Source organism: Castor canadensis, chromosome 1 (genome assembly GCF_047511655.1).
Source record: "Castor canadensis chromosome 1, mCasCan1.hap1v2, whole genome shotgun sequence".
In the NCBI taxonomy this organism is placed as follows: domain Eukaryota; kingdom Metazoa; phylum Chordata; class Mammalia; order Rodentia; family Castoridae; genus Castor; species Castor canadensis.
In genome coordinates this window covers 184,463,760-184,535,848 of record NC_133386.1, presented here as the reverse complement: position 1 = coordinate 184,535,848, position 72,089 = coordinate 184,463,760, and the positions used below count along the sequence as shown (strand labels likewise).

The window sequence follows — 72,089 nt, the reverse complement described above, 5'->3', positions numbered from 1 at the left end:
AACATACTTATAATATTAAAAAACACATACCCAGGTTAAAAGGGGCATGTCTGAATAGACATGTCTTCCCAAAAGAAGGCATACAAATTGATAACAGGCACATGAGAAAAGGTTCAAAACCAATAAAATGAGACAAATGAGAATTAAAGCCAAAATTCCCATGAGAACATGAGAATCAATATGTGTAAGAAACATCTACATAATTTATGTTTATCGCAGCGGTAATGACAATAACCAAAATATAGGTAAGCCGAAGTGTTAGAGTAAGGAGAATGTGGCAGATACACACAATGGGATGTTATTCAGTTTTATAAAACAGGAAATCTTATTTGAAACAACATGAAAGAACATGAAGAACATTCTGTAAAGTGGAATAAATCAAGCACAGGAAGACAGATGCCAAATAATTTCACTTATGTATGGAATCTACAAAATGCTAAATTCAAAGAAGTAGAGAACAGAATGGTGGTAGAGACAGGGAAAGGAATGAGAGTGTGCTGGTCAAATGTTAAAAATTTACAGTTGACAGGTGGAATTAGCCCAAGAGTTCTATTGTACTACATAGTGAATATAGCTAATAACAGTGAACGCTTGAAAATGAACAATAGGGTGGGTTATAAATGTGCTCATCACAAAAAATGCTAACTATGTAAAACAATGCATATTCAAATTCAGTCATTCTAAAAGGTATACATATTTCAAAACAATATATTTCATGATATACAATTCTTGTTGATTGTTGATATATTTAAAGAAACATGTTTTAAATAAAATATAAAGTTTCTATTCATTAGATGAAATAATAATATAGTTTAAAAGAAACAAGACAGAGATGACCTTCTGATACATATATAAAATGAACAATTAGTTTACAGACTACCTGAAGAACTCCAATAATTTAATAATAAGGGAAAATAATCTATAGACAAAGCACATAAACACACATTTCATATTAAATGGTAAAAATTGGATGCCCAATAAATATATGAATACACTCAACTTCAGTTGCTATAAGGAAAATCATAATCACAATGAATAACAGTTTTGTAACCATTATATTAAAAAAAGTACCAACATCTTGGAATATGAAGTTTTGGTGAGTATGTAGACAATGTTACAGTTGTTCATTGCTGGTGGGATTGCAATTTAGAACAATGCAATTATCTATAGAAGTTAATGTAATTACATCCTACTTAAAATATATTCTTCAGGATGTCTGGAACATGACAATACATAATATAAAACAGGAAATAATACTTAGAGAAACACGAATAGGAGGATCAGGGTCCAGGCTGGCCTAGGCAGAAAGTAAGAACCTATGTCAATAATGACTAATGGAAAAGGGGTTGGTGGAGTGACTTAAGTGGAAGATTCCCTGCCTAACAAGCCCAGTGTGAGTTCAACCCTTAGTACTGCCAAAAATCATCATAAACTACTTACTGTGCAATATAGTTTTTTTATAAAGGTAATAAGTAAGAATATAAGGTGTATTTTAAGAATATATGTTTTCATTTAATCTATTTTAACTATGACTAACAGAACATTATTGGAATTATCTCTGGGACAGTTAGAGGAATTGCAACAGGATGTAGTAAAAAGTACTTTCATTTATTTTGAGAATATTCTACATAACATGGTAAAATATTGAGGATTAAATTGCAGATGTTATTAGATATGAATACAATTGTGATATGACATTCAAAAATAAAATCTCAAATATGTATCTTCAGTAAGAAAAGTACATTAGACTTGTGTATCCTACATATATGCCAGCCCTTCTTATCCTCTGACATTAGGATAATAGGTAATAAATTGTACTGTATCTTGAATTTATGACAAATTAGTAAGCTTCAGACACACTTGACACAAAAGCAAATTTTTGGGTAACTACACAATATGAGGAATATGTAAATTTGCTTCATTTCAGTAACATTTTTATTATCTATATATATCACCTACCAAGACATGGTATACCTTGAATATATAGAATATAACTTACTTTTAAAAACACAAAAATTCTATGAAGCATAGTTGGTTTCCATATTGCAATGAAAATAATTCAATCTTCTTTATGGTTTGTGATGATCTACGATGACAAAAGGCAAAGACCAAACCTTTATTATTTTAACATACAAGTGTAGCAAAACTTAATTATACCAAATGTATGCTTGATAAGTTTCTAATTAAAGTATTGAAATTCAAAGCAACATTTAGGAAATATGCTGTTTATGTAAATAAACTCAAATTTCCTTTATCATTTTCTGCATCAATACCTAGGAAAAATAAAAAATATTCCTTGGGAATCTAAAATTTACATGTTTACTAGTGAAGAGTATCATAAAACTGTGATTATACTTGGCCTACTATGTTTTTCTACAAGCAACTATCTTTCCCATCATCAACAATTTGAGTCTGGCCTTATCATCACTTGTGTTGCATTTAACAAAACTGTTAACTGAGAAGCTTATCAACTAAACTCAATACCACCTACCCTCTGTTAGGTCGACGTGGATGGGAAGGCCAAATTGGAGCCAAATAATAAAGCAAATAGGCTTAAAGCAAGCTTTATTGAGAGCGTGCTCTTGGGCGAGGTTCACCATCCCCAAAGAACAGGGCCAGAGAAGTCGCACAGGAGAAATGGCAGCCCAGTTTTTACAGCCTGGGTGAAGTCAAGAGCTTAAGGTATTATGGGGCATCGAGATAGGTCAAGGTTTGGTGGGGAGGAGCTCAGGGTAATATGGATCTGTAGGATAGGTCAGGACCTATTGCCCACCAGCGGGAGTTGCCATGGTAACTAGAGGGGGAGAGGAAGGAGGAGGGTGAAACAGGAAGTCTCTAATCACCATGTGCAGGAGTTGCCATGGTAACCATGAAGCCTGTAACTGCCCCACACCGAGTTGCCATGGTAACCATGAAAGGAAGGAGGGCGTGGAGTGGAAAGTCAAGTAGAACATCCCTGATGCCCATGGGGTGGCTGCCCACCAGCCAAATATCCCAGACTCTTTGGTATAGGGGCCAAGAATCGGTTCTGGTTACTTCTTGCTGAAAGGAGGCAAAGTTAGGGGTTAGGCATGTCTTGATCCACTTGACCAGTGCAGCTGGACCCCATGGGGAGGAGCTGGTAGTCATAAACCTGGAGCATCACCTGGTTGAAGGTTACCTGAGTTAATTGGCATAGGCGGTCCTGGAAAAATCGAAAGAGAAAGGGTGCCAGAAGCAGAAAGAGGCAGATAATTATTAGGGGTGAGAATGTTAAACAGGGGTGAATTCCACCAGCTAGGGGTGTCAGTCGAGGCAATATTGTAGCGGTGCATCTCGTAGCTGAGCTTGTGAAGAGACTGGACACGAGTTTCCACCAGGCCTGACTCATTAATATAGTAGCAGCACTCTTCCTGAAGAAAGAAGCAAGTTCCCCCTTTATCTGCCATGAGAAGGTCCAAAGCATGGCGGTCCTGTAGGGTTACCTGAGCTAGGGAGGTTATCTGTCTTTGAAGAGAGGCAAGGGATGATGCTGAGTCCTCAGAGCCTGTCAGAACCTGTTGAGAGAGCCTTTGGGTCTAGATCACTGAGTGAGCCAGGGCACCGGAGCTGAAACCAGTAGCCGCCATTGAGGCTGCCAAAAATATGCCCACAAGGACAGGCAGGAAGACAGCCCTCCTGGTCCTATGTGGAGGTGAAGGCTGGGTCCCTGATGTAAGGCCTATGAGTTGGAAGAATTCTCCTTTTCCATACATAGTAAGCTGGGGAAGAATAGAGACAGGTAAGCAGAGCTGGGAAGTTAGGGCCTGTTGGGTAAGATTTTTTGAAAGTGTGCTGTTACACCAAAAGAAGCCTCCTGGAGGGACCCAGAGGGAATCCGATATGGTAAAGTTAGTGGTGTTACATATTTGGCCAGGATCAGAGTAGCAGAAGGGCAACTGTAGGGATAGAGGATCTCTATATAGGAGGGCTCCCATGATGGGGGCAGGCAGAGGTGTGGAGGCTGACCCATTTGATGGGAATGGCCCAGGTAAAGGAACAGCTATGAGTGGGGGCCTGGACAATGCGGCACAAAGGAAACATTTAGTTACATTGGCCAGGCCTGACCTATTTAACAAGTGGGCACCTTCCTGTGCCAGGGACAGCCAGGAAATAGGGTCTCTCCGGGTTTTGTTTTGAAGGCTGTTTTCTGCCTTCCTAATGGCTTTTGCCTGGTCCTTTAGTACATTGAGAATCTGGGGGACTACTCGTTCATATAACCTCCAGATTTTGAAGGTTGTTGAGGGATGTGTGTTGTACCCAGGTTGATATCCCTTGGCTGTCACCCCAGTTGCCCATCTATTATCCCAGGGGTCAGGAATGTAAAGGCATAACTGGGAGCCATCATAGGAAGCTTCCAACGAGTTGCCTGAGTGAGACCCAGTAATGAACTTAATGTAATGAATTTTGCAGGACCAATATGGACATCCTCCATATTCTTCAACCCTTTTGGTCCCCTCCTGACAGTATGGTTTGGTTTGATCAAATGTAAAACAAAAATAACCAAGATTTATAGTTCTTGTTCCATGTGCTGCTAAAGGAGTGCTGAAACTGGAGGGTGAGCAATCTGCTACACCCCACGGAGGGGCAATCCCCAGCATCAGTGAGGTGGGTGACCACCCTATTGTCTTTTGTATATGTTTCTTGGATCCTGAATCTCCAATGATAAGAGGAAGATGGTTCAGATAGGGTCGGGGGAAGGGCTAGGATCAGCATTAAGAGTGTCCCCCACCCAGGAGATCTGGAGGGAGGTGGGCCCCATTGGTGTAACTTGCCAAGTTTTGGTAGGCATGTTGGGTGGAAGCATCTTAGGGCGAGTGAGGTGGTACCAGGTAGGGTGTCCCAGAAGTTTCGCCGCCAAGGAAGTGGTGAGGATGACAGTGTATGGTCCCGTCCATCTGGGTTGGAGGGACTTTGGATGTAGCTGCTTGAGAAAAACGCTGTTGCCTGGAGACAGGGGGCCATAGTCTGGTGGAACAGTATCTGATTGGGGTAGGTAGTGATCTGCATGGGCTCGGAGCAAGGAGTGGAGGAGAGTGAGGTAAGGTAGGTATCCATTTAAGGGAGATGTGCTTGATGGGAAAGTGTGGGAAAGGAGAAAGGAGCAGCCATATAACCGCTCAAAGGTGCTTAGGGCAGTTGGCTGCCTAGGGGCCACTCAGAGGCGAGTGAGGGTCAGGGGCTGCAGGTCAACCCAGGAGAGCCAGAACTCCAGGGACAACTTGGTGAGCTGTTGTTTGATCAGGCCATTGTCCCGCTCAACCTTACCTGAAGATTGGGGGGTGGTATGGAGTGTGGAATCTTCACATGATGGCCAGGTGTCTACAGACTAGTTGAGTGACCTTGGAGATGAAGGCAGGACATTGTCTGACTGGAGACTTCATGGAAGACCAAAATGGGGAATGATGTGATAGATGAGAGTGTCTGCTATGATTGTAGCCACTTCTGTGGCCGTAGGAATGGCTTCTATCCACCCTGTGAAAGTATCAATAAAAGTAAGAAGGTATCAGAGTTTTTTGTGCTTAGGCATATGAGTGAAATTGATCTGCCAATCTTCACCGGGCTGGCTACCACGGAGTTGGTGGAGGGATTGGTGGAGATGGAGTCTGCCCTGGGGGTTTGCTTGAGAGCAAATGGAGCAGGCCTCCTGGACCTGACAGATAGTGGATTGGAGGCCCTGGGGTGAAACAAGGGTTCCAGGGAGGAGAGAAGGGCCTTGGGGCCTATGTATAGTGAGTTGTGGATGGCAGTGATGACCTCTGTTGTCTGGCCCAAGGGGAGGATCAGACGGTTGTCTTTGAAGATCCACCCATTGGGGAACATAATTCCCCCTTCTTTGAGGAGAGCAGTTTGTTCTTTTGGCTCATAGTTTGGAGTAAAGCCAGAAGAGAGGAAAAGGATAGTTGGGGGACTTGTCTGTTAGGCTGTCTTTTGGGCCTTTATGTCTGCAAAGGCGTTTCCTTGTGCCACTGGGTTGTTGGAGGTCTGGTGTCCCCTGCAATGGATGATGGTGGCCCCCTTTGGGAGCTGCAGAGCTGGTAATAGTTTGGCAATGAGGGGTCCATTGACCACCAGGGTGCCCCATGTGGTCAAGAAGCCCCTCTCCTTCCAGATGGCTGCATGAGAGTGTGCTATAAGGAAAGCATATTTAGAGTCAGTATATATATTAGCAGTTTTATCTTTGGCAATGGTGTGTGCCTGGGTTAAAGCCATGAGTTCTGCCTTTTGAGATGTTGTTCCCAGGGGGAGGCACGTTGCTATCAGTACCCGAGGAGGGTCGATGGTGACTACGGCATAGGTGGCTTGGCGGCCTCCCTGGTCATCTAGGATGGAGCTCCCGTCAACAAACATAGTGAGGTCAGGAGAAGGTAAGGGAGAGTTGGTAAGATACTTCCTGGGGGTCATGAGACTCTCCACTGTTTCAGGACAAGAATGGGTTGGGTTAGAGGCTATCAGTGGGGGGGGTGGGAAGCAGTGTAGTGGGGTTGAGTGGGGAGCAAGTAGTGAGAGTTATATCAGGATTGTTGATGAATAGGAGGTGAAATGTCTGTAGGCAGGAAGCTCCAATGAGAGAGAGAGAGGAATGGGTGAGGAGGTCAACAAGTCTGTGTGGGGAATATACAGTTATTGGTTGTAGTTGGGATAGCTTAAGAGCCTCCCTGGTGAGGGTGGCCACTGCCGCAAGAGCTCGGAGGCACGGCTGCCAGCAGCTGACAGGGGATCCAGCTGCCTGGAGAGGTAAGCGATTGGTCGATGAATAGGGCCTGATAATTGGGTAAGGACCCCTTTGGCTATTCCAGAAGTTTCATCTGTAAATAGGTGGTATGGTTTGGAAGGGTTTGGCAGTGCCAAGGCTGGAGCCTGAAGGAGGGTGTCCCTGAGAGAAGAAAAACAGTGATGGACCATGGACAGAGAGGTGAGTGGACTACTGGGAGTCTCCTTGGCAGCTTGGTATAGTGGGCAGGTGGGCCAGTGAGGCAAAATTAGGAATCCAGTGTCTAAAAAACCCAATGAAGCCCAAGAAGGATAAAATTTCTTGGGCATCATAAGGAAGAGGGAGGTCCTTCAAGGTTTGGACCTGGTCCATGGTAAGTGCCTCTGAGGTGGGGGTGAGACAGAAGCCCAGGAAAGTAACAGCTTGTAAGCAGAGTTGGGCCTTGGCTGGGGAGACCCGGTATCCCTTAGAGGCTAGAAAGTTAAGGAGGTTGGCTGTTCCCATTTCAGAGTCCTGCTGGGAGGGGGAGCATAGAAGGAGGTCATCGACATATTGTAGAAGTGTATTGGGTTTTGTATTACACATGACCAGGTCCCAAGCCAGAGCCTGACCAAAGAGGTGGGGGCTATCACGGAAGCCTTGGAGAAGAACTGTCCAAGTTACCTCTTGGGTGAGGTGAGTATCCGGGTCTTCCCAGGTAAAGACAAAGAGGAAGTAGGAGTCCGGATGGAGAGGAATAGTGAAAAAGGCATCCTTGAGATCGAAGACAGAAAAGTGAGTAGTATTAGGGGAGATATTGGAGAGGATTGTATATGGATTTGGGATCAACGGGCAAATGGGGATAACAGCCTCATTTATGATGCGTATGTCTTGGACTAATCTGTAGGACCTGGAAGTCTTTTTTATTGGAAGGATAGGCATGTTACATAGGGAATTTATAGGTATAAGGAGACCTTGATTTAAGAGTTTGGTAATTATTGTTTTTATGCCTTTTTGATGAGTTTCTGAAATAGGGAATGGGGTCTACAGGGATATTGGTTAGGGTCCTTAAGAGAAATGTGGATGGGTGGGTGGTGTGCACCCACAACCAGGACTGAGATGTCCCAGGCAACGGGGCTGACCGGAAGGGGAAAGGTGGGCAGAGCAGGTCCAGGAGGCAAAGGGGCTAGGTGGCTGGCAGAGGCCAGAAGGAGTGAGTGGGAAGCTAAAGATTCTGGTAGGTGGGGAGGGATGGTTGTGGAGGCCCCAAGCTTTGTTAGAATATCTCGACCTAAAAGTGGGGCAGAACAAGATGGGATAATAAGGAAAGAGTGTACAAATAGTATACCTCCAGCAGAGCAAGGGAGGGGTAGGGTTTTGTATGGGCAGAAGAGAGAGCCATCAACTCCCATAACAGAAACCGATGAAGGAACTGTTAAACCCAAGTGGGCAAGCAGTACAGAATAAGTAGCCTCCATGTCCAAAAGGAAGGAGATGGACTTACCCACTACCTGGAGCATGACCCTGAGCTCAACAAGAGTGATTGGGGTCCCCAAGTCAAGGCATAGTCAATCTTCTGCCAGTCTGAGAAAGTTGGGGATCTGGATGTCTAGTGGGGCTGACCCTCCACGAGGAGCCTCAGGGGGTAAGCCCTGTCCAGGACAATCTGATCCCCAGTGACCCACCTGTTTGCATTTTGGGCAGGGTTTAGTTGGAGGTCTTGGGTTGGGGCACTGGCGAGTCCAGTGGCCTTCCTTGTCACATTTGAAGCAGGTCCCCGCAGGGGCCAATGGGAGGTTTCGGGTTCCTCCTTTCACTCAGGGCTGTGGTCCAGCCAGCCGCAGGGCTGCTACCAAGGCTTGGGTTTGGAGGGCCACCTTCTTTTTTTTTTTTTTCTTTTATTATTCATATGTGCATACAAGGCTTGGGTCATTTCTCCCCCTTGCCCCCACCCCCTCCCTTTCCACCCACTCCACCCCCTCCCTCTCCCCCCTACCCCCTCAATACTGAGCAGAAACTATTTTGCCCTTATTTCTAATTTTGTTGTAGAGAGAGTATAAGCCATAATAGGAAGGAACAAGGGGTTTTGCTGGTTGAGATAAGGATAGCTATACAGGGAGTTGACTCACATTAATTTCCTGTGCATGTGTGTTACCTTCTAGGTTAATTCTTTTTGATCTCACCTTTTCTCTAGTTCCTGGTCCCCTTTTCCTATTGGCCTCAGTTGCTTTTAAGGTATCTGCTTTAGTTTCTCTGCGTTAAGGGCAACAAATGCTAACTAATTTTTTAGGTGTCTTACCCATCCTCACCCCTCCGTTGTGTTCTAAAGCTTTTATTATGTGCTCAAAGTCCAATCCCCTTGTTGTGTTTGCCCTTGACCTAATGTCCACATATGAGGGAGAACATATGATTTTTGGTCTTTTGGGCCAGGCTAACCTCACTCAGAATGATGTTCTCCAATTCCATCCATTTACCAGCGAATGATAACATTTAGTTCTTCTTCATGGCTGCATAAAATTCCATTGTGTATAGATACCACATTTTCTTAATCCAGTCATCAGTGGTGGGGCATCTTGGCTGTTTCCATAACTTGGCTATTGTGAATAGTGCCGCAATAAACATGGGTGTGCAGGTGTGGAGGGCCACCTTCTATTGGAGGTATTTTTGGCGGGTTGACTCTGCTGCCTCCACAGAAATCTCACAGAAATGTAGATTTAACATCAAGAGAAGTTGAACCCCTGAGTGTGCAAAAACATCCTGCCGAAGCCACCACTAACAGGAAGATTCAAATCCATTAATTTGTGATTTTCAAATAGTTCAGTGGCTTACAGATAGCCATGTAGTGGTCAGAGTCCATCACACCAGAAGGAATACCTCAGCACCACCAAACATGTACTCTAAAAAAGCTATCACATGTAAGCTACAGAGGAAATAGTCTTTATTGAACACAGAGCAAGTCTATGATTTACTCCAGCCAGATGGAGTAAATAATCACTCAATGATTGTAGAGTGACAGACAAGGAAGAAAGAGGTACATTGGGGAGCCAAAGAGGGACTGGCAGTAACAGTCTCCAAAATGAGCAGGTTGCCCACCATTGTTACAGTGTAGTTGAGTAAAATCATGATGAATAATGCTTTTTTCCATCAGGATCCTGAGTGAGACCCAAATAATAATTCTATTATTTGTAAGAAAGTGGATACAACTTATTTCATCATATTAAATGAAATAAGCCAGACTTAGACATTTATCACAAACTTTCTCTCCTAAGACAATCTAGATTTTAAAATAAAGACATGAATATAGAAAGGGAACTATTTGGCAAAAGGAAGAGGAAGATGAGGAGGGCAAAGTAGGAGAAGATATAGTAAAATGTTGGGAGTGGTGGTGCATGTCTATAATCCCAGATACTTAGAAGGCAGAGTCAAGAAGATGAAGAGTTCAAGGCCAGCCCAGTCAAAAGGCAACAAAAATAAAATAAAAATACAAATGTCTTAGGTCATGGCTCAAGTGACAGGTCTTGGGTTCAATCGTCAATACCACAAAAAAGCATAATGGAGTGATTATAACCATTGTACCTTATATACATACACCAAAATGTCATAAAGAAACTCTGTAGTTTTCTGAATCAATATAAGCTAAGAAATAATAATCACCTCAATAAACTACTTAACATAAACTTTGGAAAAATGCCTTTAAAAGGAAAAAAAACTATTGTAAAGCATGGTGACTAGGATTAATTAAAGCATAGTGTTTATTGAAAATGCTAAGAGAGTAGATTATGTATTCACGCTAAAAAAATGACAACTATGCAAGACTGCTTATTAATGCATATGTAAATTAGCTTCATTTGTTCTTTGCACAAAATATACAAATTTAAAAATGTTTTGTACATCATATATCTAAATTTTATTTTTCAAATTTAAAAATAAATAATACATTAATTAAAATAAAAAATAAAATTGAAAAAGAATTTCCTATGTCTCAACTAAAATAATACTTTAAAAAAGGAAAAATCAAAATAAAGAATTCAGAATACATTTCAACAACAAAGATTTAGTATACAGGATTGCAAAAGAGTGCCAAAAGCTTAAAATTAATTGTACAGTCAGACTTGGTGGCACACATCTTGTAATCCTAGCCACTCAAGAGGCAGAGATTGGAATACCACTTGAGGCCAATTCAGGCAAAACATTAGCCCCATTTGTCAGGGAAAACATTGGAAGGCACACTGTCCCCGGTTCCCCTAGGAACCTCTCATACAGGCTCCTGTGACCACCATAAAAGCAGGGGAGTCCCAGGTTTTACTCATGATTGAAAAGCACTTATTGATACTGGAGCCAGCATCTCAGCTATTCCTTTCTCTCCTGGACCCACGTCCTCCAAGAAAATGACTGCTCAAGGCATATCAGGCTAGCTTCTAGAGCGTTATTTCACTCAGCCTTTAGCCTGCTCCTGGGAGAGATTTCCATTTCTGTCACTCCTTTTTAATTGTCCCAGAAACCCCTACTCCTCAGCTAGGGTGAGACCTTATATCTAAATTAGAGGCAGAGCTACTTTTACCTCCAGGAGAGTACTTTTGCTTGCCCCAATAGAGAAACAAGTAGACCCCACAGTGTGGATGGATGGACACACTCTGGGACAGGCACAAACAGCTGCCCCAGTCCTAATTCATCTCAAGGACTCCTCCTGGTTTCCCCATCAAAAACAATATCCTTTAAAGCCAGAAGCTAAGGAGGGGCTAATTCCCATAATCAAAGACTTAAAGAGACAGGGACTGCTAATAGAATGCTCCAGCCCATATAATACTTCTATTCTTGGTGTCAGGAAGGGACCTAACAAATGGAGGCTGGTCCAGGATCTCCGCTTGATCAATGAAGCAGTAGTGCCTCTCCACCCTGTAGTTCCAAATCCCTATACACATTTAGCCCAAATACCTCCAGGTACTGCTTACTACTCTGTCCTGGATTTAAAAGACGCCTTATTTTGCAGTACTTTACACCCTAAAAGTCAACCTATCTTTGCCTTTGAGGACCCCATAAGAAAGTCTGGACGGGTCACTTGGACTGTCTTCCCCCAGGGATTCAGAGACAGCCCCCACCTCTTTGGGTTAACTCTAACCCAAGACTTGGCAGAATGGCAATATCCACAAGCTACTCTGCTACAATATGTAGATGACCTCCTGCTCTGTGGACCAAATGAGCTTGTCATTTCACAAGCCACTGAGTCCTTACAAAACTTCTTAGCAGATGGAGGTTATAAAATCTCTAAAGAAAAAGCCCAATTGTGTCAGTCTAGGGTTACATATTTAGGTCTTGTTCTGGAGAAAGAAATGAGGTCTCTAGGAGAAGATAGAATCTGTCCAATCCTGACATTTCCTCTATCTAAAATTCTAAAGCAATTGAGGGCCTTTTTGGGGGTCACTGTAGAATTTGGATCCTGGGATATGCAGACATAGGTAGGCCTTTATATCAAATCCTTAAGGAAGTACAAAAGGATATCCAGCCCTTCATTGAGTGGGATGACAAGTCAAAAAATGCATTCCATAGGTTAAAAAAGGCTCTTATGACAGCTCCCGCCCTGGGTCTCCCAGTACAAGACAAGTTTCAATGATATGTTTATGAAAGGGAAGGATTGGCCTTGAGCGTGGTGATTCAGCTCAGGTGCATCACTCACCAGCCAGTAGGCTACTTAAGGAAAGAGTTAGATCAGGTAGCCAAGGGATGGCTGGGATGGCCAGTATGTCTTAGAGCAATGGCTGCAGTAAGCCTTCTAGTGCCTGAAGCTCAGAAACTTATCCTAAATCGCTCCCTAATGGTTTATACCCCACAAGACCTAGGGGGAATTTTAAACTCAGAAGAACTTTGGTTATCTAACAGCCATCTACTTAAATATCAGGCCCAGCTTCTGGGAGGGACACAAATAACTTTAAGGACCTGTCAGAGCCTAAATCCTGCATCCCTTCTACCAGAGGCAGAGGGAAATCCTGAACACTTGTGTGAGGAGATAGTTATGGAAAATTATGCTGCCCACCTTGACTTAACTGATTGGCCCTTAAAAAACCCAGATCTAGAATTATGAAGTGATGGCAGTTCCTTTGTCAAGAATAGTGTCAGACATGCAGGGTTTGCAGTTGTGACAGAATTTGGCATCCTCAAATCAGGTCCTCGTTCTTCTAATACAAGTGCTCAATTGGCAGAATTAGTGGCCCTAACAGAAGCCTTAAAACTGTCAAAAGAACAGAGAGTAAACATCTATACAGATTCAAAGTATGCCTTCCTGATCCTGCATGTTCATGCAGCCATCTGGAAGGAAAGAAAAATGCTAACTATAACAGGAACAGCTTCCCATAGAAATAAGGAAGATTACATTAATAGTTTTAGGGATAACAGCATTAGTTGCAGTCCTTGCTGGAATCAGCTATGGGGTGATTGCCAATCATGTAACTGCAAAAAACCTAACCAAAGTGGCAGAGGACACCTCAGACAAGGTAGGCTTTGCTACTAAGGACATGCAAAGGTCTTTGTTGTCCCTTGTTTGTATGGTAATGGACCACCTCCTGGCTCTAGATTTTCCTTTGGCCAAACAAGGAGGGATATGTCCCATTGCCAATACCTCCTGTTGCACATATATGAACACTTCAAGCATTGTAGAGGAACGTGCAGATTACATTCTCCAACAGGCTAAGTGGCTCCCAGAGCAATCTCTTGAAACTCAGGTTTCTACTCAGGTATGGGAACAAATAAAATCCTGGCTTCCCTCCAGGACTTGGTTCCTACCTTTTCTGGGGCTATAGTTGCCATTATTCTCTTGCTTGTGTTTGGGCCTTGCATTTTAAACTTACTTGTCAAGTTTGTTTCTTCTCACCTAGAATCCATCAAACTACAAATGCCTCTGGTGGATATGAAAATGACCTACTACCGCTGTCCCCTTGACAGCCCCTCTCAAAAAGAGGTCAGCCTTGATGCTGCAGGCCCCTTCATCGCCCTCTGTCAGCAGGAAGCAGTTACTGAACAGACTTCTTTGTCCCTATTCCTAACAACAGTTAGGGCAGTCACTGAGAGGGGGGACTTGAAGGACAGACCACAAGAGGTCAAGGAGACACTTCTCCGCCCTAGGAAATTCCCATTTGCATTTGAAAGGCATCTCTGCCATAAGGCAATGCAAATAAGCTATAAAACCCACTCCCCACCCTGTCCCATGGGATAACCAGTTTCGGGGTCCCCCTGCATTCCCCAATATGCAGTCTTTCTCTTCTCTTTTCTACAAATAAATTCTGTACAAATAAAATCTTTCCAACCTCTACTGTTGTAGTCCGCCTGTGCTTTTGTCCTCAGAGCGGGCTCAAGAACCCTGAGCACCTGAAATTCCTGCATGTGTCATCCATGTATCATACACATTAACTTCATGAAAGTAGTTTAAGAATCTTTCTAAAGACATATAAACACACAGAGAGATGTTTTAACCTAGGCATGCCAAAAAATGTCAGATATAAGCTTGCATGTAATCGCTCAAAAAAGTAAAATTTAAGTGGCTACAATTGGTTGGAGACAGAGTAAGACACACACAGAAAGCACACAATGAAGCAAGAGAATCACCATTAATTCAGAGTGTACACTTAAATCATTTTTGTCATTATTTTTAATAGGTTAGCCTACTAGATTCATAAGTAGTTTACAGCAGCTCTTTAACACAAATATCCTATTTTTTGTACAATCCTTAACATATTAATGTATTTAAAACAACAAGTATAAGAACTATATTAATTTAGAGAATTTTAACCACAAGTTAGTTACAATTTTACAAGAGGATGGCAATATGGTGTCACCCATGAGTTTCCTATCCCTAGGGTGTGGCAAGATGGTGCTGGAACATGGCGGCTTTATCATGGTGACAGTATTTACTGTGGTCACATGATCTCTCCAAAGGATCTCTCAAACAGAACACGAAGACATGTTATATGCAACATACAGACTTAAAATAGCAATCTGTTATAGCGATAAAACATATCTTCTCCTGAGAGACAGGTGTTACTGTCCATTTGAGTTAGTCTTATTTTTAGATTAACAGGATCAAAGCACTCCCACTATTTAAGTTTACATCCAAGTGAACATGTTGGCCCCTCCAATGGTGGAAAGAGAGGGAAATGGAAAGAAAGAATCTACCCTAGAGAGAACTGTTCTACTAAGGATCATCCCTCCACCCCTGCATTAGACGTCCTGAATGGAGAGAGACAGAAGGAAAGGGAAGGAGGAAAATTGCCATTTGAGAGAGTGTGAGAGCTTTCCAAAATCCTCAAGGTGTCCATCTTATATCAAGGAAGACTTAGTTGCAGGTCCTTTTGACCTGGCTTGTCCTAAAGGGCCTCAGTGGACATCTCTATGTGAAAGAGTGGTGGGGTTACCCGACATCAAGTCTACCACTGTCCAAAGGACCAGTCTCTTACACCTTTTCATAAGTGTTCCTAAATGAGATGCTGATTTTGAATGCTAACCCAACTGCTATCCTAAACAAAGATAAAGAAGAAAAAACAAAGATCAGAGAAATATGCCAAATAATGGAAACAAATTAAGTTGGGATTCAAACATATGACCTTACACTTGGTAGGCAGGCATTCTACCACTTGCACCATTCTGTGAGTCCTTGTTATCTTCTCTAAAGAAAGGAGACTTAGAAACTACCTATACAATCTGGCAAATAATTCCATTAATCCCATCAGGGAAGGATGCTAGCTACTTTCTGGTGGACCCAGGGCATGTGTTCCTGGGACAGAAGAGTTTGACCTTGGGGTGAGCACTTCCAAGCCCCCTATAGGCCATGAGGACCAGTGGCCACAAGAGGAAGACAGGAAGAAATAATTTTAATTCAACTTCCAAACTCCACCAATATCTATTTAAGATCAAGTACCCAGAGCCCAGAGGTTATCACAGGATGCTTTAAAGTTAGCCACTACCTTAAAGCTTAATTTACTCTACTCAAGAGTAATCCACATCCTAAACGTCAACTATATTTGAAGTAGGGAGGTTTTCACAAGTGAATTTAACAAAACAAAGACTCACACCTAGGAGCTAAAGAGAGCATAACTTAGTAATTTCAAACACAAATTCTCTATCAATTAGAGGAGGAACTAGTAGATTACCCAATACCTTTTTTTAACAAGACAAGAACCCAAATCATCCCAGGGCCCATAATGGACCCTCCCTGTTTTAAGAGAGTAAAACCAAAAGAATTTACTTAAGTCTATCTTTAAGTGAGTTAAGTAAAGTGACAGAATTCAATGATACACTTTCTTTAATCCTAGTCACAATATTATGAAACACTGGTCACACTAAGGGGAGGTAATGCACAGGAGGGGTATGGAAACTAAGAACTTGAACATGGTTGATATGCTGTCTATACAAGAATTAATATAGAAATCTTAAATCAACTGAAACTGCCATAAGAAAACCACTAAGGTAGATTTAAGAAAATTAGATGAGATAAATCAATTGGAGTTATAATACATGTAAACATGGAAATATTAAAAGGAAACTCCCTATGTAGCTACCATTATCTCAAACAAGCTAAAATATCATATTTGCATTTTATCATTTCTCTTTCTTGTAAAAAATCAGAGTAGGAGGGCAGAACAAGTCCTGTCTCCAGTGAGGGTGGGGATGTGATGGAGAAAGGGGGTCAGAGCGTGAATACATGCAAAAAATGTATACAAGTGTATGTAAATGCAAAAATAGTACCTGTTGAAACTACTCCAGGAATCAGGGGAGGCAGGGATAAAGAGAAGAGTAGAGGGGGTGAATCTATGCATGATATATGTGATACATTGCAAGAAGCATGTAAATGCCACAATGTACCCCCACCCAGCACAATAAATGAAAAAAAAAGAAATATTTGAAGCACAAAGGTAAACGTCACAATGTCGCCTCTGTACAATGATTATATGCAAATTAAATTTTTTTAAAAGTCAAAATAAAACATGTTTTAATTAAATTGAAAAATATAAACTTAAGAAAAAAGTGCAAGACCTACATAATGAAAACAAAATGAGGAAAAAGAATTACTGAAGAATCTCAAAGAGATAAGGAGATTTTATGCTCCCCAATAAAATGATTCCACATGGTGAAAGTGTCGATTTTTTGCAAATTAATTATTCTTTTAATACATTGTCGGTCAAAATATAAAAAGGTTCATGCAACCTTCTATATGTATCCCAATGTTGTATTAATAAAAGTATTGAGTGGTAAGTTAGGTCTTTTAATATATATCAAAATCTATTTGCATGAACTAAAATGAGTTAGAAATGATCAAATGATCAAATAAAGATTGTTTAGAAAGACATACATAAATATTTACACATAAGATATAAGGTACGTGACACCTCATATTAAAGAAAATAGTTGAACATTTGAAAATGTGCTGGAAAAAATTTAGGGGAACAAACAATAGCAAGAAAATACATATTACGGTTAGAAATGTGCAAAGGATTTGAATAGACATGCCTTCTCAAAAGAAGACATACAAATAGTAAACAGGTATAAGTGAACAGGCTCAAAACAAGTAATCATCAGAGGAATGACAAGTAAAACCAAAAGGATCAATCACCTTCCAACTGTTAGGATGGTTATTCTCAAATAACTAAAAAGTGTGCCAAAGACATGCTGAAAAGGGAACTCGTGAACACTGTTGGTGAGAACATAAAGTAGAAGAGTCATTGTGGAAAACAGTAAGAAGTTTCCTCAAAACTTAAAAGTAGAACTGATATATGCAATCTCACTTCTGGGTATATGAAGAATATGAAAATCAGTATGTGGAAGAAGTATATACACAATATATATTCATTGCAGCAATTGCAATAACCATGTATTCATGAATATGTGAGTGCGTAAGGAGCATATGGAAGATATACACAATGGGACATCATTCAGGTTTAGAAAACACAAAATTCCCTCACTTGCAACCAAATGGAAGGACCAGAAAAACATGGCAAGTGAAATAAGTCAGACACAGAAAGACAGATGCCACATAATCTCTCTCAGTTATATGTGGAATCTATAAAAACTCTGAACTCACAGTCGACAGATCAGAATAGTGGTTGCCAGGGGCTAGAATAAGAGTGTGGGGGAAATGTTGGTCAAAGGATATAAAACTTCAGTTAAATTGGAGAAATAAGTTCATTAATTCTATTACACAACCTGTCGAATATAGTTAATAACAATGTATTCCTGAAAATGGCTAAAAGAGTAGATTATAAGTGTTCTCATTTAAAAAATGCTAATTACATGAGTCAACATATATGCAAATTAAATCCTTATACAGTGTGTATATTCACATATGTATTTATATCACAATATGTACAATTTTTCTTTATCAATTTAGTTATAAAATTTTTAAATAAAAATTTCTATTCATCAAATGAAATGTTAATTGTATAAAAAAGAAACAAACCAGAGAAAACTCTGTGAAACATATAAAAAATAAAGAACTAGTACATGAGATAGCTAAAGAACAATGACAATTTAGTAATAAGGGAAAAATGATTCATCAAAAATTTGGCAGAGGCTAGCAGAGTGGCTCATGTGGTAGAGTGCCTGCCTAGCAAGTGTGAGGTCCTGAGTTCAACCCATAGAACTGATAAAAATAACATGACATGAATACACATTTCATAAAACCTGGATGTACATTAAACATATGAGAACATACCCAATTTCAATAGCAATAAGGAAATAAAAATCAAAATGAATGTGCAAAAATATCAAGCATTTTTTATTATCAAGGGTTGATGAAGATAAAGAGCATTGAGCTCTTAATTCACTGTGGGTGAGAAAACAACTTGTAAGACAGCATTAGGGGAAATGCAGTCCATCTGCATTTACAGCCCAAGTAAGACAAAATATTTTTATAAGACATCCAGAGCAATTTTATGTGTAAGATAAAAATACTCAAAAAGGTACCCAACAATTGAATGGACACATAATGTGCATGCATTCACACATATACTCAAACCACAGAAGGGAAAATGACAAAACTAAAGCAATATGCAGGAACAGGATCTAATTTAAGAAAGTTAATATTATGCATAAGAATCAGAAAATATGAACTATATAATGTAAGTTTAATAAAGTTAAGCAATAAGAAATATAAATGTATATTTTAAGAATGTATAGACTTACAGTTAAACTATTTTAATTATATTTAACAAAGTTATCATTGGAATTACCTTGGGAGAGGGAGAAGAAGGGCATCAGAAAGGAACACGCATGTACTTTGAATGATTTTCATAATATATTAGTTAAGATGCTACAAAATTTATAAATAAATTGTATATATTATTATATATGCATTATATTATAATAAAATGTTGTAATATAAAATTTCTAATATGCATGCATGTATATCTTCAATTAGAAAAGTAGACACATTGTACATAATTTCTGCAGACATTTTCATCCTACATTATCTACGTTTGTTACTTTTTATTCTCTAAGTAGTGAATATGAAGGCCATAAGTAATAAAATTGCACTCTATCTGGAATCTCTGCTAAATCAGTACCTTTTATTGAACTTGAAAAAAAGCAAAAAAATTTGTAACTATATGATATGATGACCATGATAATTTGCTTAGTAAATTTTTTATTACCTGTAGGTATCATACGACATAACATTGTATACTTTGAATATACACCGTAGAATTTATTTCAAAAAAAGAAAACAAAGCAAAACACAACTCCGACAAAGCATAGGTGATGTTTTCATATTGCAATTAAACTATATAGTTTCTATGTAGTTTGCAGTTTGTGATTGTCCAAGATGACTATAGACTGAGAAAAACTTGTTTTGTTTAATGTAAAATTATAAAACAAAATTTTGATTATACCAAAATACAATCTTTTAACTCTAAAGTAAAATAATGAAATTGTCAACAACTTTTAGGAAATATGGTGCTTATCCAAAACAACACCAATGTTTGATCAATTTCTTCATCATGAAGGTAAAATAAGAAATAACTATTCTTTGAAAATGGGAAAATTTGCACATGTTGACTAGTGAAGATTATAAAAATATTTTTACAACATGGCTCAATATTGTTTTCTAAAAGGAACAATTTAACCTAAGGATGAATATAAATGAAGTACATTATATGCATGTATGGATATATCACAATGCCACACTTTCTACAATCAATACACACACACACACACACACACACACACACACGCAAAACCAGAATATCAAGTCCATCCCATCTAACAAAACTATTCATTGGTAGTGTCATTACTAAACATAGTATCATCTGCCATCCAAATACCTTGAATTTAAAATGCATAGGTATTGTTCTGCAAAAGAGAAGTAATCCTAGGACACTATGCATAATTCAGGTATATAAATCTGCCATGGAGATAAAATAATGAACAATACAATTTGTCAACCTCTTTTTATTCCCAGAACTTTGTCTAAGCTTTAGGCACATACTTTTGTCATAAATGTACATGATGATAAATTTCAAAGCAGTGAATATTGTATTGCTTTGAAAAGAATAAACCACTTTCTTTTACACTATATTTAAATGTAAACTGGGGATAATAAATTTGCAATGTGAGCATACTCATATCTTTATATGTAACATAGTAAATCTGTGCCTTGTATTAGATTCCAGAAATTCAATTATAGTTTATTTATACTCATAAATAATAATATATTTTGCTTTTTTTGAGGACTTTGAATAAAGAGAATCATCCACACAGAATAGATTTAGGAAGTCACGTCATCCTTTGCAAGAGTTTTCTGCCAGTTGTGATTACTATCCTGTTCTGTACAGAGACATTCTTATTCTATCCATAAACTTTTTAAACCAGAGTTTTTCCATAGAAGTTTTCATATCTGAATTTCTTAAGGTGTATATTAAAGGATTCAACATGGGAGTAATAACTGTATAGAAAACTGTCATGAATTTATCAATAGGAAAATTAGAAATGGGTCTGACATACATGAAAATACAGGGAACAAAAAAGAGGACAACAACAGTGATGTGTGAGCTGCAGGTTGACAGGGCTTTGTGCCTCCCTTCCTGACTGTGAGTTTTAAGAGAGTTTAGGATGATTCCATAGGAGATTAGGAGAAGGATAAAGACCACCATACAGATTGCTCCACCATTGGCAACCACAGTGAGGCCTATGAAGTAGGTGTCAGTGCAGGCAAGTTCCAACAGTGGGTACATATCACAGATGAAGTGATCAATAATATTGGGACCACAAAATGGGAGATTGTACACAAATACAATTTGAACCATAGAGTGAGAAAAACCTCCAGCCCAGGCCACCACTAACAAGAAGATACAAACCCGTCGATTCATGATGGTCAAATAGTGCAGTGGTTTACAGATGGCCACATAGCGATCATAGGCCATCACCACAAAAAGGAAGATCTCAGCAGCACCGAAGAAGTGCTCTATGAAAAGTTGGCCCATGCAAGCTGGGAAGGAAATAGTCTTTCTATCATAGAGCAAGTCTAAAATCAACTTGGGTGAAATGGCTGTGGAGAAAAGAGCATCCATGAGTGACAGATAAGAAAGGAAGAAGTACATTGGGGAGCCCAAAGATGGGCTGGCAATGACAGTCACCACAATGAGCAGGTTCCCCAACATAGTCACAATGTAGATGATTAAAAACAAGACAAATAATGCTTTTTGCCCATCACGAGCCTGAGTGAAGCCCAGGAGAACAAATTCTGTGACATTGTTACTCTGTATCATTTATTCTTCTGTAAGGTTTTCTTCAGAGATGAGAGCTCAGTAGAACAAGACCTGCCATGAAATTGTGGACAGGACCGTGGATTTGTTCTGACATGGAACAATCTTCATCACTATCTTCCACAGTAAACACTGCAGCAAACAATTCCTAAATATATATTGAGCTCAGCTTCCGAGGAGATTATATGGTTTGTGAATACTTGTATTTCTTTTGGGTTAAGAAAATCGTTCCTTTTTTCAAGAAACCTGAATGGCAATAAACTGTAAATATGTCAACTAGCAGAAGCAGTCTTTGAGTTGGTATAATTGTGGAGAATTATCTTACATAAGCCTAAAATGGCATCTTCCCAAAATAGTAAAAATCTAAATAAATTATATCTGTTATTGATAATCTTGAATTTTTAGCTATGATCATTGGATCATCATAAGTCATTACTATCCCCTCGGTCTAAATAGAAATACTGACATAATATAGAATATAAATACTACATATTATAATTCATGAACTCCTTCAAGGTCATATTATTAGATTGTATGTGCTAAGAATCATCTATTTCATCTTCTGTAAGTACGTTCAATATTTATCTGTGAAGGAATTAATTTTCAGTAGAAGCAAGCAAGAGGATTCTATGTACATGGACTTAGTACTGGAGGAAGAGATGTGAGGAGTCTGAACTTTATTTAGAAGTCAGCTGTGATGAACCTTCTATGTACCACTCACACTAGTATCCACATTGGATTCAGAAGATCTTTAGTCATTCAAGCTACAGATTGGTAACTGCACACCTGTTGAAGAACATAGAGGTAAAAGTTATTGAGGACCAATACTCTGTGACACTTTACATTCTGTAGTGGTTAGTGATTTTAGCCTCATTTTTTATTGTTGCAGTATTTCACCAGGGGAAATCTACCTTTGGCCAATTTAATTTACATAATACAGTAAAAACAGTTTAAGTTTCCAACAATCTGATACTATAAAACTGAATATGACTGTGCTTTCAAAACCATTGTGAACACATTTCTCATAAAAAGAAAAGTCTTTAAAAGCAGATTTTTATAAAGATAATCCCATAATTTCAAAATATCCTATATAATATCTATCAATAACTTTTTCATAAATCTAGGTGACAATAGATGAGTTATTTCCATGATAATGGGTTTCTCTATAATACATACTAACATTTTCCTGGGGTCATTTTAAGATTCACACATAAAAGCCAATATTAATCTTCCAGAACATAACAGCTAATTTCCTACACACTCTAACACACTTGGTATGATACATGATTTTAAAGTCTCTAGTTCAAATATATAAATAATAATTACATGTAATTGTTAACATATCACATAAAATATAATATCCATAAAATAAAGTGACTAACCAATAGGTTTTTATACATGTAATACACATTATTTCATACTCATAATATGGAAAATCAATACCAACCAGGCCATAAAACTGAAACCAAATAAACTGTATATGCTTATTAATTTCTGTGTTTTGTCACCTGAGTACTCCAGACTAGATATCGCCTAGGAGAATATATGTACTTTACAATATTATTTATATTTTTAGTGTATCACAAAACTATTCAACTGGTATCCATGGTCCCTTGTTTCAAAAACTCACACCATGGGTTTGTCCTCAGTCCGGAAAACCAATGCCTCCCTTATTGAAGGTGACTGCTGATATTTTGTGCTCCTATGTAGCTTCATAAAATGCGCAATAATTGATGAATGGATGCTCAGTGGACCAAGAAATAGCACCACGTGGCTACAGCAAATATATTTCCACAAGGTTCGTGTGATATCAGTCTATTAGAGAAGAGTAAATGTATCCAAAGTACATGCCTAAGGTATAAAGACATTCAAACATAATGTGAATATTTACTATGCAAGGAAGTTGAATATTCTTACCTACTGTGAAAGGTGTTCATACAACAGTAAAGATGATATGTTTGCACAACTATGCAAAAATTGACTTAATTATTAGAAACTAACTTTCCAAACTCATTTTAATGACAAAAATAAATAAAATTTAAAACCAAAGTTAATTACCAGAATTTGTCTTCATTCAGTCAATTATGGTGAAGCATTCAAAAAAGGACTTTGCTTTCAGAATTTCCAGTAACATTCATGAGCTTAATTATTAACACTTTACCTATAACTGAAGCTTAGCTTCATGCAAAAAGGTGATGATGGAGGTTTCTCACATCTAGATGCAGAATTCTTAAGCTTTTATCACTTGGCATCTTCCTAGGCCTCTAACTGCATATAAAAACATTTCCATATATCTCTTCGATTTCACTCCAGGAAATTGAGACATTTCACACACTTGTATAGCATTCATGGATAGGGCAAGAGACAGAATGCCTCAGGATTACATATCAACTAAAACACAGTCTATCTAGGGCATAATTAGAGTTTTCAGAAATTTCTTTCATTGTCTTGTTAGTCAAATAATTCATCTTCTTTTATGTGCCAATACTTCTATATGTGCAGATGAATCTTTACATCATCACTGTTTTGAATAGAAGAAGTCGTTATAAATTAGTTTATTAGAACACCTGGGACAGATTCCAATGATTCATCCTGAACAAGTTTCTCCCCTTGAATAATTCTGAGAAGAAAATCACTAGCATGTTGCCAAGATAGAGTAGTAAATGCCAAGTGATATGAAAACCTACAGTGTGAATAGAAAACTTACACAGTGTAGTCACTAATAAACTATGAGTTGCATATTACTAGATATTTCTGTACTGAAAGTAATATTTAAACCAATCCAAAGAAGGATGTCATCCCAGTCCTCTTATCTAAGCACACTGAAGCAAAGGATGACAATTTTGTGGTTGTGGGACTACTCAGTAAACTCTGAGGCATAACACTTGGAAAAAGAGTGTTTCAGTTGACATTATAATTCTTAAAAGGACGGGAAATCAGTTCTGCACTTTAGTAAGAGTGAGTCATTTTTTAAACATTTTAACATGTAATAATTGTATGGGGATAAATTTTGTCATTTATATATGCTTACAATATATCTTAGTTATATTTACCACCTCCATCATACTCCCTTTCCCCCTCCCCATCTTAGAAAAATTTCAACAGCTTTCATTCTTCTATTTTTATATATGAATGCAAATACATCCACCATATTCACCTCATTCACCATTTCTTTATCTTGTCCCCATTCCCACTGGTACCCACCCCAGTTTTAAGGAGTGGGTGATTTTGATAAAGTCCTTTTCCTGTACCAGATGTTTTGTAGTGACCACCATTCCATTAATTCAATCCCTGGTTAAATGAATAACTGTTTCTTCAAGAAATCATTATTTTCTTAAAGTGACAGTGCTTAAGAGCTTCCACTGTTATCCTGCTGACTTTGTTTGTCATCAGCTCCACTGTGCATATATCATCAAGTGTTTTATTGCAAATCAGATCTTCTGTTACAGGCATATGGGCTCCACTAACAGTTGGCAATTTTCAATATACCTAACAACTAGATTAAATCTGGAATCCTCAAATAAAATATGTATTGCTTTTTAAGATAAAGTGAATATCTAACCACTTTGTCTCTCTTATTGTAAGTGGTAAAATATGCACAAATGTATCTTTAATTTGGTAGAAACATCTAAAATCATCAAATTTCAGTGGATTACATTATAATGAAAACACAGAGAATTTATATATAGTCAGGCATCATTTCATGCATCCCTTCCATCTGGGTTCCATTTATCTGAATCAGTCAAAGGAAGTAGTTATAATACATTATTCCTACTTCAGCCCAGAATCCAAATTTATTTGCTTCATTAAAAAATGCATTGAAAATAGTAGATGATATATATATTGTATTTGATAGTTAAATGATATGTTTTTCAACAGCCTAAAATAAATCACAACAAATTTCAGAAAATATTAAGATTAATAATCATGAAAATGCTACATATGATAACTTATAAAGCAGTGAAAGCCTTGCACATATTAGAATAATAAATTTTGATAACTCAATTCAATAAGTCTATTCAAGAAGTTATTTCTTCACCAGGCACCAGTGGCTCATATCTGTAATCCTAGCTACTTGGGAGGCTGAGATCAAGAAGATCACAGTTCAAGGCCAGCCCATGGAAATAGTTTGCAACATTCCATTTCCAAAATAACACAAGCAAATGGATTGGAGTTGTGACTTAAGTGGTAGATCACCTGATTTGCAAGCATGAAGTCCTCAGCTCAGACCCCAATCCCACCAAAAGAAATGTTATTTCTCTCAGCATAATGTGCCCAGGTTCATCTATGTCATGAAATGTGAAAATAACATATTTCACCCCATAACTACAGATAATTATTATGTCAATTAAAATAAAACATTATTAAATTCCTTCATGTTCATCCACATTGTCATAAATGGCCATTCATTTTCAAAGTGGAATAATATTTTTGTAAGTGGTTGTATGGATGTGTGTCTCTGTGCATGTGTGTGGTTGTGTGTGTGTAATGTTTCAGAAGTTTTTGTTGTGTAGGATGAATAAATTCTGGAGATGTAAAGTATAGCATTACTATAGTTGGTAAATACCATATTGTTTGTGTGTATGTGTATATATGTGTGTATGTGTGTAAATACATACATTCTTTCTTCTTATGTTAGTTTGAATGTAATTAAATTTCCTACTTAAGAAAAGCAAGATACTTTATTTCCCAACAAAAGTTCCCAAATCAAAGGGTACAATTCATCATGAAATCTGTTGAAATTCTGCCACTAAATAGTAAAAACCATGGTTCTGAGAGGCAAAATTTCTTTATTTTTTGGTTGTACTGGCATTTGAACTCAGGACCTTGGGATTGATGTTCTAGGACTTGAGCCATTCCACCAGCCTAACAGAGGGAAAATTAAATCCACTGAATAATCAATTTCTTCTCTCCTCAGATCAATGTCTGGATATTTACAGGCTTAGGTGTGATATATTCACTCTTTGCTAAGGCAGATGAACATTTGATGAACAATCAACAAATTAATTGATAAAGAATACTGATAAGGAAGATTATTTTTATTGTTGTGCTGGGTGGGGGTACATTGGAGTATCTGCAATAGTTCTTACAATGTATGGAATACAGCATACTAGAATTTACACCCTCCCCTGCTGGCTTTCATCCTCTCCTTCCCTGATTCCTGCAACAGTTTCAACAGGTATCATTTTTGCACTCACTTACATGTGGATACATTATTTGGGCCATCCCTCCCTCGACCCCCCCCACCTCAGGGGAAAACATGTTCTGCCCTCCTGCTCTCCAATTTTATAGAAGAAAAAACATAAAAGATAATAAGAAAAACATGGTGTTTTTGTTGTATGAGGCAAAATTAAAGGAGGTTGGTTGATCCCACAATGAAGATAGGTGTTTTATTAAATAAATTTTATTGTGCATATTTAACAAATGAAAGCATGATGTTATATTCTGTTGCAAACAAGTATATTAATATAGGGGTATCTACATAGAAAATGATAGATAGATGATAGATTAGATAGATGGATAAATAGATAGATAGATAGATAGATAGATAGATAGATAGATAGATAGATAGATGATAGAATAGAATGGTTTCTATGGAGAAAGAAATTTCCTCTTATCCATCATCTCACATATTTATGCATCCTCTCCTCTGTGGTAAGAGCACCTATAATCTATCCAATTTAATAAAAATCCTGAATATATTACATCATTATTAACTGTAGTCCTCATGTGTATATTAGAACTTACAAAGTATTCATTCCACATATTTGCTAGTTTATATTCTTTGACCTATGTCTCCCAATTTTCTGTCTCTGATCCCAATTCTGGTGATCACCATTTTATTCACCTTTTGATTGAGACCAAGACTGGTTCTATATCTTAGATTTTCTGAATGAGGCTGCAATGAACATAGGAATACCATTATCTCTGTCATATGCTCACTTATTTTCCTTTGGCTGTATACCCGGTAGTGTGATTCCTGGACAATGTGATAGTTTTATTCTCATTTTTTAGGAGCTTCTGTACTGTTTTCCATAGTGGATTATTAACCTTTTTTTCACACTGACAGCATTTGAGGGTGCCTTTTCTCTGTATCCTCTCCAGTATTTGTTATTTATCTTTATGAAACTACCCATTGTAACTGTTGTCTATGATTTACAATTTATCCAAAAATCTTTTCCATTCCAGAGTCTTAAAGAATTTCACCCTCTGATTCATTTTATTTTCTTCATAGTTTCAAGTCTTACATTTAAATCTCTGAATCACTTTGAGTGTTCTTCTGTTGTTGAGTAGAATATTACTTAGATCTGTTAATCTTACTTGACTATATTTTGTTCCAAAGTTTCTTTGCTGATACTTTCTCTGAAAGATGTATTTATTGTAGAGAATGCATTATATAGTTTTCTCAGTATTATTGTGTTTGGTTTAATCTGTGTCTTTAAGTCCATTACCATTTGTTTTCCAAAACTGATTTGTCAAAATTTGGCACATATATGCTTATAGTTGTTAAATTAACCTAGATGGAATGTTTCCTGCATTAATGCTAAATGACCTTCTTTGTCTCTTCTGAATATTTTGTCTTGAAGTCTGCTTTGTCACATATAACTTTAGCTACTCCTGCTTGCTACTGCGTGCTTGGAATATGTTTTCTCCATTCTTATACTTTCAGTCTGTGTTTGTGTTTGCTTGCAAGGTGCTTTTCTTACAGGCAGCAAATAGTTGTGTAATGTTTTTAAATGTCTATGTCTTAGAAAATTGAGACCATTAGCATTTAGAGATATAATATAAAAGTATGTACTAATCCCTCACATATTGTTGTTATTTTAATGTTCTATGCTTTCCTAATCCTCATTTGTTTATCTGCTCTTCTAGTGAGGTTTGCTCTTTCCTCTGTTTTTATGGTTGTGTTTATCATCTTCTTCTTTAAGTAAGATTCCTATAGGCACCTTCTGTAGTGCTATCTTAGTCATCATAAATTCTACTTTTATTTTTGTCATGGAAAGTCTTTATTTCTCATTTATTTTAAAGTATAACCTTGTTTAATACAGGTTAGCAGTTATTTTCTTTCAGGGCATGAAACACATCATCCCATGTCCTCCCAGATGTTAGAGTTTATGTTGAGAAATCTGCTGATACGCTTATAGATTTACCTTTATATGTGATTCAGCACTTCCCTTTTGTAGTGTACAATATCCTTTCTTTTTTTATGTAGACTTGGTATTTTTTGAGTATAAGATGACATTCGTATATCTTTACTGCCCATATATATTTGGAGTTCTACAAGTTCTCTTTACCTAGATGCCCATCTCTTTCCAAAGAATTGAGCAATTTTCTGTTATTGTTTTCATTGAAAATGTTTTTATGCCTATAACTTGTTCTTCCTCTTCTTCTATGCCCTCGATTTGTAAGATTGGTTTAATCTTGCCACAATGGTCTTGTATGTTCTGTTTGTACTTTCTTATTTTTCTTTATTATTTTCTCAAGTTTCCAATTCATCTATACAGAGAGTTTCCTTATGACATTTCCCTGTATGTATGTATTGTATCCCAAATTGATTCATCCCTGACTGATCATTCTTATAGTCATTCCTTTAAATTCTTTAATCTATTTGCTACCATTAGAACCCATTGCGGCCTAACTTTTGGAGGTGTCATGATGCCTCATTTATTGCTGTTCATATACTTGTGTGTTAGGATTTACACATCTGAGGCCTAGTCATTGCCTGGAGTATTAATTTCCTGGATTATTTCTCTTGATATATTCACCAAAGTTCAGGTGCGTCTAGGTTATGGCAGGGTTGAGGTAGTTTCTCACAAACAGACTACATTTTAGTGTGTTTAAGGCACTGGGCTCAATCTCCATCAAGATTCAGAGGGATGAAAACTAACTACAGTAGCAACCCCCCCAAACCAGCTATGGGAATATAGTAATAACTAACTAAAAATAATTACAGCCACAACTGATAACATTATAGGAAAAAAGAAGCAAAAATAATACTGAATGAACTAAAAAGTTATTGGTTAGCAAGAGAGCAATGGAAAAATAAGAAAAAGTAATGAGTAATGCTATGAAAAAAATAGGAAAAGAAATACAAATAAATAGAAAGGGTACCAGGAAAGAAAATGAAAAGAGATGGACAAGATCCCACTCATGGTAAAATAAGAAAAGAAAACAAGCAAATATCAAATACAATGAAAAAGAAGAAGAATTTAGAAGGGAGGAAAGATGATAAATAACAAATGGAGAAGAGGGAAAGAGAAAAAAACGATTTTATTAAAGACAATGAGAATTTTCTAACAGAAAGGGAGAGTATAAGGGGATTAAAACTAACATTAAAATCTGAATGTGATGGCTTACATCTGCAACTACATCACGGAGGAGACTGAGGCCAGCCTGTGCCCTAAAGAGCAAGCTGCTTTTGTAAAAGAAAAGAGAACAGGCAATATAAAACAAGACTATGAAAGTAGATATCAGAAGGCAATATAAAAACAATAAGAAAAAAGAAATTGCATTAAACTTCAAACCAGTCTGGTTTTAAAAGTCTCTATAGAAAGACAAACAATCAAGATACAAAAGTGGAAATTTATTTTGGAAGGACAGGTTCCCAGTTCTGTAAAGAAGTTGATCATGTGAGCAGCAGTGAAAGATATCAACTTAAGTGGAAGAAGAAACCTTTCTGTTGCTACTTCAGCTACACACCACCACATGAGAGAAGGGAAAGTGCTATTACCTTCTAATTTTGTTCTTTATGGTTCTTGCCTAGCACTTGTGGTTAAAGTGGTAATTATTCTGGTGTCGTCTATTTCTCAGGACCATATGAGTCAGAGTACAGGCTATTTTCCAGGTGATTCTAATATTCAACACCTTCAAATGTCTCCTCATGGGGCAAGGAAAGTGTATGGGAATATAGTGATTACTGTAGTGGAATTCTCATGTGCTGACCCCTCTGCATGTTTGACAGTTTGCAAACCAGCCCCTGCACTTAATCACTTACAAACAGCCATCCTCACTCACCAGATCCCTTCTAGTTATTACCTTAATTGGTGTCCTAAATAGGACATTCTCCCCTGCTGAGACTCTAACTAGTTTCTGAACTTGGGGTGCTCTCTGCAGTGCTAACTCAAAATATTTCCACTGAAGCTAGACCAGCTATCCAGGCTAGCACACCTTAGATCATTTTTTGACTCTTGCTGTGAATTTTGAGAAATAGGACAAGGCAGGTAACTTAGACTGCTAAAGCTGAACACACAGATATGAACCAAACAAAATAGTTTCCATCCATTGTATCACAACCATATGGCACAAAAATGTGAGAACTTTACAAGTACCTATATTATGTGCATACACTAGGACAACTGTCTAGTTAGGCTGAAAATCTGTTTGGTACTGTGACCAGTGTTTCTTCTATTTTCTGTCTTTTGTCCTTTCATTCTTCTATTGTAACCCCCTTCCACTGCCATGGTACTTCAGCCAGTATCATGCACTGAAACTCTTTTTCTCTCTTAATGTGTCACTCTTTAATGTTTCTCCATTTTGCAAGACTATCTTTTTACAACATAAACTATAGTGTGCATTTCCTGAGTCTCTTGCTTTTTCTCAATTTCAGTCCTAGCCCTCTACAGCTACACACTCTGTGCTCCTTATTCGTCCTTGAGAAGCACTCATTCTCTTCCTATTTGACTATTTTATATGACTGTTTCTATTTGCTATGGAAATTTTACTGCCTTCCCACCATGGCTCTACATAAAGGGTTGCTGGTCCCCACACAAGGGTTGGTATGTAAGACTGATATAAAATTCTGAAAAGTTTCAGTTATAAATATTCCATGTCATATTTTAATTTATAAAAATTAACCCAGAAGTCTTTTGAAGAGAACCAACAGAATCCAACAATATAAGAAAACATAATATTGGCATACAAAAATTTATCGTAAGGGCTGGTGGATTGGCTCAAACAGTAACAACGCCTGCCTAGCAAATGTGAGGCCCTGAGTTCAATTCCCAGCACCACAAAAAATTTATTATAAAAATGCAAACGCTGGCATGATGGCTCAAGCCTCTAACCCTAGTTATGCAGCAGGAGGTAAAGATCAGGAAGTTCATGGTAAAGGACAGCCCAGACAAAAAAGTTTGCAAGAACCCATCTCAACCAATTGTTGTCTACTGGGTGTCTGTCATCCCAGCTGCAATAGGAATGACAAAAAGGAGCAACACGGTCCAGGCCAGCTCAGGCATAAAGCAAGTCCTTGTCTCAAAAATAACCAACATTAAAAGAGGCACGCAACATGGCTCAAGTGGCAGAGTACCTGTCTAGCAAGCAAGAGACCCTGAGTTCAAACCCTAGTACCAACTAAAAATAAAATAAAAATACAAAAATGATCATATGATATTGTCCATATCAATATATATAAGGATAAAACAGTATAATCATCTAAGTAATTGACAACAATGAATTTTGGAAGTTAACATTTTTGGTTTATTTCAAAAAACCTCAATAAAATGTAAATAGAAATAAATTTCAGAAATTGTCACCATTATTCTATATTATACTGGATGTAGCAGATAATCCACTTCAACAAGACAAATCAGCAGGGCTACAATTTGGAAAGTAAGAATTGCAGAAGATAAGGAGATTACCTTTCTGGAAAACTAAAAAGAGATAAACAATTCCTATCATTAAAAGCAAACCATTAAATGTATATAGCCTTCATAACATTAATGAAGAACCTAAGTAAAGTAAAAACAAGAAACATAATAGTAAATCTCAACTGGAATATACCTGAGAGATGGTAAGAAGTACAAAAATATTAATTGTTCTATACAATGGTCATATTTTAGTAATATCAATATATCATACAGATTATAAGAAATACAAAAATATTAATTGTATTATGCAGTGGCTGTATTTTAGTAATTTAGTTAGTAATATGGTTTGATATTTTTTTAATTTCCTCAGCTGTTTACATATGCAGTTGACAAATGGGAGTCATACATGCCTCAGGTATGCAGCATACAGTTCTTATATATGCCTACATCAAGAAGTGATCATAGCAACCTAATTAACACTTTCACCACCTCTCCTAGTTAAACTTGTCACCAAGTTTTTTAAAATAACTTAAGAGTTGCCCTCTTATCAATTTTCACATATACAATATATTTAAGTATAGCACCTTGCCTAATGAAACTGTATACTCTTTGCTGAATATCTTCCTTTTTATTCAACCTCAGGCCCAGGACAATCAAAGCTCTGCCATCAGCTCCTATGAAGTGATTATTTGGCTTCTACTTTAAGACATGTTATGCAGTATTTCTCTTTATTTGTCTGCATTATATCAGTTAATGTCCTCCAAGTTCATCCTTGTTTTCAAAATGATAAGAGTTTTTTTCTCTTTTGAGCCTACATATCAGTGCTCTGTTCAATTGTGTGTGTGTGTGTGTGTGTGTGTGTTGTGTGTATTGCATTTTCCATCAATGGACACTTAGAACATTTTATGCATTTATTGTTGTGAATTATGTTGCCATGAACATGGATGTGTAGATGTCTTAGAGATCCAATTTTCATTTTCTCTAGATAGATATGCAGAATTAGGATTGCTAGGTGATATGATAGTAGGGTTTGTAATATTTTGGTGAACTTACATACTGTTCTCTGTAATAGATGTGCCAATTTTACTTCTCACCGATAATGTTTCTTTTTCTCCACATGCTTTCATACACTTTTCATCTATTGTACTTTTCATAGCAGTAATTCTGAGATACATTAGATCATATATTTATATGATTTTGATTGGCAGGGCTCTGGTGATTAGTGACATTGAGAACCTTTTCAAATATCTGTTGGGCACTTACATGACTTCCTTCTGAAACAATGATTCTGATATCCCCCCTTTTTTGCAATGTTTTGAGATTCTTTTTTTGTGTAGTCACCTTTATCAGATAGATGGCACACAAAAAAAACGAGTACTTAGTGGGAGTTTTATTTCAAAACCCACCCTAGAAATAATAAAAAGCTCAAATAAAAAGTCAAAATATGCACCTAAAAGAAATAGAAATCAAGAACAAATCATCCCAAAGTTAGCAGAAAAAATAAGGGAAATAATAAAGATCGGAGAAATAATAATCCAAGTAGTGAACAGAAAAAATACATAAAACCATGATTTGGGTTTTTTTGAGAAGGTAAACAAAATTAACAAGCCCTCAGCTACACTACAAAAATACTCCCATAATTACAGTTAGAAGTAAAAGAAGAGATAATAGAAAAAATATTTAGCCAAGGATTAAAGAGACTATTTTGAAAAATTATATGCCAATAGAAGGGATAACATCAAAGAAATGTACAATAAACTAGAAGCATCATGCCTACCAAGACACCAGGACTGAATCAAGAAAAACAGAAAGCCTAAAGAGACCAGAAATAAGCAAGATATTGTGTCTGTGAAAACATCCCAAGAATGAAAAACCCAAGAGTGTCTCTATAACATAAGTTATAGAGTTCTGAAGTTACAGAATGTTGAGAAAGAAATCAAATGAAGTCTCTATATGTAAAGAAATAGGACATTGAAATGAAATGGGAAATTCATTACAATAAACATCTCAAATCTTCTCAATGTGATCTATTAATTTACTCAATTCTACACAACTCCCTGAGGTATTTAATTATACAATGTGATGAACTAATAAAAAAATTTCTATGAAAAGTCAAAAAACTATAATAAAATAATTTTGAAGAGAGATAAAGTTTAAGGAATCACAGTACCTGATTTCTAACAGGAAGTGTGATATTACAGAAAAGACACACTTATATGTCTAGTCAACATAATAGACTGCACAGAAATATGCCCACATACTGGATGATTTTTATCAAAATAAACTGCACAAAAATTCAAAAAATAAATGGAAATCTCAAAATAAGTCATGGCAGTGCAAGTCTGTATTCGCTCATGGAAGGTAGAAATCGAAAGGAACATGTATTGTGGGCAGACCATGCAAAAAGTTAGCAAAACTGTGTTTCAATACACAAGTCAGGTGTCAGATGAATGCTTGTAACCCCAGGTATGCAGGAGGCATAAGTAAGAGGCTTATAGTCCAATGCTGGATCCAAGCAAAATGCAAGATCCTGTCATAAAATAACTAAAGCAAAGAGTTTGGGAGAATCGATCAAGGGGTAGAGCACCTGCCTAGGAAGTGTAAAACATTGACTTTGAATCCCTGTTATTCTAAAAGAGAAGACAAAGAAGAAGGAGCCAAGGAAGAAAACAAAGATGGAGGAGAAATGAAAATCTTCTCAAAAATCATGCTGAGATACTTGGATATACATTGGCAAAAAGTGAACTTGGATAAATATCTTACACAATCATTAAAAATTTATCAAAAATAGTTAAAGACCTAAAGAGGAGCATCAGAGTAAACTTGGGTCAGGTAAATTAAATGTTTCTTAATTATGACAATAAAGCCACAAAGAATGAAAAATAAAATGGTGAATGGTATTCTATATAAATGAAATATTCTAGTGTTCACACTTAGAAGAATGAAAAGCAAGGCAACTGATGGGATAGAATATGTACAAATCATAAAGCTAATGGAGAAGTTGCTTCCAGAAAATGTAAACTCTCAAGTCTCAGTAGTAACAAATCACTTAGTATAACATGAACAAAGAATAAGAGACAAAACAAGTTACATAAATGACAATTGAGCAGATAAAAACTTGGTCAAAATTATTATTTATTCAAAAATGAAAATTGAAACCTCAAGATATCACTTTATACCAGGTAGAATGACTAAAAGTCAAAAAAAAAAAAGAAAAAAATCCAAAAAAATAAAAAGTTCTGGCAAGGATAAAGGAAGAAAATATCAATTACTGCAAGCTGGAAAGCAAAAGTCTACATTTTCAAAAACATTTTGTCAATTTATTTTTATCAATGCATACCTGATGTACAAAGGGGTTTCACTGTGATACTTTCATACATGCATCTGATATTCCTTAACCAAACTCATTCCCTCTATCCCTCCTCCTTATTCCCACTCCCGCTTACTAAAACAGTTTCCACAGGTTTCATAGTTCTATTTTCATGCATGAGTAAAAGAAGATTTTGATAATATTCATCCCCCTTTCATCCTTTCCATCCACCTTACCCCTTCCTGCTGATACCCACCCCAAAATAGAACCTTTTTGCATTTCTATTATTCATGATCTTCTGAAGTAAAATGTATGCTTACCATGAAATAATCTACCCATAGGTATTTACCCACGTCTAATGAGAACCTATTCAGTAATAAACATATACATATTATAATATCAGAGGAACTTTATTCTTAATTTCAAATATGTAGGAAAAGCACAGAAAACTCTATTTTGGAAAGGTTAATGCAAACTGTGATTTATCCATGAATTGGAACACTACTCAGCAATGAAAATAAGTGATCTACTTTTATTTACAGTAACATATAAATCTCGAATGCATCATACTACAAGAAATAAATCAGATTCAAAAGATTATGTACAATGTTAGATCACAACCCAGAGAAAAATCTAGAAGGATAGAAATGAACAATGTTTGCCAGGATATGTTGGAAATCTAAAAGCTAACTACAAAAAGATATGAGAAAATATTTAAGGATGATGAAGTGGTGGGTATAGTGTCTGTTGTGGTTCTATAACTGTATATACTTATTGAAACTCAAAGTATGACACAGCCCAGATGCCCTACCACTGATGAATGTATTAAGAAAATGGGGTAGAGGGTAAAAGCAAAAATGAAAGAAAATGAATGAGGTTGATGGACTTTCTATATGAGAATGAATATAGAATTTTTATATCTGTTGAAATCACTGTAAGAGGAGGACTAAGGTAAAAAGGAGAAAAATAGGGGAGAATGAACAAATTTGTGATATAATACATGTATGCATGGAAATGTCTTAATGAAACTCCCTGAACAGCTATCATAACAAATAAAAATGTCTTTTTTTCAAAAAAAGGACAGGAAGATAAAACAGGTCCTGTCTGGGGGTTGATATCAGTGGGAGGGAAGAAGATATAAGGAAAATGTGAAGAAAGAGAAATATGGTAAAAATACTATGTACTCATGAATGAAAATGGAAAAATGAAACCTGTTAAAACTGTTCTGAGAAAGGGGATAGAGAGAAAAGAGAATGATCCGTGAGATGAATTTAAATAAGATATATTGTAATGACTTTTATAAATATCACAGTGTATCCCTGCTACAACAATAATGTGATTAAAAACAGAAAATACAATATATACATATGATGGGTCTTATTTGGCCATAGGAAGAATGAAATTATGTCACTTGCAGGTAAATGGATGGAACTGGCAATCACCATGTTAAGCAATGTAAGCCAGATTGAAAATGACAAAGATCATAAGCTTTCTCTCATATGTGGAAGATGGACCCAAAAGATAAATGTATACATAAATACAACCATGATCATACACACACAGACGATAATGAAGTGAATAAAAACAAATTTCAGTATATCTGTGTAGGAAGATTGAATAATGAAACATTCAAAATTGTTGAATAATATGGGTGGGGGAAAAGGGAAAGGGGTAAAGAAGAATAATAGAAGGAGTAAATGTGAAAAAAACAATATATTCATAGGTGAAATACCATAGGGAATACCCTTTGAAAAATGAATATACACTTTTCGAAGTGAAGGCCAGGAATTTAAAACAGGTGCTGCTGGAGGTACTACTGGGAGGGGAGACAGTTAATGAAGAAGGTAAGGGAGGATGGATACGGTCAATATACATTTTATACTTGAATCGAAATAGAACAATGAAACTTGTTGAAATTATTTTAAGTAAGGGGGAAGGTGATGAGGGAGAATGGTGCTGCAGGTAGACCTAACCATAATACATTATAAGCATATATGGAAATGTCAAAATGAAATCCCCCTTGTACAAGTTATATATACTAATAAAATGCTTCAAAAAGGAAATTTCAAAAACAAAAATTTTAAAATCCCTACATATGCATTTCATATTTCAATGATGTGAAAAGCTCTTAATCAGTCCTGTGTCATTGTTAGTTGTGTTTAAATTGTGTGACCATCTCAGTGTTTCCGTGTCCTTAATTTCATGAAAATATGCGTCCCTAAAAGCAAGGAAAAGTTTTAGTAATCTTTCTAAGTCAAAGGGGCATATCATGTGCTTAATTTTAGTAATAAAATGAAAATTTTAGATATTTAAGAGGAAGCATGTCTTTAGTGGAAATTGGCTGGTATTATGAGAAAAATGAACCAAGCACCCAGGTTCAATTTATGGACACAAAGACTTCCTGTGCATACAATATAGATAAATTTGAGTAATTTTATACTAATGAACTAATGTAAAGAGAATGGATCCAGAGTTGGATCCAAGCACATGCATTATTTTAGCATATAATAAAGTCAGAATTTAAAACATTAGGAAAAAAATTAGGCACTTATAAAAATGTCCAGTTAGAGAAACAATCATTCTCAAACTAAGCTTCTTATATCAAAATAAGCTTCAAAAGTGTATGCTGAGAAAACACAGAATGTTTTGTAACACTTGAAATGACTTATGTCCTTCAAAACAAGGTATAAGAAAATATTGACAAATTTGACCATGAAAATACAGAAATATTGCTACAAAGTCAAAAATCACTTCAGGGCATAAAAAAAAACATGAAAAGTAAATCGCCAGGTGGGAAAATATAATTTCATGTATAATAACAAAAATAATTTTACTTCTATACAATATTATAATAAAAATCAATTTGAAAAACATCAGCAACCACAGAAAAATGGCCAAATAATGTAAATTGAGAATAAATAATTTTAAACATGAAATATTGCTCAAATTACATGAAGCAGTAATTTTCCATTAAAGTAGTCAAGGTGTCCATCCTATCACCACTATCAAGAGCAGTTTGGTGGTAGTGTGGACAAATGAATATTCTCATACATTGATGATAATGGTGCATCTTTTAACTAATTCATGAATGGTATTTCGGCAATAACTATAAATATCAACACTTTAAATTTGTACTCCATTTGACTCACAATAAAGCTTCTAGGAATGCACACAAACATATTTAGAGTTTGCTGCAGAGCTATTTATCAGAAAATAAGTGGGAACTAAGTGAAAAATAATAAACGCATTATTTTAGTACATCATAAAAAGGGATATAATTTATGAAAAGAAAAGTGACAATGAGGTCTATGTATGTAAACTACTGTATGAAGCTCTTCATTATGCTGAGGGGTGATTAGAAACTTATATACACTGAAATGTAACCACTCGGTCTCATTTAAGTATGCTTGTATCAGTCAGCCTGTTATAACATTGGCCATTAAATTTTACACATTTTACGTTTTTACTCATTGTTTGTATCCTAGTCAGGAATAAATACTTGATGAATATTGGAAATACAGAATGTCATTTTCAAATGAGACACAACTGGGAGACTGTGGTACAGGACTAGAAGATTTTTTTCCTACAATTTTATCTTTTTTGTATGGTTTCTGTTTTTATCACCATACTTTCTATTTTATGTTTTAAAAATTAAGAATATCACACTAAAATTCATAAGTAATGTAACTGCAATCAAATAAAGAAAATAGACTAATAGTAATACATATTTAACTGGTTTAAGAAAAGAATGAAGCTGTGACTAAGAGTACAAATATGTAGTTGGTGTTTTAATCATACTTATCATAGAGCTTTGAAATGAAGTATTGTTATCATCAGATTTGAGAAGGTTTCTGGATGCAAATGACCTATGCCCAACATCAAAATGACTCTCTTCATGGTGGGTGGCTCAATTATTTTCTATTTATGTGACTTTTCATTGGCAGAGCTTATCCTTGACATTTGCAATCTCAGAATTTCTCATAGTATAGACTCCACAAAAACCATCACTGATAGCTTCGCTACATAAACACAATATCTTCTGCCATCCAAGTACCTTGAATTTAAAATGCATAGACATTCACTCGAGGAACAGAAGTAATCCTAAAACAGTGTTCATAAAGCAAGTATATAAACTTGTTTTACCAAAAGAATAATGAACAATTCCACTTTAAAACCTCTTCTTTAGTCTCAGAAATCTATTACTACATGAACGTGGAGACCATAAATTGCCAAAATTATCTTGCTTAACTCAAGTTGAAAAGAATAAATCATTTTCTTTGAAAATCCATTTCAGTCTTAAACAAAAAAGGTAAACTTACAATTGGAGCCAAGTTTCATCTTTACTTGTAATATGACAAAACCCTATACTTATTTTTCTGGAAATTCTCTATTAGATTGCTAATCTCAAAGGATGACTTGTTTCCCTCTATTGTGATTGCTTTAAATAAAGGGAAGAATCCTAACCAAAGCCATTGATGGGTCTACATCATCATTTCTTAGAATTTGTAATTTGTTTTTTGCTTTAGAATTGGTATTCTGGTCAACGTGGTGTTCTAACAGTACTTACTACTTTATACCACAGTTTTTCCATACTATTTTTCATTTCTGAATTTCTCAAGGTGTATATTAAAGGATTTAACATAGGAGTGATAACTGTATAAAAAACAGTAACGAATTTGTCAATGGGAAAGTTGGAAACAGGTCTAACATACATGAAAATGCAGGGAACAAAAAATAGGACAACCACTGTGATGTGGGAGCCACAGGTTGACAAGGCTTTGTGCCTCCCTTCCTGACTCTGAGTCTTAAGAGAGTTTAGAATGATTCCATAGGAGATTAGGAGAAGGATGAAGACCACCATACACATTGCTCCACCATTGGCAACCACAGTAAGGCCTAGAAAGTAAGTTTCAGTACATGCAAGTTCCAACAAGGGGTACATGTCACAAACAAAGTGGTCAATGACATTGGGACCACAGAAAGGTAGAGTATATACGAAGACAAGTTGAATAGCAGAGAGTATGAAACCTCCAGCCCAGGCCACCATCAACAAAACGATGCAAACCCATCGATTCATGATGGTCAAATAGTGCAGTGGTTTACAGATGGCCACAAAGCGATCATAGGCCATCACTGCTAAAAGTAACACCTCAGTACCAGCAAACAAATGCTCTGTAAACAGCTGACCCATGCAAACTTGGAAGGAAATAGTCTTTTCATCACAGAGCAAGTCCATAATCAACTTGGGAGAAATTGCGGTAGAGTAAGCAGCATCTATGAATGACAGGTAGGAAAGGAAGAAGTACATTGGAGAACCCAAGGAGGGGCTGACAATGACAGTCACCACAATGAGCAGGTTACCCACCATTGTTGCAATGTAACTGAGTAAAAACATGACAAATAATGCTTTTTGACCTTCAGGATCCTGACTGAGCCCAAGGAGGACAAATTCTGTGACATTGTTAGTCTGTGTCATCATATGGTCTTCTATATGGCTTTTCTCACAGACAGAGCTGAGGAGAACAGGTCCTACGATGAAATTATGAAACAGGTTATGGTACTTTATGTCATGAGTCACATCTTCATTATAACTTCTGCATTGTGCACTCAAAGTAAACATTTAATCAACATCTGTGCTCCTTTTCCAATGCATGCATATAACTTTCAGCAGACAATTCTATTTCCTATATGATGATCTTTTTATTTGCATATATTAATTTCACAAACAGGCTTCCTCATATTTCCATATATACATATAATGTGGTTTGAAAAAATTTGCACCCTCAATTATTCTTTGTCATTCCCCTTCTGCCCCCTATTTTTTTTTACATTTTTTAATTGTATGATCATTAGAGACTAAAATTGCAGGTCCTTTCTCAAGGCTATGGCATATTTTTATGAAAAAAAGTAACAAAAGCATCTCAGTCATTCATACACTCAAAACTACTCACTTAATACATGTTAATATTGATACGGACATTAGTAAACATACCAAATTGATTTCTCTTTTTTGTGAAATCTATTAGGTAGTTTTGCCAATAAGCCCTAGCTCTCTCGACTAACATACAGTCAGTCCTTCAAGTTGTTGTGTTTATGGAGAGTAACTTTACAGTATGATTTTTGTAGTTACCAATATAGAACCTGCCCAGGAACATCAATTTCAATGGTATGATATCACATTATTAGAGGTCTGGCTTCCATGTCTCAATGGACTTGCACTCTTCATATGTGTATCATGAAAGCCTGGAATGTGAACTGCATCAAACAACACCAGTATTGTTTAGCACATTTCTGACCATGCCAAATACTTCATCTGACTCTGACCATCAGTTTTTTAGAGGCTACAATTCTGTCCATTTCATCCAAGCCTATACCAATTCATAGCACTTTTAGAAATACTATCATGATTTTTAGTAAATATTTTTAACTAACCCATGACTTTCATCCACTAATATACTTTTGGAACTCTTGAGGTAGCTAGCTATGTAGTGAGTGAGAAAACAGAAAATGAAAAGAAAAGTAGAGAACAGTGTGATGTAATTTTATATTTAATGCTGCCAAGGTCCAGGGAATGCTCACCATAGAAATTTCATGTCCAAATTCTAAAAAATAATGTATTCAAGAGAAATCACTCAGAAAGCATGAGTTTAAGTCATTCTCCATGTATACTTACAAATAAGTCTCAGTGTGCAAATTGTAAATTTTAGTGGTAAATGAAATTACTTCATAATCCTTTCCAGTTCAACCGTAACACTATAAATGCAGCCCTATCTCTTTCTATATTGTTGACATTTTTTCTTTATTTCATATTTTCATAATCATGCAACAATTTCCCAGCTAATTACTGTTTCTTGAAAAAATGCTAGGCAGTGGTAATGAGGATATGGTAATGAGGATGTGGTAACCATTAAAAGCATACAATGTCTCTCAGTTTTTCATTCAGTGTGTAGTCAGATTGTACCCTTGGGATGTTTGGAGAGAGCACAGTACAAGGGTGAATAATGTAGACTCTGGAATCACCTAGATCCTGTTGAAATCCAAGGTTCATTCAAGTACTATCAATATGACCTTGAGAAATTTAGTAAACTTCCCAGTTACTCCATATCATCATTTTTTCATGTGGCTATTCATAGCATCTACCTCCTAATGTTATTTTGTTGCTGCTACATTCAAAGTTTATAGACTACTACTTGGCACATTATGAATTCTAATTAAATGATAGCTGCTATCAATCTTCTTAAGCACTTCACCTGAGCGTTGAATCAGAGTAAATCCTGAAGATCTCTGTCAATTCAATAATAATTGGAAAACAATTCCAGAATGCAAAGAATAGTATAAATATAAGTCATGAACATGACTTTGGACACAGCATGAAATTATATGTCTTAGGAATTACCTATTTTATTTTATATAAGAGCTAGTAATAGTTACATGTGGAGGAATGTATTTTGTTTCAAAGTGAGTAAGAAAACACATGGATTTGATGGTGGTGAAGGATATGTGCAGGGAGCCTGAACTTTCATGGGAAGCTAGTTGTGGTAAGTCTTCTACATATCTTACTTGTAATAATGACTCCATCTGACCCAGGAGATCTGTAGTTGTCACTCTTGAAGTGATAGACTGACTAAGGCACATCTTTTGTAGAACAAAAATATGGAAAGTAGTTTATGTCTACTTCTGTCTCTTTCATATCTTATTTTTGCATATGTAATACCTTCTGTCTCATTAATTGTCAATGCTAATTTTCACCAAGACAAATCTTCTATTATTTACATAATAGAGTACTTGAATTATACCACATTTATGTAAACTCTATCGTATGTTACCAAAATTTAATATAGTAAAATCTGAAGAATAATATGCCTGTGTTCACTTGACCCATTAAGCAAATTCTTTGCTAGAAAAAAACATTAATTTAGGTTTTGAGAACATGGTTTTATAAAAAGTTCATCCTATAGTTTCAAAATTATCCTATATAGTACTTCACAATAGCAAGGGAACAAATCTAAGAGAGACTAGAAAATTTACTTCCCTTATCAAAGGTTTCCCTATGTATGCATACTAACAAGTTTGTTACGATTTTAAAGGTGCAAATATAAAAGTCCTATACTAAGGTTTAAGTATTCCCTTATACTCTTAAAACGTGGGATAATATGAAATTATATATTCTATAATTATAATATATGTAAAATAATTACATTTATTATTTAACATATCATATAAAGTATACTATCTCATGAACTAATGAAATAATTTCAAGGAGCAAGGGGTAGGGGGGAGAGATGGCCCAAACAATGTATTCACATATGAATGAATGAACAAACAATAAAAAAGAAATAAATCCTTTGGCTTATTTTTATTCATAGTATATGTACTCTTGTTATTTGAGAAAATGGACAAAAGACTATGAAGCTACAGTACTAAAACAAAATATCTCTTATATAGTCTTCCAGTTCAGATACCGTATGGGAGACTATTTGATTAGTTTTATTTCAAATATATCATTGGAATATTCACCTACATTTCCTTCTCACTTGTTTCATACTCATCTCTTGGATAATGTCCGTGTAAGAGAAAATCAAAGGTTCTGTTGCTGAGGGTGACTGTTAATAACTCATATGCTTATGAATCTTTATTGAAGACATGCTAATGTATAGCTTATTTGCAGACCCAGAAATAGTGCCAAGTGTTTATGACAAGCATATTTCTACACTGGCTACCCATTACCTCAGTCTTTCAGAGAAGCATAAGATGAGCCAAGAGATTACCTAAAATATAAACACACTTAAATATGATGTACAATGTGGTTGAATAGTCTCACTTGCTAAGAATGTGTGTTCATGGAAAACTTTTAAAAGATGCTATGTTTATATCACTTTGTAAAAATTGATCCAATTAGTAGAAATTAACTTGACCAAAGAAAATATTTAGTCTCAGAGGCACACAAAAATGTTAACAATACTAGAATTATTTATGTGATTTTTTTTTTCTATTTTCAGCCAATTGAGGTGAAGCAACAAAAAGAACTTTGATTTAATTATATATATATTAAATATAACTATATATACAATTATATATCATGTGTCAAGACAATAAGCCATGTACCTTTCCAATTAAATGTTGGAATTTAACATCTTGAAAAGATGAAGATGGAGGTTTCTCACAAGTAGAAGCAGAAATCTTCAATCTTTCAGTCATTCAAATATTACGTTCTTGAGTAAGACTTCTTCCTTCCTAATGAAAACCATGTCCTTAAATCTCCCTGATCTCATTCTATGACACTAAGACCTTCCACAAACTTCTATAATCAGTGATGTATAGAGTGAACAAATATGACAAACCAAGTATAAAATACTAACTTAAGATACACTCAAGCTTGGGCAGAATATGAGTTTTCAGAAACTTTCCTCCATTTTTGTGTGTGAAAATACTGTGACATTTTTGCATTATCACTTATCTTTTATGAATTACTTTCCTGGAATAGTTGGAACAAAATCAAATGAAGCAATCTCTCTTCAACTGTTTTCTTGCCTTAAATAATCCCGAGAGGTTACACACAGGAATCTTGCCAAAATGAATAGCTGAGTGCCAAGTGATAGGAAAAATATATCATGTGAAAGAATTCAAAAACATAATGATTAATACACTATGAGTTACAAATCACAAAGCACTTAGGTAATGCAATTAATATGTAAGTGAACCTGATGGAGGAAGCAGCCCCAGGCTCCTTACTTAAACACACTACAGGAAAGGACACTCATAGCATGAGAGAGATAATGCCCAGGAAGCTCTAGGCAGAAAGCTGGGACCTGGAATGGGTGTTGTAGTATATGTTCTAATATTTAAACAGACAGGTAATCCAGTTCTGCCCTTTAAATAGGAGTGGCAGATTCTAATCAAAGTATGAATCTGTATGACGTAGAACTGTAATAATCTTCCTTCACTAATTTAATTCAATCCTTCAATTCAATTCAATATTGATTCAATAACTGTTTCTTCAAAAACAAAATAGCTGTTTTCCAAACAATTAACATTGCTCAAGAAGTTCCACTGTTATTCCCTAAACTGACTGAGCTTTGGCACAGACTGCACATAGCCTGCAACCACATGCATTTTGTTACTCATTGGATCTTCTGTGACACCAAGGCCTGAATACAGGGTCACATACATCCTTATCCAAATCACCTAAAGATCTTTATCAGGTGATGGACTCCAGTAAAAGCGGGCTGTTACAAACTTACCTACCAAATGACTAAAGCCAGCACCTTCAAATGTAATATGTAAGATGAAGTAGATATTTAATCATTGGCTTCTCTTATTGGTAAGCAGTAAAAGTAGAACAAACATAGCTTTAACTTTGAATAACTATCCAATATTATCAACATTCTGCAACTCACACCTCTCAAACATGAAAATTTGTGTATTCTAGGGCATACACACATATGTATATATTTATATTTAAGTATATATTTTATATGTATATATTTAATATATATGTATATATTATATATATTCTCTATACCTTTCCACCTGAGTTTAAAGAGCTAGTAGTGTTGTTGGAAGCTTATGTGTATGAGTCTTCAGGATAATAGCGTCATGTGTAGGAAAGTACAATGCAATGTCAGTGTTGACTCAACTGAAGTATGAAAAATTGGAATTATAAATAGTTACATATGATAAAGTATAAATAAGTAAAGAGGCACTGATTTACTAAAGCAATGAAAAAAACCTACTATGTGGTATGTCTATAATTAAGGTGTAGACATTGTAGCTAAGACAATAAAACAGTAAAATTAAAAGTTGATGAATTTGTTAGTCACTCTAGCCAGGCAGAATGGTAACTTCAAAATCTCAACAGACTTCTCAGTTTTGTTGTTATTTTTCCTGTTTTGTGTGTGACAGTGCAGAACAGAGGTTCATCAAGCCTTTGACCAATTTAGGAATCAATTCAGCATTTGAAGGATTAAAAAGTCATAGAGAACATATGTTATGTATATTATAAGGAATGAAACACAAATTCACATGGAAATCAGACAAGAATGAAGAACGTGGAAAGTGTATTGTGGGTCAAAGACATCATGATCCTTTTCATTTAATTTTTGTGCTGGGTGGAGTACATTGCAGCATTTACAAAGATTCTTACAATGTATTAAATATATCATACTTGAATTCCCCTCCTCCACTTCTCTCTCTCATTCTTTCTCCCCTGATTCCTGGAACAGTTTCAATGGCTCTCATTTTTGCATTTAAATACTTGTGTATACACTGTTTACACCATGTGCACCCTCCTATTCCCACTCCCCACCACCTCCCACCTCACTGATGCCAGCCACACACCCCAAACCCCTACACCCATACCCCTGCAAAACCTCTTCTGCCTCCTCTTCTCCAATGTTGTAGAAGAAAAAACATAAAAGATTAAATTAAAACAAGAAATATGATGTTTTGCTAGTTTGAGATAAAGATAGTTACACAGGGAGTTTCCATGTGTTGTTCCCCTTCCTATGTAGGGGAACAACTTCCTATGTAGGTGATCAACTCCAGTTGTTCACCAATTCCAGTACTCTTCACTCTTCCCTAGTCCACTTCCCATGGTGGCCCCAGCCAATTTAAAACTTCTATATTCATTCCCGTACAGTGAGCACCTCAACCTCATTCAAGATTTGGTTTCCTTTCTTTGTTCTATCCCTCCCTTGCAAAGCCTTCCCTTAGTGCGACCTGTGTCCCATAATATTGCTGTATTTGTTTTGGGTCTACAATCCACTAGAAGGAAGAAAATGAGGCTTTTGACCTTCTAAGCCTGGCTAACTTTACTTAAGATTATGCTCTCCAATTTCATCCATTTACTGCAAATGACAAAATTTCATTCTGCTTTGTAAGATGAATAAAATTCAATTGCATATAAATACCACATTTTCTTAATCCATTTGTCAGTACTGGGGCATTTTGGCTGTTTCCATAGCTTAGCTTTTGTGAATAGTGCTGTAATAAACATGGGCATGCAGGTGACTTTGTTGTAACCTGACTCACATTTCTTCAGGGACATCCCTAGAGTGGTATTGCTGGATCATACAGCAGGTCTACTTCTATTATTTTAAGGAGTGCCCATACTGTTTTTCAATAGTGGTTGTACTAGCTTACATTCCCACCAGCTGTGTATAAGGGTTCTTTTCTCCCCATATCCTTGCCAAAACTTGTTGTTGGTGGTGTCCTTGATGGTTGCTTTTCTCACAGGAGTGAGATGGAATCATAGTGTAGTTTTGATTCACATTTCCTTTATGGCCAAGGATGGTAAGAATTTTTCATGTGTTTTTGGCCACTTGGAGTTCTTCTCTTGAAAAATTTCTGTTCAGTTTGGTTGCCCATTTCTTTAATAGGTCTTTGATTTAAGGAGAGTTTAGTTTTTTGTGCTCCCTGCATATTCAGGTTACCAATCCCTATCTGATATCTATCTAGAGAAGATTATCACCCATTCTGTGGCTGGTCACTTCAATTTAGAAACTATTTCTTTTGTTGTGCAGAATCTGTTTAATTTCTTGAAGTCCCATTTGTTGATCCTTTCTCTTAGTTGCTGAGCCACTTCAGTTCTACTGAGGAAGTCCTTGCCTATGCCTATTGCTTCCATTGTATTCCGTGTTTTCCTGTACTAACTTCAAGGTTTCAGGTCTGACATTAAGGCACTTAATCCACTTTGAGTTGATTCTTGTACAGGGTAACAAATGAATCTATTTTCAGTTTTCTGTAGGCAGATACTCAGTTTTCCCAGCAACATTTGTTGAAGAAGCTGTCTTTTCTCCATCGAATGTTTTTGGCACCTGTGTCAAAAATTAGGTGGGAGTAGCTGTATGGATTCATATTGGGATCCTATATTCTGTTTCACTGGTATTCATATCTTTTTTTGTGCAAGTACCATGCTGTTTTTATTTCTATGGCTCTGAAGTATTGTTTGAAGTCAGGTATTGTAATACCTCCAGCTTTGCTCTTTTTACTAAGTATTGCCTTGGCTATATGTTGTCTTTTTGTGTTTCCAAATGAACTTTAGGGTAGATTTCTCAATCAATGTGATGAATGTCATTGGGATTTTAATGGGAATGCATTGAACATGTAGATTGCTTTTGGTAGTATAGCCATTTTTACTATGTTGATTCTGCCAATCCAAGAGCATGGTAGATCTTTCTATCTTCTGTAATCTTCAATTCCTTTCTTCATTGGTTTGTAGTTTTCCTTGTGGAAGTCATTTACATACTTTGTTAAGTTTATTCCTAGGTATTTGAGTTTTTTTGAGACTATTATAAATGGAATTGTTTTCCTATATTCTTTTTCAATCTGTTCATTGTTTGTGTATAGAAAGGCTACTGATTTTGTAAGTTGATTTTGTACCTTGCTACATTGCTGAAGCTGTTTATGGTATCTGGGAGTTTTTTAGTCGCGATTGTTACATCTGTTAAGTATAAGATCATGTCATCTGCAAATAGGGATAGTTTGACTTCTTCTTTACTTATTTGTATTCCTTTTATTTCTTCTTCCTGCCTTGTTGCTCTGGCTAGGAATTCCAAGTCTATGCTGAATAAGATTGGAGAGAGTGGGCACCCTTGTCTCATTCCTGACTTTAGGGGAAATGGTTTCAGCTTTTCCTAATTAACTATTATGTTCATTACAGACTTGTCATATATAGCCTTTATTATGTTAAATTATAGTCCTTCTATTCCTAGTTTCATCAGAGCTTTTATCAAAAAATGGAGTTAAACTTTATTGAAGGCTTTTGCTGCCTCTATTGAGATGATCAGGTGGTTTATGTCTTTGCTTCTGTTAATATTCCTTTCAGAATCTTTATAGTGGTAGCTTGGTGGTCATATATTTTCTTAGTTTCTGTTTATTCTGGAAGACTTTTATTCCTCCATCAATTTTGAATATTAGTTTTGCCGGGTAGAGTATTGTATGACTGAAATTGTTTTCATTCAGTGCTTGAAATACATCACTCCATGCCCTTCTTCCTTTAAAGTTTCAGTTGAGAAGTCTGCTGTTATTTTGATGGACTTAGCTTTATATGTTAATTGTTTTTCCTCTCTTTCACCTTTCAATATTCTTTCTCTGTTCTTTGTGCTAGTTGTTTTAATGGTAATATGCTGTGCAGAGGTTCTACTTCTGTCAAGCCTCTTTGGTGTCCTGGAGGCTTCCTCTACCTGAATGGATAACACTTTCTCAAGATTTATGAAATTTTCTGCTATTATTTGTTGAATATATTATATATACCTTTGTTTTACAACTCTTCTCCTTCTTTAATGCCCATGATTCGCAGGTTTGGTCTTTTGATGGAGTCACTGAGTACTTATGTATTCTTTTTGCAGCTTTTGAGGCTTCTAAGAGTTCTTCTGTTTCTTCTTTAGTAGCTATACTGTGTTCAAGTTCTGAGATTCTGACTTCTGCTTGTTCTAGTCTGCTGGAGTGGCTTTCCCTTGTATATTTTATTTGATTTAGTAAACTTTTTATTTCCAGGGTTTCTATTTGATTCTTTTTTCTGAGGTTTTCCATATCTTTGTTAAATTCCTCTTCCATGACTTGTGTTATCTTCTTTCTTTCATATATCTCTTTTTTTATAGTCTCCTTTGTTTCACTTTGGAATTTGTTGAAGTCCTCTCTGAGTTCATTTAGCTGTTTCTGTGTCTTTTCAAGTTTTATTTGTGGTGTCTTGATTTTTCTTGAGTTCATCTTGTACTTCGTGGTTAACTTTGTCTTGCAGCTTCTCCACGAATTTCTCAATGATATCTTTGATAATTTCCTCTTTGAGAGATTATTTGTGGGTGTCACTAAGCTCATTGGTGATATTTGTAATTTTTCTATTGGGGTCAGGAACTAGGTATTCATTTTCTTCTATTGGGGTCAGGAACTGGGTATTCATTTTCTTCTATTGGGGTCAGGAACTGGGTATTCATTTTCTTCATTTCCCACTAATTCCTTTATTGAATTGTTTGTCTTTTTGGGGGTAGGATTTTCTGGTTTCCTTCTTCTCCCCATGCTTCTATGATGTGCTGTGCTTCTATGTTGTTGAATGACTAATCCGGGACTTTAATCTTCCCCTTGACTCAGTTACTGTGTTCTGACTGGCTTAGTCATTAGGGAGGTTAATGTGCTATTTCTTTTCCCTGTCAAAGTGGTATAAATTAGCAATAACAAATTCACTGATTCAATGCTGTATCAGTTATTTATACAATATGTACTGAGCTCCTTGGTGAAATTATCTATAAGCCATAGAGATTAGGGGGATAACAGTTGTTTGAATAAAGTGGATACTTAGGTATTGAAAGAGCTGGTGTTGGAAGAAAGAACAGGAATGGTGACAGAGTAAGTGGGGGAGGAGTGTGAAGCATGGAGGTTCTAGGGTACTAAGTCCTTAGTGTGTGTTGAGGTGTAGTTCAGTCATTGTGGAAGAGAATGCTATTGTCAGAGTTACTGAGGAATAAGAGGAATGGGGTAACGTAAACTTGGAATAATAGACTATTCTGTGGGTGTTGCATTTTGAGGAAGTCAAGTTAGTGGGGGGAGAGGAACGGGGAGTAGAGGAAGGTAAGGAGGGGGAAAGGAAAGGGAAGCAGATGAAAAGAAATAAGAAAGAAATGGGGTAGAGAAAGGAAAGTGGAGCAATAGAAGGCTGAGCAAGTTAGTGTTAGGACAGAATGGAGAAGGGAGGTAGGTTGCAGTAAGATGGAAGAAAATTGAAAAAAATAAGTTAAAATTAAAAATTAAAAAAATAAACTAAAATAGAAGAAAAGTAAAATAAAAATAAATAAGAATATATATATACAAAAATCAGTTCAGTGAATCAATGAATGTTCAGGTTGAAGTGGTGACACTTGTATTTTTTTATAGGGACTTTGGCCACGACTGTCACTTTTTAAGGTTGGTATGTTGGGTTGTATGGCAATAACTGTTGCTCTTCCCTATTGGATATCTTTCAGAGGGGTCTCTGGTCTGGGTGTTTGAGCATGGGATTCCTTAGTGGCGTGGGGCCTCTGAAGCAGGAAGCTTCTCAGAAGTGGCCCCATGAGTGGTTGGTAAATGAGTAGTCGCCTGACCCTTCCACTTACAAGCCAAGCCTATGAGTTAGAAGTGAGCTTTTCTCTTGGTGAGACTATCAGTTTCAGCTTGTGCTCAGTTTCTTCAAGGCAGTGCAGTGCTTCAATATCCCCACAGGGGCTACTGAGTTGCTCTACCCTCACATGGACTTTTTTAGCTCTGCATTCTGCTCCTCCCTCCCAGGCAGAGGAGAAATATTTTCTCCATGTATGTATTTGGCCACTGCTTTTGTCCAGAGGCAATGCAATCAGCTCCCCAGTTGTGCTAGAATATGAGGTTCCAAACAGTGTGTTTTGCTCACCTGACAGGTTAGCAAATTCACTTGTTTCAAAATGGATCAGCTACAGGGCAGCACAGGCAGGCAGCAGACAGAGGTTTTGTGTCCACTTGTTCCTGGCTAGTCCTAGTCTTCCCATATGTTTGCAGGAGCTCTCTTTCTGAGGTTTTCTGCTTTGCATTATTGTTGGTGAGATTGCAGACACACTAAAGTGGAGAGAAATCTGCACAGCAGTGCAGTAGTCAGAGATTCTGTGTCCACACATCTTATGGCAAGTCCAGAAACTCCCAGATGCTTGCAGGTCTCTGCCATTCTCTGTTCTCTGGGTCATGTTTTAGTTTTACCAACCAAGGTGGGAATGAATTAAGAGAGAGAGAGAAAGAGAAAGAAAAAAAGGAAAAAATTGGTGGATCACCCAGTTATCTAACCCTGTTGTCAATTGTTCCCAGCCAGCAAACAGACAGATGGGCCAGCAGCAGCTGTTTGTCCCTGTGCTGGTCTGTTATGCACTTTAAAACATTAGTTTTCTGTGTTGGTGATATCTTGGTTGGCAGAAAAAAACAGTATTACCGATCCTTGCTGCCATAAAAATCTGGAATAATTGTTTGAAATCATGCAGGTCAAGTTTCCAGGGTCTGTCAGCTATCCACCATCTTGATTCTTTCAAAACCCAGGCTATGCAGGACAGGAGTTCTGGACTGGGAAGACAGTGTTGTAACAGAAAACACAAAATGCACATTCCAGAGTGCAGCTTCTAGCTTCATTCACTTCCGGATCTCAATATCATTATTCTTGCAATCCTTAAAAGCCCTTTAAAATTATTTAAAAAGAAATTAACAGCAATATTTTGGGGCAATGTAATATATATAGCAGTAAAATACGTGAAACAATTTCAAAGTTCTCTTATAATCAATTATATCCAACCCCAATACCCCAAAGACAAAGAATGATAGTTGAGAAGATTTGCTGTAGTTTTCAAGAAGAAAATAAAAAGCCCACATTTGCTACTTTCAGAAATAAAACTGGCTCTCATATCTAACCTCTCCAACAAAAGAATGTCAGAGTACAAAGATGGCATACAAATAGATATCATCTCACTCTGTGGATGCAGCACAGTTTGTCAGACTGTCCCACACGACAAAGCAAAAAATGTTTCCAAGGACCTTAAAGGAATTTTCCCACTCCACACAGACATTGAATCTAAACCTGAGGAAAGCCCTATTCAAAAAATATGTGTGTGTATGTGACTTTTAAAAGACAATGAAAAGCAAAAAATTCTGTAAGTCTTTTGTTGGTTTCATTGACACATATTGTATATATACTTATGGGGCATGCTGTGTCATTTAAAAACATTCATACATTATGTAATGGTGAAATTATTGTCATTAGCATTCTATAAACTCAAACATCTTCATGTCTTTGGGTCAGGAATATTCAAAATAAAATTTACTATTTTGAAATTTATAAGATACTGTCACCTATAGTTACACTGTTATGCTTCATATCACTTGAAGTTGTTCTTTTCTAATAGCACTGCTATTATATAACTGTCCTCTCTCCATCCTCCTGACTTTATTCCCTCCCCAGGTACTTGTATACTTCTCTGAGATTGATATTTTAGTTATCACATACAATAGAGACTGTGTAATTGTATATTCTCTTATTTCTTTTGTTTAAAATAATGTCTACTATTTCCATTTATGTTGCTACAAAAAACAGAGTTAGTTCAATTTATGGATGAGTAAAAGTCAATGTCTTAACTATTAGAAAAAGACTGCATTAAGCCTGTGAGTCCAGATGTCCCTTTTATATTCTTATTAAATACAGTTTTGGATACATACTCAGGGGAAAGACTCTCAGGTCATATGGTAAGTCAATTTCTAGTTTTTTGAGGAACCTCAATATGTTTTCCATAGTATCCATACTAATTTACATTCCCACTCAACAGTTATGGAAGTTCCCTTCTCTGCATCCTCAGCAGCATTTGTTATATGTTATATTTATAGGAGCCATTTAGAAAGGATTTTCATTACTGGTTTTCACTTGAATTTCCCGGTTGATAAATGACATACAGGTATTTTCGTATACTCTTTGGCCTTCCATATGTCATTTTTGAGAAATGTCTTTTTAGGTAATTCAACCATTTTAAATATTTAGAGGATCTTTGGATATTGTGTTGTTTTAGTTGCTTATGTATTATGACTATTAACCCCTTGTCAGATAATTAGACTCCAAATTTTTTCTGCCATCCTGTTGGTTGTCTATTCACTCCAGTGATTGTTTCCTCTGCTCTGTGGAAGCTTTTTAGTTTCATAAAATTCTATTTGGCAATTCTTCCTTTTGTTGCCCTTTTTAGGGCTCATCAAAAATATTTGCCTATTCCAGTATCTTGAAGCCTTTCCAATTTGTTTTCTTCTATTAACTTCATAGTTCCAAATATTACATTTAATTCTTTCATCCATTTTGAGTGGGTCTTTGTATGTATATGATAAGATATGCATACTTCCATGTATGGATATGCACTTTTCCTATCACCATTCATTGAATAGGATTTCCTTTCTACAGTGGAAGTTCTGATTGCATTAGTTGAAAATCAGATGGTTGTAATTATGGGAATATTTTGGGATTGGATTTGTATTCTGTCCATCAGTCTGTGTTCATGTTTTTATGCCAGCATCATGCTATTTTGCATATTATAGCTTTGTAGGATGTCAGGAATTGGACTTCAGGAATACTTTGGCCAATTGACTTTTTGTGGTTTCCATACGTATTTTAAGATTGTTTCTTTCTATTGGTATCTTGATAAGGATTGCACTTAATCTGTAAATTATTTGGGGCAGGATTTCATTTTAATCATATTCATTCTTTTTTTTTTTCATTTTTCTTTTATTATTCATATGTGCATACAAGGCTTGGTTTATTTCTCCCCCCTGCCCCCACCCCCTCCCTTACCACCCACTCCACCCCCTCCCGCTCCCCCCCTCAATACCCAGCAGAAACTATTTTGCCCTTATCTCTAATTTTGTTGTAGAGAGAGTATAAGCAATAATAGGAAGGAACAAGGGGTTTTGCTGGTTGAGGTAAGGATAGCTATACAGGGCATTGACTCACATTGATTTCCTGTGCGTGGGTGTTACCTTCTAGGTTAATTCTTTTTATCATTCTTTCAATCTATGGACACGGGGAGCTTTTACACTTTCGTATGTCCTTTTTGAAATGTGTCATCACTGTTTTGTAACTTTCACTAAAGAGCTCTTTCATTCTTGTTGGTTACGTTTATATTTTACCATTAGTTATTCAGTGGTGGTGGGTTTTACTGTTATTGTTATTGTTGTTGCTTATAGCTATTGCAAAAAAAGGTTGCTTCCTTAATTTTTTCTCAGTTATTTTGATGCTGCTGCATACAAATGCTACCAATATTTTGTCTCCTTCAATACTCATTTATCATTTCTAAAAGGTTTTGGTGGATTCTTTAGGTGTGTCTAAGTATAAGATACTGCTTCTAAGGAGGTTTTGACTTCCTCCTTTTCAATTTGGGTGTCCTTTATTTCTTCCTCTTGCTTAATAGGTCTTTTAAATACTTGTAGAACTATGTTGAGTAAGAGTAATGAAAGTGGGCATCCTTGCTGTTCCAAATCTCAGAAAAATGGCTTTCAATTTTTCGTCATTCATTATGATATTAACTTTGAGTCTGTCATCTATAATCTTGTGTTGAGGAATACTTCTTTTATAGTGACAAATGGTGAATTATACCAAATGCTTTCTCTACATCTATTCATATGATCATATTTGTTTGTTTTTTGCAAAGCTTATTTAGTTGATGTGATTTTACCAATTAAACCATCTTCGTATCTGTGATTCATATTGCTGATTCAATTTTCTTACTCATTATTGATCTATTTAAGTTAGTATCCCTTCATGTCTCAATCCTGGGATGTTATATGTATACATGAATTCATTTGTTTATTCTGGGTTTTCAATATGTTGATGTGTATTTGTTCATAAGAATACCTTGTGATTCTTTGTATTTCTGTAGTGTTAGCTACAATGCCTCCTTTTTATAACATGGAAATTATTAAGTCTTCTGCAATTTTTTTATTTAACTCAGATGTTTATCAATTTTGATTATCTTTTCAAAAAACAACTTTTTACTTTGTTGCCATTTTGTAATTGTTTTGAGTCTCCATTTCATCTATTTAGGCTCTGATTTTGTTTGTTTTCTTGTTTGTTTGTTTGTTTTGTGACAGTGAGGATTGACCTTAGGAAATTAAGCTTCTGAAGCAAGCATTCCACCTAGAGTTTGTTTTCAGATTTGGTCTTACTCTATTGCCTGGGCTAGCATCAGACCAAGAACCTCCTATTTCTGCCTCTGAATAGCTTGGATTATATGTGTGTGTGTATGATACCTGGCTTATTTTTGGGATAGGGTCTTACTAACATTTATCTGATCTTTCCTTGAAGCACCCTTTTCTTATCCCCTCCTCCTGAGTAGCTGTGATTATGGACGTATACCACAGTACCTGGCCTCTAAAAATTTTTACTTTGCTTTTTTCTTGCTTTTCTGTTTCCCTAAACTGCATTGCTATATTAATTTGTGGAGATCTCTATCTTCTTATTTAGGCTCATATTTCTATATGCTTTTGTCTTTTATCTTTTCCTCTATCTTACAATTCCTATTATTTTATGTCTCAATTTTTATACTGTAAGAATGTTATTAGTTTCTCAATTTATTTCTTAATTTATCAATTGTTTGTTCCAGAGGATGCTGCTTTCCATGTATTTGCCCAATTGTCACAGTTTCACTGTGTTTGAGTTTTAATATTAATATGTTGTGATCAAACTAGATACATGACAGAATTTTGATTTTTGAACTGGATAAACTAGTTTTGTGGCCAAATGTATGGTCTGTCCTGAAAATTTTTTTGTGTTTTAGTGAGAAATGTTTTCATTCTGCAAGTCTATTTTAATGAAATTTTTATTTACATGAACAGTTTGTAAATGTATGTTATATATATTTGTTCTTCTGTGTAGTTTAATTCTGATGTTTCTTAGTTGATTTTCTATTTATATGGTCTGTTGAGGATGACTGCTATTATTACCTTAGATCCTAACATTCATTTTAGATGTAATATTTGCTTTATGCATTAAGGTATTAAGGTTCTGTGTTCTTGCTGAATTCATCTTTTTATCATTATATGATGAATATTGTTTCTCTTTCTACAGTTTTTGTTTTAAATTCTGTGCTATATGATATGAGCATAGTTACTCTACTCCTGCTCACTTTTGTTTTCTACTTCTATGAATATAATTTCAGGACTCCACTCCGCAGGCCCACCTGACTGCTGCTCCACCAGGCCTCTGCATCACAGTTCCACCAGTCTGCCACCCAGCTAGACCACCATACACCATCCCACTAGGCCACTGCACACCCACCAACCCACCAGCCCATCAGGTCTCTGCCCCACGGACCTGCCAATCCACCACCCGGAAGGCTCACCAGGTTGCCACTTGCCCATTGCCTGCCACAGGAGAGCTCCAACGCCACCAGACCCCAGCTCAAAACCTGCCTAGGAGACACAGACAAACAGGATTGGATGCAAAAGGAGTAACACAGGAACAATTAAGACTGTAATTCTACTGTTCTTGAATCAGTGATTTTTTTTTTTTTAATTTTTTTTCCTTTTCCTTAAGGGTTTGGCTGTCTTGTTTGCTCTTTGATCGTCCACCATCTCTCCCTGTTGATTTCTTTGGTTCTCCATTTTTTTTCTTATCTTTTTCCCTTTCTTTTTATTTTTTCTCCTTCTTTCTTAGTTTTGTTAGTTTTATTATTGTAACTCAGCTAATACTAAATTACACATAGTCCAGGGACAGAAATAGTACCAAGTAGAATGATAGGAAGGTGAAAAAGGGATTAAAACAATTTTCCCCCCAAAGATAAATTAGTACAGGATTCAGAGGGAAATGAAGAGAATGGATACCCAGATCCAGACTCAAACAAAACAAAGATAAACTAAACCAAGAAACCCCATGAAGTCCATAAGAACACCCTGAAAGAAGAATTCCTGCAAGTTAGAACTGAGAATTTCATAGGGATGTTACTAGACATGGTCAGCCAAAACATACAGGAGGCACTCAAGAAGTTCCAAATGACAAGCATAAAGAATATGAGAAAACACAAAAACAAATAAATGAAATCATAGGGCCATAAATAAACACCAAAGTAAAACAGAGAGCACCATAAATACAGAAATAAATGAATTAAGGACAAAAGTAGACAATGTTAAAGAGAAAGTGACCAACACTATGGAAAACCCCAGAAAAAGAAGAATAAAACAGAAATACAAAAAAAAAAAGGAAGGCCATTCCAGCAGAATAGAGCAAACAAAAGACAGAATCTCAGAACTTGAAGATGAAATAGCAATTAAAGGAAAAACTGAAGAACTATTAGTCAAACAATGCAAAACCTGTGAAAGGAATATGCAAGAACTCACCAACTCCATCAAAAGACCAAACCTGAGAATCATGGGTATTGAAGAAGAAGAAGAGGTGCAAGAAAAAGGAATTTGTAATATATTCTACAAAATAATTACAGAAAGTTTCCCAAATCTAGAGAAAATTATACCCATTCAGGTACAGGAAGCCTCCAGGACACCAAACAGACTTCACCAAAATAGAACTACCCCATGACATATTATCATTAAAATAACAAGCACAGAGAATAGAGAAAGAATATTGAATGCTGTAAAAGAGAAAAAACAAATAACACACAAAGGTAAACCCGTAAAAATCACAGCAGATTTCTCAACCAAAACCATAAAAGCAAGAAGAGCATGGAGTGAGGTCTTCTGGGCACTGAATAAAAATAACTTCAATCCTAGAATATTCTACTTAGCAAAACTATCATTCAAAATAGATGGAACAATAAAAGTCTTCCATGATAAGCAGACTAAAACAATATATGACCCCCAGGTAACACTACAAAAGATTCTCCAAGGAATTCTGCACACAGAAAGTAAAAGCACACAAAACCATGAAAGGCCAGAGAGTACCAAACTACAGGAGAGGAAAAGGCAAGAAAACAGACAGTAACATTGATTAAGCTGCACACAAACAAAACCCTTAAACAACAAAGACAATTAAATGACAGGGATCACCACATACCTATCAATAACAACACTGAACATTAACAGACTTAATTCCCCCATCAGAAGGAACTGATTGGCAAACTGGATTAAAAGGTAAGATCCAACAATCTGCTACCTACAGGAGACATACCTCATCCACAGAAACAAGCACTGCCTGAGAGTGAAAGGCTGGAAGAAGATTTACCAAACCAAAGGCCTATGAAAACAGGCAGGGGTAGCAATACTCATCTCGGACAAAGTAGACTTCAAACTTACATTGATCAAATGAGATAAAGAAGGACAATTTATCTCTTCAAGCTTTTAGAGTTTTCCTTGTACAAATACTTTACCACCTCTGTTAGACTGCCTCCCAAGTGTTTTCAGACCTAAGTGTTTGGGGGAGTTTTTGATGGACTGTCTAGAGCTTTTTAAACATAAAAGCATGCTGTGTACAAATAGAGATAGTTTGAATCCTTCCTTTCTTATTTACATCAACTTGATTTCTTTCTCTGGCATGATTGCTCTTGCTGTGAATTCTAACACTATATTGAATAAAAGTAAAGAAAGTGGACACTTTTATCTCATTCCTGACTTACTGGACGTTTTTTCTTTTAGTCCCAATGATAGTGATAGATTTATTGGGTTTAGTCTTTATATTTTCCTTATATTCCTTTTCTTCTTCAGGACTTTCATTATAAAGTGATGTTGTGATTTTTTTCTTTCAATGATCATGTGATTTTTTTTCCTTTGTTCTATTTATGTGCTGTATTACATGTATTGATTTGTCTATGTTAGACATCTTCCTTGTGTCTTTTTAAATGAAAACAACTTGATTCCGGATATATGATCTTTTTAATGAGTTGTTGAGTTCACTGTGAAAGTATTTTGCTGAAAATTTTTGGTGTATGTTCACCAAAGAAATAAGTCTACAATTTTCTTTTTTGTCATGTCTTATCTAGTTTGGTATTGGCATATTACTGGCTACATAAAATGAGTTTGGTTGCATTCTTTCCTATTCTGTTTTATGGAATAGTTCTTTAAATGTCTGCTAGATTCATCTGTGAATCTATTCTGTCCTGGACTTTTCTTCACTGAGAGACTCTTTATTACTGCTTAAATATCATTGCTTGTTTTTGATCTTTTAAGGGGTTTATGTACTCTTGATTTAATTTCAGTAACTCACATTCTCCTGGAAATTGATCCGTTTCTTCTAGATATTTGAGTTTTTTAAAACATAAGTATATAAGCTTTTGAAGTATTGCATAATGACCTTCTGAATTTCATTGGCATTTGTTGTGATACCCATTTTCTCATCACTAATTTTATAAATGTCTTCTACCTCTTTCTGTATGAATTTGCCAATCCTATTCACCTTTTCAAATAAACAACCTTTATTTCATTATTTTGTGGTATTCCCCATTTAATTAATTATTCTCCACCTAATTAATTTCTGCCTTTATCATTTTTACTTCTTCTGTCTACTGCTTTTAGGTTTGTCTTGTTCTTATTTCTCTACGAGCTTTTGGTGTACTTGTAGGTGATTTATTTGGGATTTATTAGATTTTTTAATGAAGATACTCATAGCTACACACTTTTAGCAGTGCATTTCTTGTATTCAAAAGGTCTGGTATCTTATGTTTTAATTTTTGTTTGTAGGAATTGTTGATACCCCTGACAATTTCTTTTAATGATATACAGATCATTAAAGAATGAATATCCATGCTTTTTGAATATTTTCTGTAATTTATCTTGCTGTTTATTTCTAGTTTATTCCATGTGGTAAAAAAAAATATTGGCCTAACAATGTATGCACATGTGAATAAATGAATAAAAAATTTTAAAAAAGAAATCTTTTCAATTTCCTTTTATTTGTTAAGACTTTATGCCCTATGATCTGGTGTTATTTTTGAGCAACTCCATGAATTGATGAGAAGAATGTGTTTTATGTGGCTGTTGTGTTGCATGTTATGTAGGTGTCTTAAGTCTATTTGATCTACATTGTCATTCAATTCTGAGGTTCTTTGTTGATATTTTTGTCTGGATGATCTAGCTATCAGTGAAAGGGAGTATTAAAGTCATTCCTTATTATTGTGTTGGAAGCACAGCATTTTTATGTTCAGTAGTGCTTGTTTTCTGAAGTTGGGTGTACTAACATTCACTGCAAGTAGGTATACAAATATTTTATCTTCTCATTGGATTGTTCTCTTTATCAATAAGAAGTGACTGTGTTTGTCTCTTCTGACTAATTTAGTCTTGATTTCAGCTTTGTCAGATATGAATATAACTATTCCTTTCTATTTTTAGTTTCCACCTTTGTGGAAAATAGTTTTTCTTCTTTTCACGCTCAGCTGCTGTTTGTTTTTGCTAATGTGGTGTACTTATTGTAGGCAAGAAATAGTTTTTCTTTGATAAAACAACCTACCATTCTGTTACCATAGATTGTAGAATTGAGACCATTAAAGTTCAGGGTTATTATACCAACTCCTTCCATTTTATTGCTTTTATAGTGTTTGATTCTGCCCTGCTCATTTGCTTATCTACTTCTGGAGTGAGATTTTGATCCAGATTTTCATGGTTGCATTTATCTGCCTCTTTTGTGTTTAAGATTCCTTTAAGAATCTGCTGTAGCACTAGTTTAGTTCTCATGAATTCCTTCAGTTTTTTTTTTTTTTTATCATAGGATTCTTTCTCTTTCAAATATCAAGAGTAGTTTTGTTGGGTGCAGTAATCTAAGTTGGCAGTATTTTCTTTCTGGGCTTGAAATATATCATTTCATACCATCTTCACTTCTAAAGTTTCTATTAAGATAGCAGTTATTATTCTGATGGCTTTGCCTAGATAGGTGACTTGGAACTTCTTTGCAGGTTTCAATATTTTCTTATTCTGCATGCTTAAATTTTTAACATGGGAAGGTTCTTTCTGCTCTTGCTTATTTGGTATACTAAAAGCTTCCTGTAACTGGATGGTCATATCTTTCTTAAGATCTGAAAAGTTTTCTGGTATTATTTATTCAGTATGGTTTCTATGCCTTTATTTTATAATCCCAATTCACCCATGAATTAAAGATGAGATTTGGTCTTTTAATTATGTCTCAGAGTTCTTACATGTTCTGTTCATACTTCTCTAGGTTTTTTCTCTATCTTCATCTCTATGTTCTAGTATATCTACCTTGTCTTCATACTGTGGTATTGAATTCAGTCCAATGGAGAGAATTTTAACTGAGGTTTGGTTGTTGTTTTGTAGCTTTTGAATTATTAAGCTTTTCATTTCTAGAATTTCAATTTTATTTTTGCAGAATTTCTATATTTTTATTGAATTCCTCTTTCATGTTCTGCCTTATCTTCTTTCATCATTCTGATTTTTATTGGAATTTTCTTGGAATTCATTCAGTCATTTATTTGTGTCTTCATTAGTTTCATTGACCAATTTTACAATCATTTGTAAAGTATCACCTTTAAAAATGTTTTCACCTACTCCAATATCATTACTGTTTGTTACTGTGGAGTTGTTGAATTTTGAAGAAGTCATGTTTCTTGGTTTTTTCATATTTCTTGTGTTTCTACATTAGAATTTGAGCACCGGAAGCTAAGTCCTTGGTTGTAAGTTTTAATCACCAGTAATCTTTCAGTTCAAGTATTCTCAATGTTCAGGCAGAACAGTGTAATGTTCACTGGACCTGGGAGTATGGCTTGGTAGCCAAACCTTTACCCACATTCTCAAGACACCAAGTCTGATCCTCAACAATGCTCAGATCAAGGAATTAGCTAAAGCCTCAGTAGTAGTATAAGTTTTCTGCCTTCTGGGGACTTTTGCAATAGAATTTCCCTTTTTGTGTACTGAGAATCACAGGGAGTTTATAGCCTGTAGACTGGACAACTTCTTGTGTGCTCTACAAGCCCCAAATTTCATGTCCCTGAGGGCACCGATTATCCAAGCTTAGGGATGACTCCCAAATGCATCACAGAATGATGGAAGAAAACAGAATACTGAGTTCTGCAATGCTTGAGGGAGAACTGAGTGAACTAGGCATTCTGCCTGCTTGTTTTAAGGCCTAAAAAACCCATCCAGAAGTATACCTCCTGTGGAGAGGAAGAGGATATGGAAGTCTTGTGATTCAGAGGATCTGGACATAGAGACTTCAGTACTGCTTGGAAACAAACACCAGATGTGACATAGTTCTTAGAGGTGGGTCTCAGTGCTTTAAACTGAGCCCAAAAGTTTATCTTCCTACGTGAAGGAGGTTGTGGATATCATATAATTCAGGTGGTTTGGGATTGGTGTACTAAAACCCATCTGGTAGAAAATATATGCTGGGATGAAGTTCCCACAGGTGGCCCTTAGTGTTCACCTAAGACCCAGCTCAGTAGTTCTCCTCCCTGTTGTGTGATGAAGCTATGGAAATCATGTCATTCAGGATGTTTGGGGTCCTCATATCTACATGGGATCACCAGGTAGGCAGGGTCTGTGTCCAAATGCCTTTTATTGTCAAAGCTTCTCACTGTTTGAACTTGTCTACAAAACCACAAAAGAATGTCTTCTCTTCAATAAGGCTAGCTTTCTACAGCAGGGCAGTCACTATCTCACAAAAATTTCTCACTTGGTTTAAAGCTTGTGGGGGTGTGGGAATATTTATTAACTAGAATTTTCTGTTGCCAGGGACTTCCAGGTTTTCTGATTTTTCTCTTCAGCTTCCTCTTCCCTTCCAGGAAGTCAGCTTGGGGCTTGGAACTAATTGTTCTTTTCTCTGCTTCCTCTGTTTCTCTGTGTTTACTGCTGTTTTGATACCTATTTCGTTATTTGTGATGGTCAAATTCTCTATTCAGAATATAAACTTTCTTTTGATTCCTGTCTCTTCTCATATATGCAATCAAAATGGCAGACACCTCTAAACTGCCATCTTGCCCTGCCCTTTCTCATAATTTTTAGAAATGGGTTGCACTACATCCTTTTCAAACCTGCTTACACATACTTCATCGATGTCCCACCCCCCCATTGCCCTCTTTTCTCCTGTCACTTCCCAGTGGTCTGCCCCAGTATTGTCCATTTCTTTTCATGACCAGTTTTTTCTTTACATATAGTTTATGCATATGAGATAAAGCATATGGTATTTGTCTTTCTGAGTCTGTCATGTTTCTCTTAACACAATGACTTCTGGCTTCATCAACTTTTATGCAAATTACATAATTTTATACACATGATGGCTAAATATACTCCAGAGTGTACATATACAAAATTTTTGTTGCCTATTCATAAAAGCTCAACTATAATGTGTGTTATGGAAGCCTTCATTGTTGAATCTAATTGAAGTCCACCGAGTATTTGAGGTTTTTATTCAAATGAGCTAAACATGTATTCCCACAGAGAAACCTGCACTAAATGTTTCTAACAGCTTTATTCATTGTTGCCAAAACATGGAAGTAACAAAGATGCTTTTCAGTAGATGAATGGATAAACTATGGTACAACCACACAATTAAATATTATTTGTTACTAAAAAGAACATTGAAACCACCATAAGAAAGTGGCAAAAGTAGAATGTACATAATTAGAGGAGATAAACCAATTGTGAGCATAACACATGTATACACGGAAATACCACAAGGAAACTCCTTGAATAGCTATCTTTATCTCAAAAGAATAAAAATGTCATGTTTTTCTTTTTGTCTTTTCTCTTCTGCAAAATCAAAGAACGTGAGGGCAGAACAGGTCCTGCCTAGAGGGCACAGTTGGCAGCCATGTGTGGTGAGGGGTGCAGGGAAAGGGGATAGGAGGGTGAATACAGTGCAAAAGAAATTTGTACATATGCATGCAAATGCAATAATGATACCTATTATAACAATTTCATGAATGGAAGAGAGGGGGATAAAGGAGAGCAGTGGAGGAGGTGAATTCAAGTATGCTCTATTTGATATACTATAAGAACCTTTGTAAATGCCATAGTGTACCTCCACCCAGCACAATAAAGGAAGAAAAATTAAAAATTGAGTTACTAAGCCATGACAAGACAGAGGAAATGCATATTACCAAGTGAAAAATGCCAATTTGAAAAGCTTACATATAGTATAGTACTAATTATATGACTTTCTGGAAAATACAAAACTCTGGAGACAGTAAAAATAAATCTGTAGTTGTAATTGGTTGGGGAGTGAGATGAATAAGTGGAAAGCAGAAGAATTTTACTTTAGTGAAACTAATCTACATAGTTCCCTAATTGAAGAAACATGTCAGTATACATTTTTGCAATCCAGTAAAAATATATTCCAACAGTGAACACTAACGTAAACTCTGAACTATGGATGATAATTTTGTGTTATTATAGGTAAATCAACTGTAAAACAAAAATGTATCATTCTGCATTGGACCATTAATATTTCATGTACTGCAGCTTGAATATATTCCCTAAATTTCATGTGTTACAAACTGGGCAAAAGAATTGGGCTGGGCACTGGTGACTCACACCTGTAATCCTAGCTACTCAGGAGGCAGAGATCAGAAGGATAGCAACAGCTCTAAGCCAGCCCAGGCAAACAGTTCATGAGACCCTGTCTCAAAAAACCCATCACAAAAATAGGGCTAATGGAGTGGCTTAAAGTGTAGGCAGTGATTTCAAACCCCAGTGCCACACAAAAATAAAAACATGAAAGAATTGATAGGTGAGACAGTTAAGAGGTCCTTAGTTCATGTTGGCTGTGCCCTCATGCTTGGATTAATGTTATTGTGGAATTGAGTTATTAAAAGAATGGGTTCTTGATAAAAGTAGGTTAGGTTCTCTCTCCCACTTGGACTCTCTTGCCCTTCCACTTTCTACCATGGTGTGATACACCACAAAGTTTCTCACCAGATGCAATTCCATGCTACTGAACTTGCCAGTCTTCAGAGCCATGAGACTAAACAAAAATCTAAATAAAAATCAGAGCTAAATACATACCTCGTTTTTGTAAATTTTTCTAGTATTCAGTTACAACAACAGTCAATGGACAAAGTGGGGAGTGTGTGCAAGTAGGGGAGAGAGGTTATATAGGAACTCAGTACATTTGGTTCAAATTTCTGTAACCTAAAACTATTCTGAAAAATAAAATTTATCATTATAAAAAGAAACCTGAGAAGCTTTTAGAGTAAGGAAACATGTGAGAAACCCCAAAGCCTCTTGGAAAGGAGCAGAGTCACTGTAGCTTTTGTGCACCAGCCCTAAGAGAGATTGCAACAGTCCAAAAGGATAGTTGCTGAACAACCCTGTTCTCTCTCTGCATGGTCCCAAGAACGTGATGTTCTGCACTTGGGCTCGTAGCCATAGCAACATGACAGCCAATCCCAGTACAGAGATCAAGGGAAACCTGGGGAACGCCATGTATTCCTTCCTGCTTTTCTGCACTGCTTAAGTAGTCTCTTCAGAAAATAAACTACACCATTGCTGCCTAGCACAACCCTGAGTTCGTGTCATTATTCACCGCTCGGGCACCCAAGGCCAGAGCTGGAGCCCCCAGTGCAGCTGAACTGCGGCAGTAAACACACCACTGACAATGAGCTATTTTGAATGGCTATTCTCAGGAATTATAAGTCATGCCTATAATCTTACCTACTGGTGAGGCAGAGATCAAGATAATCACAGTTCAAAGTCACCCATGCAAATAGTTTGCAAGATCCTATCTTGAAAATACCCAAAACAAAAAAGGATTGGTGAGTGACTCAAGTGGTAGAGCACCTGCTTTAGCAATCAAAGCAGAGGCCTTGATTTCAAACTCTACTACTGCTAAAAAATAAAAAATAATAGAAAAAATCCTAAGGCTGGTGAAAATGTGGTAGAAAAAAAAGAACACATATGTTGTTGATGAAATACAAATCAGACAGTTATATAGAGATTATTAAAGAGATTCTTCAAAAAGTTGAAAATAGGGAGGAATTGCAAAATACTGGATTAGAATCCATGCTTTTAGCATCATGAAATAGAAGTGATGTACTATTAAAGACTGCATTCTGAAGAGAGGAAGAACATGGAAATCACAAAAAGAGATATCAGGATGGTAGAAAACCACTGACAAATCAAGGCAAGAGAAAAGCAGCAAAGTGTTCCAAGCCTATTTTTAGCTTCCTTGCAGGAGGAGTAGAATCTGAAGATGTCATCACAAGGTAAAATAGATGGCCCTGGTGACAGACTGACCATTCTAAGTGCAAGATAATTTCACATATCCTACAAATCCAAAACCCAGGACAGGAACTTGTTAGACAGTGACTGGTCTAGTGTGGAAGGTTAGACTTGGTGAAGAAAGACATTCTGCTGCTTCTCTTATTTCATAAGATGATACAAAGCACTTTCTTGAGAGAGAATGAGACATTCTTGAGACCTAAAAACAAGAAACTCACATGCCTCTGCAACTCATGAGACACCCAGCAGAGCTTGGGTAGGAGATGATCACAAATGTGGTTGAAGAGAGGGAGAGGTTTGATGTGGACCATGCAGAGAAGTTCAAACTTTGGGGAACTTTGCCACCAACATAGGGTACAAGAGTGGTCAGAAGCCTCACCCTCCCTGTTAAGAGAATCATAAGCTGACTCTAGGATACAGAGGAAGCACAGAACCTGTGGCTGGTTTAGTATTCAGCCTCCAAAGCCTGAATCATGTATTGACTTCTGTGTGAGTCAGAGCACAACCCAGACACTCTGAGTCACATGAGTTCCATGGCCTTACCTCCTCCACAAAGGGAAGTAAATTTTCACACAGGGCCTGAAAGCAGTGAGACCTTCTCCTGGGAACCATATCCTGGAAAGAATTCACTGATAGTCAGCATTGACAGTCCAAGTGTAAACCTTCTGAATCATGAAGCATCCACAGTCTCTGCCTTGGCAAAGACAAGTGATCTGCTGGATGGGGTAAGCAAACATTGAGAACCACTAGGCAGAGTGAATAGATCCCTCAGCTCTCCCCTCGTCAACGCAAAGCTTAATGCTCTATTTGCTCTTCCCTCTCTCTGATGCATTTGGCGGTTATCCTGAGACTTGTATTCATATTGCCCCCAGGGACAAAAACTGTGAGAAGGGACAAGTGAAGTAAGTGTGAATCTGCCCAACCCCCACGTTGTAATCTTTTTGCAGCCAATAGCAGTTCCTAATACAGGAAGTAAAGAAGCCTCTATAGTGAAAGCAGCTCAGAAGGGAACAACCAATCTTTCTACAAGAGACTCGAGCTAGTTTGCCTTGATTTGAGTGGTGCAGAGGATCAGGCTCAGTATTCTGAACACCAGGTGAATGCTTGGTTACTGAGCCATAACCTCTAGTCCAGTGGTAAGAAATAGCACCTTAGTTCAGTCAATACACTGTCCTGAATGATCACCAAGACTATTTCAATTGAAAGATTATAAGTGATTACAACTCCCAACTACTTTGCCTCAGCTGCATAAATCCCAATATAGAAACACAAGTAATATGAGAAAGACAAAAGTTAACAATTCCCCACTAAAGAATTTGAATGATAGTGAAATAGATGAAAATACAAGTAATGAACCCAAAAGAACAATGATAAGAATTGTCAATGAAATTAAAGAGGACATTTATAAGCATTTAAATGAATTACAAAAGGATACAAATCAACAGCTGAATGAATTCAAGAAGAATTCAAATAAACATTTGAATGAAATATGGAAGACAATACAGGATGTGAAGGAGGAAGTCAACAAAAATAGAGAAATCCTAAGAAAAATCTAACTGAAATTCCGGAAATAGAAAGCTAAATAACCCTAATAAAAACTCAGTTGAAAACCTTATGAATAAAATGGAACAAATTGAAAATAGAGTATGGAGGATTGAAGATAAATAGAGGAATTAGACCAATCAGACAAAGACAAAGAAAAAATACTAAGAAAATAATATCAGAACATGCACAACCTCTGGGACACCAACAAAAGACCAAGCATCGAAACATGGGTATAAAAGAACACAGATAATTTGAACATATAGAAAACATATTTAAGAAAGTAATAGAAAATTTCTCCAATCTAGAGGAAGAGGGAGTCATGCAAGTACCAGAGTTCTTTAGAATACAAAACAGGAATGATCAGAAAAGAAACACCACTATCCATATGACAATCAAATCACTGAATATACTGAGCAAAGGAAGAATATTGAAAGCCACAAGAAAAACCAACAAATCACATATAAATGCAGCTATGAAAGTAACAGCATAATTTTCAACAGACTCTCTAAGTAAGGAAGTCATGAAATGATTTTTTTCTAGCTCTTAAAGAAAACAACTGTCAACCTAGATTAATATATCCAGCAAAGCTATTCTTTATAATTGAAGGATAAATGAAAACCTTTCATGATAAACAGAAACTAAAGGAATTCATGACCACTAAATCAGTGCTGCACTAAATCAAATGCCACCAATAAAATAAAAGAAAGTATAAAACTACTAGATGAATACAAGCAAATAAGAATTAGAAAAGAAACAAACATCACAAAAAAACCCAAAATAACAAAAAGTACTGCACAACTTTGAATGACAACACAGAGTAGTCTCAATTCACCAATCAAACGACAGATTGGTGTGGTGGATGAAAAAGCAAGAAGAAACCACTTGTTGACTAAAAGACACAAATCTCATGGATAAAGACAAACACTGACTTAGGGTGAAAGAATGGAAAAATATTTTCCAAGCAATTGGACTCCAAAAGCAGGCATGAGCTACTATGCACATATTTGATGAAACAGACTTCAAACCAAAATCAGTCAGAAGAGATAAAGATGGCCACTTCATATTAATAAAGGGAATAATTTATCAAGTGGAGATAACAATGGTTAAGTTATATTCAGCACAAATTGGCATACCCAATCTAGTTAGATAAACACTACTGGACTTACAAGCATAGACTTTAATACATGACTCTCAGTAGATAGATCATCCAGAAAAGAAAATCAGCAAAAAATTTCTGAATTAATTGACACTACAGACCAAATGGACTTGATAATTATCTATAGACTATTTCATCTTGTATCTTAACAATTCACATTCTTCTCAGAAGCCCATAAGAACTTTCTTCAAAATAGAACATATTGTAGGACATAAAGCAAGCCATAGCACAAATAAAATAATTCCCATAATCTATAAAAAAACAATGGAATAAAAATATACATGAGCAGCAAAAGAAACTACACAAAATATTCAAAAACATGGGTCCTTGACGAAATAAGGAGGGAAATAAAGAAAATGCTAGGATCTAATGAAAATGAAAACACGATGTAAAAGAACCTCTGAGAAAGATCAAAAGGATTGAAAAGAGGAAAGTTTATACTATGAGCATCTACATCAAAGAAAAAAGAGATCTCTCATAAGTAACCCCTTGATGTACCTCAAGCCCCTAGAAAAGGAAAAAACAAACCAAATACAAAATTAGAAGGTTGAAAGAAATGAATAGAGAAGGGGCATAAATTAATGAAATGGGGACTAAAATAACAATAAAAAGAATCAACAAAATGAAAAGTCAGTCTTTGCAAAGACAAACAATATTGACAAACTTTTAGGCAAACTAACCAAAAGTAAGAGGGAGTGTGCCCAAGTTATTAGAATTAGAGATGAGAAAGGTGGCATCACAACAAATATCAAATAAATCAGAGGATAGTTAAGGAGTTCTTCAAAAATTATATTCTAATAGACTGTAAAATCTAGAGGAAATAGATTAATTTCTAGATGCATATGGCCTACCCAAATTGAGGCAAGAGGATTTAAACCAAAATGAAGCTATAAAAATCTATGACATTGAAGCAGTAATAAAGAGTCTCACAAGAACAACCCAGTACCAGATGGAATCAATGCTGATTTTACCAGACCTTTAAAGAAGAACTAACACAATGTTCCACAAAATATTTTGTGAAAAAGAAAGGGAAGGCATGTTACTAAACTCATTCTATGAAGCCTGTTTTACCTTAATACCAAAATTCTACAAGGACATGTGAAGAAAGAAAATTATAAATCAATTTCCCTGTTGTATATAGGTGCAAAAATTCTCAAGAAAGTACTGGCAAACTGAATTCAATGACACAGTAAATGACCATGCTCCTTGATCAAGTTGGTTACATTTCATGGATTTAAAGGTGGTACAACACACACAAGTCAATAAATATAATACAACACATAACCACAGTCAAGAACAAAAATTATATTATGATCACAATTGATGCAAGAAAAAGTCTCTGACAAAACTCAATAGCTTTTCAACATACAAGTTCTGAAGAAACTAGGAATAGAAGGAATATATCTCAAAAATAATAAAGACTACATATGACAAACCTATGGCCAAAATCATAGTAAAGGAGAAAAAAACAAATTATTTTCTATGCTGAGACACCTAAAAATAGGATATCCCAATACAGGCCAGCCTGCACAAAATGTGAGACCTCATTTCTAAAATGACCCAAGCTAAGAGTCCTGGAGACATCTTTCAAGTGGCAAAGCATCCACCTAACAAACACAGAGACCTGGAATCAAACCCAAGTACTGTCCCCAGGAAAAAATAGAAAGTTAATATTGAACACAAAAAATTCAGAAATTATATCCAATATAATTTTAATATTTTAGTAAGGGGTAAGTAATAAAAGAATACATTCATTTATAGTTGAAATATTTTTTATTCTTTTAAAAGTTTATTTCATTGTTTTTACATTTACTAACATGTGTATACATTATTTGGGTCACCTCCCCCTCCCGACCCCCAGCCCCAAGCAGAACCTGTTCCACCCTATTGCTCTCCAATTTTGTTAAAGAAAAGTCATATAAGATAAAAAGAAAACAGTATTTCTGCTAGTTTGAGATGTAGATAGCTAGACAGAGTGATTCTTAGTGTTGCTTCCACATACATGTGTATTGCAACCCACATTGGTTCAACTCTACCAGACCTCTTCACTACTTCCTAGTTTCGTTCCCATAGTGGTCTCTGCCAGTTTAAGATTATTATGTTCACTCCTATATAGTGAGCATATTAACTATATTCAAGTTTTTGGTTTAAATATTTTGAACTGTGACTAACAAAATAATTAACATTGTGATTTCCAATAGGGAGAAGAGAGGAATACAGTCAAAAAGGGATTCAGAAGCACATGTAATTACTTTGATAATACTTCCACTAAGGTGCTACAATATTTATAAATAAATTACATGTATTGGTATATATGCATATATTATAACATTTTACAGTAATAAAATTCTTACTGTATATCTTCAGTAAACTCATGATGCATTGTAACTCTAAACTTACTCACTTATATATCCTTACCTAA

At 36.1% G+C, this 72,089-nt stretch overlaps 2 protein-coding genes across 2 annotated transcripts; both read right to left on the bottom strand.

Moving 5' to 3' along the window:
- Positions 1-20,505: 20,505 nt before the first annotated feature.
- On the bottom strand, positions 20,506-21,456 carry LOC109702519 (olfactory receptor 4A5-like). Its single transcript, XM_020187837.2, has one exon. It carries the CDS (start codon positions 21,454-21,456, stop codon positions 20,506-20,508), a length of 951 nt encoding a protein of 316 aa, XP_020043426.2.
- A 10,912-nt stretch (positions 21,457-32,368) lies between these two features.
- LOC109702518 (olfactory receptor 4A5-like) lies at positions 32,369-40,834 on the bottom strand. The gene is made up of 2 exons (XM_020187836.2): positions 39,913-40,834; positions 32,369-32,409 (listed from the first exon to the last, which is right to left on the bottom strand). The coding sequence occupies exons 1-2, from the start codon at positions 40,826-40,828 to the stop codon at positions 32,369-32,371; spliced, it is 957 nt and encodes a 318-aa protein (XP_020043425.2). The 5' UTR covers positions 40,829-40,834.
- Between the last annotated feature and the right edge of the window lie 31,255 nt (positions 40,835-72,089).

Excerpts from the sequence above, each read along its gene's own strand:
- LOC109702519 (XM_020187837.2), bottom strand. The coding sequence starts at position 21,456 with ATGATACAGAGTAACAATGTCACAGAATTTGTTCTCCTGGGCTTCACT.
- LOC109702518 (XM_020187836.2), bottom strand. The coding sequence starts at position 40,828 with ATGATGACACAGACTAACAATGTCACAGAATTTGTCCTCCTTGGGCTC. Across the intron at positions 32,410-39,912 it reads ACTGTGGTATAAAGTAGTAA|CTGAGGAAATTAAAAAAATA; the intron begins GTACTGTTAGAA and ends ATATGTAAACAG.